Consider the following 72,089-nt stretch of genomic DNA (forward strand, 5'->3'; position numbering starts at 1 on the left):
TTAGAAAGTGGTCTGTGCTCACTCAGTGGAATGAATGTGCCCTGGCAGCAATCTTCAGAAAGGGTCTCTCTGAAGCCCTTAAGGATGTCGTGGTGGGGTTTCCCATGCCTGCTGGTCTGAATGAGTCTATGTCCTTGGCCATTCAGATCGATCGACGCTTGCGTGAGCGTAAAGCTGTGCACCATTTGGCGGTACTATCTGAGCATGGGCCTGAGCCTATGCAATGTGATAGGACTTTGACCAGAGCTGAACGGCAAGAACACAGACGTCGGAATAGGCTATGTTTTTACTGTGGTGATTCCACTCAAGCTATCTCCGATTGTCCTAAGCGCACTAAGCGGTTCGCTAGGTCTGCCACCATTGGTACGGTAGTCTAAATTTCTATTGTCTGTTACTCTGATTTGCTCTTTGTCATCCTATTATGTTATGGCATTTGTGGATTCAGGCGCTGCCCTGAATTTGATGGACTTGGAATATGCTAGGCGCTGTGGTTTTTTCTTGGAGCCCTTGCAGTATCCTATTCCATTGAGAGGAATTGATGGTACGCCTTTGGCCAAGAATAAGCCTCAGTACTGGACCCAATTGACCATGTGCATGGCTCCTGCACATCAGGAGGATATCCGCTTTCTGGTGTTGCATAATCTGCATGATGTGGTCGTTTTGGGGTTGCCATGGCTACAGAGTATTGGACTGGAAATCTATGTCTGTGTCCAGCTGGGGTTGCCAGGGGGTACATGGTGATGTTCCATTTTTGTCTATTTCGTCTTCCACTCCTTCTGAAGTTCCAGAGTTTTTGTCGGATTATCGGGATGTATTTGATGAGCCCAAAGCCAGTGCCCTACCTCCTCATAGGGATTGCGATTGTGCAATTAATTTGATTCCTGGTAGTAAGTTTCCTAAAGGTCGACTGTTTAATTTATCTGTGCCAGAACACGCCGCTATGCGGAGTTATATAAAGGAGTCCTTGGAGAAAGGCCATATTTGCCCGTCGTCATCACCGTTAGGAGCAGGGTTCTTTTTTGTGGCCAAGAAGGATGGTTCTTTGAGACCTTGTATTGATTACCGCCTTCTTAATAAAATTACAGTCAAATTTCAGTATCCTTTGCCGTTGCTGTCTGATTTGTTTGCTCGTATTAAAGGGGCTAGTTGGTTCACCAAGATAGATCTTCGAGGGGCGTATAATCTTGTGCGTGTTAAACAAGGTGATGAGTGGAAAACAGCATTTAATACGCCCGAGGGCCATTTTGAGTACCTGGTTATGCCATTCGGGCTTTCCAATGCTCCATCAGTATTTCAGTCCTTTATGCATGACATCTTCCGAGAGTACCTGGATAAATTCCTGATTGTGTATTTGGATGATATTTTGGTCTTTTCGGATGATTGGGAGTCTCATGTGAAGCAGGTCAGAATGGTGTTCCAGGTCCTTCGTGCAAATTCCTTGTTTGTGAAAGGGTCAAAATGTCTCTTTGGAGTTCAGAAGGTTTCATTTTTGGGGTTCATTTTTTCCCCTTCTACTATCGAGATGGACCCTGTTAAAGTCCAGGCCATTTACGATTGGACTCAGCCGACATCTGTGAAGAGCCTGGAAAAGTTCCTGGGCTTTGCTAATTTTTATCGGCGCTTCAACGCTAATTTTTCTGCTGTTGCTAAACCGTTGACTGATTTGACCAAGAAGGGTGCTGATGTGGTCAATTGGTCTTCTGCAGCTGTAGAGGCTTTTCAGGAGTTGAAGCGTCGTTTTTCTTCTGCCCCTGTGTTGTGCCAGCCAGATGTTTCGCTCCCGTTTCAGGTTGAGGTTGATGCTTCTGAGATTGGAGCAGGGGCTGTTTTGTCGCAAAGAAGTTCTGATGGCTCGGTGATGAAGCCATGTGCTTTCTTTTCTAGAAAGTTTTCGCCTGCTGAGCGTAACTATGATGTTGGTAATCGTGAGTTGTTGGCCATGAAGTGGGCATTCGAGGAGTGGCGTCATTGGCTGGAAGGAGCCAAGCATCGCGTGGTGGTCTTGACAGATCACAAGAATTTGACTTATCTTGAGTCTGCCAAACGGTTGAATCCGAGACAGGCTCGATGGTCGTTATTTTTCTCCCATTTTGATTTTGTGGTTTCGTACCTTCCGGGCTCTAAGGGTGTGAAGGCTGATGCCCTGTCAAGGAGTTTTGTGCCTGACTCTCCGGGTGTTCCTGAGCCGGCGGGTATTCTCAAAGAGGGGGTAATTTTGTCTGCCATCTCCCCTGATTTGCGGCGGGTGCTGCAAAAATTTCAGGCTGATAGACCTGACCGTTGCCCAGCGGAGAAACTGTTTGTCCCTGATAGATGGACTAGTAGAGTTATCTCTGAGATTCATTGTTCAGTGTTGGCTGGGCATCCTGGAATCTTTGGTACCAGAGATTTGGTGGCTAGATCCTTCTGGTGGCCGTCTTTGTCACGGGATGTGCGTTCTTTTGTGCAGTCCTGTGGGACTTGTGCTCGGGCTAAGCCCTGCTGTTCTCGTGCCAGTGGGTTGCTTTTGCCCTTGCCGGTCCCGAAGAGGCCCTGGACGCATATTTCTATGGATTTTATTTCGGATCTCCCCGTCTCTCAAAAGATGTCGGTCATTTGGGTGGTTTGTGATCGCTTTTCTAAGATGGTCCATTTGGTACCTTTGTCTAAATTGCCTTCGTCCTCTGATTTGGTGCCATTATTTTTCCAGCATGTGGTTCGTTTACATGGTAATTACAAAAAAAAAAAGACTCGCACATCCAAACTAGTGTGAATAGGTGCATACCAGGAGCAGCTACCTCCATACATAAATATACAAAAAAGGTTGCACTCTATTGTGCAAAAGCATGTCTAATCTGAAATATAGCTACCATAGAAATTACTTGGTCCCGGCTAACTCATATGTAGGCTTTGCTGAACAGAGGTGTCCACATTCACCCAGGCATACAGACATTGGCCTTCGGTAAGTGTTGACATTTGGACAGGGGGGTCAGGGACCCATCAGTTTATGAGACCACCTTGACGACGGTTGATGGGCTCACACTATTTGATTTATATCAAATTCTGTGCAAAGCGTCTCTTAAATATTTTCCTAATGTTCAAAAGCCAGTTTGCTATTCATATTTCATATATTTCAGATTAGACATGCTTTTGCACAATAGAGTGCAACCTTTTTTGTATATTTATGTATGGAGGTAGCTGCTCCTGGTATGCACCTATTTACACTAGTTTGGATGTGCGAGTCTTTTTTTTGTAATTTCTATGGTAGCTGACTGACTCAGCACTCCTCCCATCACCATGTGGTTTTTAATTGCATCTCATCACACTTGGTCCCGGCTAACTCATATGTAGGCTTTGCTGAACAGAGGTGTCCACATTCACCCAGGCATACAGACATTGGCCTTCGGTAAGTGTTCACATTTGGACAGGGGGGTCAGGGACCCATCAGTTTATGAGACCACCTTGACGACGGTTGATGGGCTCACACTATTTGATTATATCAAATTCTGTGCAAAGCGTCTCTTAAATATTTTCCTAATGTTCAAAAGCCAGTTTGCTATTCATATATCATATATTTCAGATTAGACATGCTTTTGCACAATAGAGTGCAACCTTTTTTGTATATGTTCGTTTACATGGTATCCCGGAGAACATCGTTTCTGACAGAGGTTCCCAGTTTGTTTCGAGGTTTTGGCGATCCTTTTGTGCTAGGATGGGCATTGATTTGTCTTTTTCCTCGGCTTTCCATCCTCAGACAAATGGCCAAACCGAACGAACTAATGAAACTTTGGATACATATCTGAGATGCTTTGTTTCTGCTGATCAGGATGATTGGGTGTCCTTTTTGCCGTTGGCTGAGTTCGCCCTTAATAATCGGGCCAGCTCGGCTACTTTGGTTTCGCCGTTTTTCTGCAATTCTGGTTTCCATCCTCGTTTCTCTTCAGGGCAGGTTGAGTCTTCGGACTGTCCTGGTGTAGATACTGTGGTGGACAGGTTGCAGCAGATTTGGACTCATGTGGTGGACAATTTGACATTGTCCCAGGAGAAGGCTAAACGTTTCGCTAACCGCCGGCGCTGTGTGGGTCCCCGACTTCGTGTTGGGGATTTGGTTTGGTTGTCGTCTCGTTATGTTCCTATGAAGGTTTCCTCTCCTAAGTTTAAGCCTCGTTTCATTGGTCCGTATAAGATTTCTGAGGTTATCAATCCTGTGTCATTTCGTTTGGCCCTTCCTGCTTCTTTTGCCATCCATAATGTGTTCCATAGGTTGTTATTGCGGAGATACGTGGTGCCTGTGATTCCATCCGTTGATCCTCCTGCCCCGGTGTTGGTTGAGGGGGAGTTGGAGTATGTGGTGGAGAAGATTTTGGATTCTCGTGTTTCGAGACGGAAACTCCAGTACCTGGTCAAGTGGAAGGGTTATGGTCAGGAAGATAATTCCTGGGTTTTTGCCTCTGATGTTCATGCTGCCGATCTGGTTCGTGCCTTTCATTTGGCTCATCCTGGTCGGCCTGGGGGCTCTGGTGAGGGTTCGGTGACCCCTCCTCAAGAGGGGGGTACTGTTGTGAATTCTGTTGTCGGGCTCCCTCCTGTGGTCATGAATGGTACTTCAGCTGGTTCTGACCATTGAATTCCTCTGGTGGGTGTTTCTGAGTTTCCTTCCACAGGTGACTAGGTTAATTCGTTAGCTGCTGCTCTATTTAACTCCACTTAGATCTTTGCTCCATGCCACCTGTCAATGTTCCAGTATTGGTCTAGTTCACTCCTGGATCGTTCTTGTGACCTGTCTTCCCAGCAGAAGCTAAGTTCCAGCTTGTATTTCTTTGGTTTGCTATTTTTCTGTCCAGCTTGCTATTTTTATTGTTGTCTTACTTGCTGGAAGCTCTGAGACGCAGAGGGAGCGCCTCCGCACCGTGAGTCGGTGCGGAGGGTCTTTTTTGCTCCCTCTGCGTGGTCTTCTTGTAGGTTTTTGTGCTGACCGCAAAGTAACCTTTCCTATCCTTGGTCTGTTCAGTAAGTCGGGCCTCACTTTGCTAACTCTATTTCATCTCTGTGTTTGTATTTTCATCTTTACTCACAGTCATTATATGTGGGGGGCTGCCTTTTCCTTTGGGGAATTTCTCTGAGGCAAGGTAGGCTTTATTTTTCTATCTTCAGGGCTAGCTAGTTCCTTAGGCTGTGCCGAGTTGCATAGGGAGCGTTAGGCGCAATCCACGGCTATTTCTAGTGTGTTTGATAGGATTAGGGATTGCGGTCAGCAGAGTTCCCACGTCCCAGAGCTCGTCCTTTATTATCAGTAACTATCAGGTCATTCCGTGTGCTCTTAACCACCAGGTCCATTATTGTCCTGACCACCAGGTCATAACAGTCAGGACTCCTCCTCCTGTATCTATAGAGTGTATGCTCCTGTGGTCAGGACTCCTCCTCCTCCTGTACCTATAGAGTGTAAGCTCCTGTGGTCAGGACTCCTCCTCCTGTATCTATAGAGTGTAAGCTCCTATGGTCAGGACTCCTCCTCCTCCTGTATCTATAGAGTGTAAGCTCCTGTGGTCAGGAGTCAGGACTCCTTCTCCTCCTGTATCTATAGAGTGTAAGCTCTTGTGGTCAGGACTCCTCCTCCTCCTGTATCTATAGAGTGTAAGCTCCTGTGGTCAGGACTCCTCCTCCTCCTGTATCTATAGAGTGTAAGCTCCTGTGGTCAGGACTGATACAAAGTTTCGAGAACTAATTGAAAACTTCGGTCCATATGTTTCTTTGCTCACTGCACATCCCAGAGTTTTCCATCCTGCATTCAGCGAGCAGAATCCGATGGTCTGACTGTAGATTGGGGGAAAGTTCGGAAAATCAGCAGATGTGTTATGTGCCCAAGGGACAGTGCAGAAAAGCTGCAACCTCAGAGAAGAAGCCAGGTTGGGCAGGTCGGACGTCAGCCATGATGGATCACCATACTCCGCTGGCGTGCTTACACCTGGAAAACAGGGCTCCGGCCCCTGAAGGAATCATATCCCCGACATCTTCTCTTCTTCTTCTCTGTTGTTCTTTTGCTTTGTCTAAAAAACACAAATAGAAAAAGGACAAAGACGTAAAATATTTATAAGTAATCAGCAGCTAAAAATACAGAACCGTCTGTTCACTGCCGGGCGGATCACTGCGCACTTCTGTGTGCAATACAAGATAGATCACTGTGCGCTTCTCTGTGCAATATAGGATAGATCACTGCACGCGTCTGTGTGCAATATAGGATAGATCACTGTGCGCTTCTCTGTGCAATATAGGATAGATCACTGCACACTTCTCTGTGCAATACAGGATAGATCACTGCACGCTTCTCTGTGCAATATAGGATAGATCACTGCACGCTTCTCTGTGCAAAATAGGATAGATAACTGCACGCTTCTCTGTGCAATATAGGATCGATCACTGCACGCTTCTCTGTGCAATATAGGATAGATCACTGCACGCTTCTCTGTGCAATATAGGATCGATCACTGCACGCTTCTCTGCGCAATATAGGATCGATCACTGCGTGCTTCTCTGCAATATAGGATAGATCACTGCACGCTTCTGTGTGCAATACAAGATAGATCACTGACCGCTTCTCTGTGCAATATAGGATAGATCACTGCGCGCTTCGCTGTGCAATATAGGATAGATCACTGCACGCTTCTCTGTGCAATATAGGATAGATCACTGCACGCTTCTCTGTGCAATATAGGATAGATCACTGCACGCTTCTCTGTGCAATATAGGATCAATCACTGCGCGCTTCTCTGTGCAATACAGGATAGATCACTGTGCGCTTCTCTGTGCAAAATAGGATAGATCACTGCACGCTTCTATGTGCAATACAGGATAGATCACTGCACGCTTCTCTGTGCAATATAGGATCGATCACTGCGTACTTCTCTGTGCAATACAGGATAGATCACTGTGCGCTTCTCTGTGCAAAATAGCATAGATCACTGCACGCTTCTCTGTGTAATATAGGATCGATCACTGCGTGCTTCTATGTGCAATACAGGATAGATCACTGCACGCTTCTCTGTGCAATATAGGATCGATCACTGCGTGCTTCTCTGTGCAATATAGATCACTGCACGCTTCCCTGTGCAATATAGGATACATCACTGCGCGCTTCCCTGTGCAATATAGATCACTGCACGCTTCTATGTGCAATATAGGATAGATCACTGCACGCTTCTCTGTGCAATATAGGATAGATCACTGCACGCTTCTCTGTGCAATATAGGATAGATCACTGCGCGCTTCTCTGTGCAATATAGGATAGATCACTGCACGCTTCTCTGTACAATATAGGATACATCACTGCACGCTTCTATGTGCAATATAGGATCGATCACTGCACACTTCTCTGCAATATAGGATAGATCACTGCGCGCTTCTCTGTGCAATATAGGATAGATCACTGCACGCTTCTATGTGCAATATAGGATCGATCACTGCGCGCTTCTCTGTGCAATATAGGATAGATCATTGCGTGCTTCTCTGTGCAATATAGGATAGATCACTGCACGCGTCTGTGTGCAATATAGGATAGATCACTGTGCGCTTCTCTGTGCAATATAGGATAGATCACTGCACGCGTCTGTGTGCAATATAGGATAGATCACTGCGCGCTTCTCTGTGCAATATAGGATAGATCACTGCACACTTCTCTGTGCAATACAGGATAGATCACTGCACGCTTCTCTGTGCAATATAGGATAGATCACTGCACGCTTCTCTGTGCAATATAGGATCGATCACTGCACGCTTCTCTGTGCAATATAGGATCGATCACTGCACGCTTCTCTGTGCAATATAGGATAGATCACTGCACGCTTCTCTGTGCAATATAGGATCGATCACTGCACGCTTCTCTGTGCAATATAGGATTGATCACTGCACGCTTCTCTGTGCAATATAGGATCGATCACTGCACGCTTCTATGTGCAATACAGGATAGATCACTGCACGCTTCTCTGTGCAATATAGGATCGATCACTGCGTGCTTCTCTGTGCAATACAGGATAGATCACTGTGCGCTTCTCTGTGCAAAATAGCATAGATCACTGCACGCTTCTCTGTGCAATATAGGATCGATCACTGCGTGCTTCTATGTGCAATACAGGATAGATCACTGCACGCTTCTCTGTGCAATATAGGATCGATCACTGCGTGCTTCTTTGTGCAATATAGATCACTGCACGCTTCTCTGTGCAATATAGGATACATCACTGCGCGCTTCCCTGTGCAATATAGATCACTGCACGCTTCTATGTACAATATAGGATAGATCACTGCACGCTTCTCTGTGCAATATAGGACAGATCACTGCACGCTTCTCTGTGCAATATAGGATAGATCACTGCGCGCTTCTCTGTGCAATATAGGATAGATCACTGCACGCTTCTCTGTACAATATAGGATACATCACTGCACGCTTCTATGTGCAATATAGGATCGATCACTGCGCGCTTCTCTGTGCAATATAGGATAGATCATTGCGCGCTTCTCTGTGCAATATAGGATAGATCACTGCACGCTTCTATGTGCAATATAGGATCGATCACTGCGCGCTTCTCTGTGCAATATAGGATAGATCATTGCGTGCTTCTCTGTGCAATATAGGATAGATCACTGCACGCTTCTCTGTGCAATATAAGATAGATCACTGCACGCTTCTCTGTGCAATACAGGATAGATCACTGCACGCTTCTGTGTGCAATATAGGATAGATCAATGCACGCTTCTATGTGCAATATAGGATAGATCACTGCACGCTTCCCTGTGCAATACAGGATAGATCACTGCACGCTTCTCTGTGCAATATAGGATCGATCACTGCGTGCTTCTCTGTGCAATACAGGATAGATCAATGCACGCTTCTCTGTGCAATATAGGATCGATCACTGCGTGCTTCTCTGTGCAAAATAGGATAGATCACTGCACGCTTCTCTGCAATATAGGATAGATCACTGCGCGCTTCTCTGTGCAATATAGGATAGATCACTGCACGCTTCTCTGTACAATATAGGATACATCACTGCACGCTTCTATGTGCAATATAGGATCGATCACTGCGCGCTTCTCTGTGCAATATAGGATAGATCATTGCGCGCTTCTCTGTGCAATATAGGATAGATCACTGCACGCTTCTATGTGAAATATAGGATCGATCACTGCGCGCTTCTCTGTGCAATATAGGATAGATCATTGCGTGCTTCTCTGTGCAATATAGGATAGATCACTGCACGCTTCTCTGTGCAATATAGGATAGATCACTGCACGCTTCTCTGTGCAATACAGGATAGATCACTACACGCTTCTGTGTGCAATATAGGATAGATCAATGCACGCTTCTATGTGCAATATAGGATAGATCACTGCACGCTTCCCTGTGCAATACAGGATAGATCACTGCACGCTTCTCTGTGCAATATAGGATCGATCACTGCGTGCTTCTCTGTGCAATACAGGATAGATCAATGCACGCTTCTCTGTGCAATATAGGATCGATCACTGCGTGCTTCTCTGTGCAAAATAGGATAGATCACTGCACGCTTCTCTGTGCAATATAGGATCGATCACTGCGTGCTTCTCTGTGCAATACAGGATAGATCACTGTGCGCTTCTCTGTGCAAAATAGTATAGATCACTGCACGCTTCTATGTGCAATACAGGATAGATCACTGCACGCTTCTATGTACAATATAGGATCGATCACTGCGCGGTTCTCTGTGCAATATAGGATACATCACTGCGCGCTTCTCCGTGCAATATAGGATAGATTACTGCACGCTTCTATGTGCAATATAGGATAGATCACTGCACGCTTCTCTGTGCAATACAGGATAGATCACAGCACGCTTCTCTGCAATATAGGATAGATCACTGCACGCTTCTGTGTGCAATATAGGATAGATCACTGCACGCTTCTCTGTGCAATACAGGATAGATCACTGCACGCTTCTGTGTGCAATATAGGATAGATCACTGCGCGCTTCTCTGTGCAATATAGGATAGATCACTGCACACTTCTCTGCAATATAGGATAGATCACTGCACGCTTCTCTGCAATATAGGATAGATCACTGCACGCTTCTCTGTGCAATATAGGATAGATCACTGCACGCTTTGTGCAATATAGGATCGATCACTGCGCGCTTCTCTATGCAATACAGGATAGATCACTGCATGCTTCTCTGTGCAATATAGGATAGATCAATGCACGCTTCTATGTGCAATATAGGATAGATCACTGCACGCTTCTCTGTGCAATATAGGATCGATCACTGCGTGCTTCTCTGTGCAATACAGGATAGATCAATGCACGCTTCTCTGTGCAATATAGAATCGATCACTGCGTGCTTCTCTGTGCAAAATAGGATAGATCACTGCACGCTTCTATGTGCAATACAGGATAGATCACTGCACGCTTCTCTGTGCAATATAGGATCGATCACTGCGTGCTTCTCTGTGCAATACAGGATAGATCACTGTGCGCTTCTCTGTGCAAAATAGGATAGATCACTGCACGCTTCTATGTGCAATACAGGATAGATCACTGCACGCTTCTCTGTGCAATATAGGATTGATCACTGCGTGCTTCTCTGTGCAATATAGGATAGATCACTGCACGCTTCTATGTACAATATAGGATCGATCACTGCGCGCTTCTCTGTGCAATATAGGATACATCACTGCGCGCTTCTCCGTGCAATATAGGATAGATTACTGCACGCTTCTATGTGCAATATAGGATAGATCACTGCACGCTTCTCTGTGCAATACAGGATAGATCACTGCACGCTTCTCTGCAATACAGGATAGATCACTGCACGCTTCTCTGTGCAATATAGGATAGATCACAGCACGCTTCTCTGCAATATAGGATAGATCACTGCACGCTTCTGTGTGCAATATAGGATAGTTCACTGCGCGCTTCTCTGTGCAATATAGGATAGATCACTGCACGCTTCTCTGTGCAATATAGGATAGATCACTGCACGCTTCTCTGTGCAATATAAGATAGATCACTGCACGCTTCTCTGTGCAATATAGGATAGATCACTGCACGCTTCTCTGTGCAATATAGGAATGATCACTGCGCGCTTCTCTGTGCAATACAGGACAGATCACTGCACGCTTCTCTGTGCAATATAGGATATATCACTGCACGCTTCTACGTGCAATATAGGATAGATCACTGCACGCTTCTATGTGCAATATAGGATAGATCACTGCACGCTTCTTTGTGCAATATAGGATCGATCACTGCACGCTTCTCTGCAATATAAAATAGATCACTGCACGCTTCTCTGTGCAATATAGGATCGATCACTGCGCGCTTCTCTGTGCAATACAGGATAGATCACTGCGTGCTTCTCTGTGCAATATAGGATAGATAACTGCATGCTTCTCTGTGCAATATAGGATAGATCACTGTACGCTTCTATGTGCAATATAGGATAGATCACTGCTCGCTTCTCTGTGCAATACAGGATAGATCACCTCGCGCTTCTCTGTGCAATACAGGATAGATCACTGTGCGCTTCTCTGTGCAATATAGGATAGATCACTGCTCGCTTCTCTGTGCAATACAGGATAGATCACCTCGCGCTTCTCTGTGCAATACAGGATAGATCACTGCGCGCTTCTCTGCAATATAGGATAGATCACTGCGCGCTTCTCTGTGCAATATAGGATAGATCACTGCACGCTTCTCTGTGCAATATAGGATCGATCACTGCGTGCTTCTCTGTGCAATACAAGATAGATCACTGCGTGCTTCTTTGTGCAATATAGGATCGATCACTGCGTGCTTCTCTGTGCAATACAGGATTGATCACTGCGTGCTTCTCTGTGCAATACAGGATAGATTGCTGCACGCTTCTCTGTGCAATACAGGATAGATCACTGCACGCTTCTCTGTGCAATATAGGATCGATCACTGCGTGCTTCTCTGTGCAATACAGGATAGATCAATGCACGCTTCTCTGTGCAATATAGGATAGATCACTGCACGCTTCTGTGTGCAATATAGGATAGATCACTGCGTGCTTCTGTGTGCAATATAGGATAGATCACTGCATGCTTCTCTGTGCAATATAGGATAGATCACTGCATGCTTCTCTGTGCAATATAGGATAGATCACTGCACACTTCTCTGTGCAATATAGGATAGATCACTGCACGCTTCTCTGTGCAATATAGGATCGATCACTGCACGCTTCTCTGCAATATAAAATAGATCACTGCACGCTTCTCTGTGCAATATAGGATCGATCACTGCGCGCTTCTCTGTGCAATACAGGATAGATCACTGCGTGCTTCTCTGTGCAATATAGGATAGATAACTGCATGCTTCTCTGTGCAATATAGGATAGATCACTGTACGCTTCTATGTGCAATATAGGATAGATCACTGCACGCTTCTCTGTGCAATACAGGATAGATCACTGCACGCTTCTCTGTGCAATATAGGATCGATCACTGCGTGCTTCTCTGTGCAATACAGGATAGATCAATGCACGCTTCTCTGTGCAATATAGGATCGATCACTGCGTGCTTCTCTGTGCAAAATAGGATAGATCACTGCACGCTTGTATGTGCAATACAGGATAGATTACTGCACGCTTCTCTGTGCAATATAGGATCGATCACTGCGTGCTTCTCTGTGCAATACAGGATAGATCACTGTGCGCTTCTCTGTGCAATATAGGATCGATCACTGCGTGCTTCTCTGTGCAATACAGGATAGATCAATGCACGCTTCTCTGTGCAATATAGGATCGATCACTGCGTGCTTCTCTGTGCAAAATAGGATAGATCACTGCACGCTTGTATGTGCAATACAGGATAGATTACTGCACGCTTCTCTGTGCAATATAGGATCGATCACTGCGTGCTTCTCTGTGCAATACAGGATAGATCAATGCACGCTTCTCTGTGCAATATAGGATCGATCACTGTACGCTTCTCTGTGCAATACAGGATAGATCACTGCGTGCTTCTCTGTGCAATATAGGATAGATAACTGCATGCTTCTCTGTGCAATATAGGATAGATCACTGTACGCTTCTATGTGCAATATAGGATAGATCACTGCACGCTTCTCTGTGCAATACAGGATAGATCACTGCACGCTTCTCTGTGCAATATAGGATCGATCACTGCGTGCTTCTCTGTGCAATACAGGATAGATCAATGCACGCTTCTCTGTGCAATATAGGATCGATCACTGCGTGCTTCTCTGTGCAAAATAAGATAGATCACTGCACGCTTGTATGTGCAATACAGGATAGATTACTGCACGCTTCTCTGTGCAATATAGGATCGATCACTGCGTGCTTCTCTGTGCAATACAGGATAGATCACTGTGCGCTTCTCTGTGCAAAATAGGATAGATCACTGCACGCTTCTATGTGCAATACAGGATAGATCACTGCACGCTTCTCTGTGCAATATAGGATCAATCACTGCGTGCTTCTCTGCAATATAGGATAGATCACTGCACGCTTCTGTGTGCAATACAAGATTGATCACTGCGTGCTTCTCTGTGCAATACAGGATAGATTGCTGCACGCTTCTCTGTGCAATACAGGATAAATCACTGCACGCTTCTCTGTGCAATACGGGATAGATCACTGCGTGCTTCTCTGTGCAATACAGGATAGATCAATGCACGCTTCTCTGTGCAATATAGGATAGATCACTGCGTGCTTCTCTGCAATATAGGATAGATCACTGCACGCTTCTGTGTGCAATACAAGATAGATCACTGCGCGCTTCTCTGTGCAATATAGGATCGATCACTGCGTGCTTCTCTGTGCAATACAGGATAGATCAATGCATGCTTCTCTGTGCAATATAGGATCGATCACTGCGTGCTTCTCTGTGCAAAATAGGATAGATCACTGCACGCTTGTATGTGCAATACAGGATAGATCACTGCACGCTTCTCTGTGCAATATAGGATCGATCACTGCGTGCTTCTCTGCAATACAGGATAGATCACTGTGCGCTTCTCTGTGCAAAATAGGATAGATCACTGCACGCTTCTATGTGCAATACAGGATAGATCACTGCACGCTTCTCTGTGCAATATAGGATCAATCACTGCGTGCTTCTCTGCAATATAGGATAGATCACTGCACGCTTCTGTGTGCAATACAAGATTGATCACTGCGTGCTTCTCTGTGCAATACAGGATAGATTGCTGCACGCTTCTCTGTGCAATACAGGATAAATCACTGCACGCTTCTCTGTGCAATACGGATTAGATCACTGCGTGCTTCTCTGTGCAATATAGGATAGATCACTGCACGCTTCTGTGTGCAATATAGGATAGATCACTGCGTGCTTCTGTGTGCAATATAGGATAGATCACTGTGTGCTTCTCTGTGCAATATAGGATAGATCACTGCACACTTCTCTGTGCAATATAGGATAGATCACTGCACACTTCTCTGTGCAATATAGGATAGATCACTGCACGCTTCTCTGTGCAATATAGGATCGATCACTGCACGCTTCTCTGCAATATAAAATAGATCACTGCACGCTTCTCTGTGCAATATAGGATCGATCACTGCGCGCTTCTCTGTGCAATACAGGATAGATCACTGCGTGCTTCTCTGTGCAATATAGGATAGATCACTGCATGCTTCTCTGTGCAATACAGGATAGATCACTGTACGCTTCTATGTGCAATACAGGATAGATCACTGCGTGCTTCTCTGTGCAATACAGGATAGATCACTGCGTGCTTCTCTGTGCAATATAGGATAGATCACTGCATGCTTCTCTGTGCAATATAGGATAGATCACTGTACGCTTCTTTGTGCAATATAGGATAGATCACTGCACGCTTCTCTGTGCAATATAAGATCGATCACTGCGTGCTTCTCTGTGCAATACAGGATAGATCAATGCACGCTTCTCTGTGCAATATAGGATCAATCACTGCGTGCTTCTCTGTGCAAAATAGGATAGATCACTGCACACTTGTATGTGCAATACAGGATCGATCACTGCACGCTTCTCTGTGCAATATAGGATCGATCACTGCGTGCTTCTCTGTGCAATACAGGATAGATCACTGTGCGTTTCTCTGTGCAAAATAGGATAGATCACTGCACGCTTCTATGTGCAATACAGGATAGATCACTGCACGCTTCTCTGTGCAATATAGGATCAATCACTGCGTGCTTCTCTGCAATATAGGATAGATCACTGCACGCTTCTGTGTGCAATACAAGATAGATCACTGCGCGCTTCTCTGTGCAATATAGGATAGATCACTGCACGCTTCTGTGTGCAATATAGGATAGATCACTGCGTGCTTCTCTATGCAATATAAGATAGATCACTGCACGCTTACCTGTGCAATACAGGATAGATCACTGCACGCTTCTCTGTGCAATATAGGATCGATCACTGCGTGCTTCTCTGTGCAATACAGGATAGATCAATGCACGCTTCTCTGTGCAATATAGGATAGATCACTGCACGCTTCTCTGTGCAATATAGGATCGATCACTGCACGCTTCTCTGTGCAATATAGGATCGATCACTGCACGCTTCTCTGTGCAATATAGGATAGATCACTGCACGCTTCTCTGTGCAATATAGGATCGATCACTGCACGCTTCTCTGTGCAATATAGGATCGATCACTGCACGCTTCTCTGTGCAATATAGGATCGATCACTGCGTGCTTCTCTGCAATATAGGATAGATCACTGCACGCTTCTGTGTGCAATACAAGATAGATCACTGACCGCTTCTCTGTGCAATATAGGATAGATCACTGCACGCTTCTCTGTGCAATATAGGATAGATCACTGCACGCTTCTCTGTGCAATATAGGATAGATCACTGCACGCTTCTCTGTGCAATATAGGATCGATCACTGCACGCGTCTCTGTGCAATATAGGATCGATCACTGCGTGCTTCTCTGCAATATAGGATAGATCACTGCACGCTTCTGTGTGCAATACAAGATAGATCACTGACCGCTTCTCTGTGCAATATAGGATAGATCACTGCACGCTTCTGTGTGCAATATAGGATAGATCACTGCGTGCTTCTCTGTGCAATATAGGATAGATCACTGCACACTTCTCTGTGCAATATAGGATAGATCACTGCGCGCTTCTCTGTGCAATATAGGATAGATCTCTGCACACTTCTCTGTGCAATATATGATAGATCACTGCACGCTTCTCTGTGCAATATAGGATAGATCACTGCACGCTTCTCTGTGCAATATAGGATAGATCATTGCACGCTTCTCTGTGCAATATAGGATCGATCACTGCGTGCTTCTCTGCAATACAGGATAGATCACTGTGCGCTTCTCTGTGCAAAATAGGATAGATCACTGCACGCTTCTATGTGCAATACAGGATAGATCACTGCACGCTTCTCTGTGCAATATAGGATCGATCACTGCGTGCTTCTCTGTGCAATACAGGATAGATCACTGTGCGCTTCTCTGTGCAAAATAGCATAGATCACTGCACGCTTCTCTGTGCAATATAGGATCGATCACTGCGTGCTTCTATGTGCAATACAGGATAGATCACTGCACGCTTCTCTGTGCAATATAGGATCGATCACTGCATGCTTCTTTGTGCAATATAGATCACTGCACGATTCTCTGTGCAATATAGGATACATCACTGCGCGCTTCCCTGCGCAATATAGATCACTGCACGCTTCTATGTGCAATATAGGATAGATCACTGCACGCTTCTCTGTGCAATATAGGATAGATCACTGCACGCTTCTCTGTGCAATATAGGATAGATCACTGCGCGCTTCTCTGTGCAATATAGGATAGATCACTGCACGCTTCTCTGTACAATATAGGATACATCACTGCACGCTTCTATGTGCAATATAGGATCGATCACTGCGCGCTTCTCTGTGCAATATAGGATAGATCATTGCGCGCTTCTCTGTGCAATATAGGATAGATCACTGCACGCTTCTATGTGCAATATAGGATCGATCACTGCGCGCTTCTCTGTGCAATATAGGATAGATCATTGCGTGCTTCTCTGTGCAATATAGGATAGATCACTGCACGCTTCTCTGTGCAATATAGGATAGATCACTGCACGCTTCTCTGTGCAATACAGGATAGATCACTGCACGCTTCTGTGTGCAATATAGGATAGATCACTGCGCGCTTCTCTGTGCAATATAGGATAGATCACTGCACACTTCTCTGTGCAATATAGGATAGATCACTGCACGCTTCTCTGTGCAATATAGGATAGATCACTGCACGCTTCTCTGTGCAATATAGGATAGATCAATGCACGCTTCTATGTGCAATATAGGATAGATCACTGCACGCTTCCCTGTGCAATACAGGATAGATCACTGCACGCTTCTCTGTGCAATATAGGATCGATCACTGCGTGCTTCTCTGTGCAATACAGGATAGATCAATGCACGCTTCTCTGTGCAATATAGGATCGATCACTGCGTGCTTCTCTGTGCAAAATAGGATAGATCACTGCACGCTTCTATGTGCAATACAGGATAGATCACTGCACGCTTCTCTGTGCAATATAGGATCGATCACTGCGTGCTTCTCTGTGCAATACAGGATAGATCACTGTGCGCTTCTCTGTGCAAAATAGGATAGATCACTGCACGCTTCTATGTGCAATACAGGATAGATCACTGCACGCTTCTATGTACAATATAGGATCGATCACTGCGCGCTTCTCTGTGCAATATAGGATACATCACTGCGCGCTTCTCCGTGCAATATAGGATAGATTACTGCACGCTTCTATGTGCAATATAGGATAGATCACTGCACGCTTCTCTGTGCAATACAGGATAGATCACTGCACGCTTCTCTGCAATACAGGATAGATCACTGCACGCTTCTCTGTGCAATATAGGATAGATCACAGCACGCTTCTCTGCAATATAGGATAGATCACTGCACGCTTCTCTGTGCAATACAGGATAGATCACTGCACGCTTCTGTGTGCAATATAGGATAGATCACTGCGCGCTTCTCTGTGCAATATAGGATAGATCACTGCACACTTCTCTGTGCAATATAGGATAGATCACTGCACGCTTCTCTGTGCAATATAGGATAGATCACTGCACGCTTCTCTGCAATATAGGATAGATCACTGCACGCTTTGTGCAATATAGGATCGATCACTGCGCGCTTCTCTATGCAATACAGGATAGATCACTGCATGCTTCTCTGTGCAATATAGGATAGATCAATGCACGCTTCTATGTGCAATATAGGATAGATCACTGCACGCTTCTCTGTGCAATATAGGATCGATCACTGCGTGCTTCTCTGTGCAATACAGGATAGATCAATGCACGCTTCTCTGTGCAATATAGGATCGATTACTGCGTGCTTCTCTGTGCAATACAGGATAGATCACTGTGCGCTTCTCTGTGCAAAATAGGATAGATCACTGCACGCTTCTATGTGCAATACAGGATAGATCACTGCACGCTTCTCTGTGCAATATAGGATTGATCACTGCGTGCTTCTCTTTGCAATATAGGATAGATCACTGCACGCTTCTATGTACAATATAGGATCGATCACTGCGCGCTTCTCTGTGCAATATAGTATACATCACTGCGCGCTTCTCCGTGCAATATAGGATAGATTACTGCACGCTTCTATGTGCAATATAGGATAGATCACGGCACGCTTCTCTGTGCAATACAGGATAGATCACTGCACGCTTCTCTGCAATACAGGATAGATCACTGCACGCTTCTCTGTGCAATATAGGATAGATCACAGCACGCTTCTCTGCAATATAGGATAGATCACTGCACGCTTCTGTGTGCAATATAGGATAGATCACTGCGCGCTTCTCTGTGCAATATAGGATAGATCACTGCACGCTTCTCTGTGCAATATAGGATAGATCACTGCACGCTTCTCTGTGCAATATAAGATAGATCACTGCACGCTTCTCTGTGCAATATAGGATAGATCACTGCACGCTTCTCTGTGCAATATAGGATTGATCACTGCGCGCTTCTCTGTGCAATACAGGACAGATCACTGCACGCTTCTCTGTGCAATATAGGATATATCACTGCACGCTTCTACGTGCAATATAGGATAGATCACTGCACGCTTCTATGTGCAATATAGGATAGATCACTGCACGCTTCTTTGTGCAATATAGGATCGATCACTGCGCGCTTCTCTATGCAATACAGGATAGATCACTGTGCGCTTCTCTGTGCAATATAGGATAGATCACTGCTCGCTTCTCTGTGCAATACAGGATAGATCACCTCGCGCTTCTCTGTGCAATACAGGATAGATCACTGCGTGCTTCTCTGCAATATAGGATAGATCACTGCGCGCTTCTCTGTGCAATATAGGATAGATCACTGCACGCTTCTCTGTGCAATATAGGATCGATCACTGCGTGCTTCTCTGTGCAATACAAGATAGATCACTGCGTGCTTCTTTGTGCAATATAGGATCGATCACTGCGTGCTTCTCTGTGCAATACAGGATTGATCACTGCGTGCTTCTCTGTGCAATACAGGATAGATTGCTGCACGCTTCCCTGTGCAATACAGGATAAATCACTGCACGCTTCTCTGTGCAATACAGGATAGATCACTGCACGCTTCTCTGTGCAATATAGGATCGATCACTGCGTGCTTCTCTGTGCAATACAGGATAGATCAATGCACGCTTCTCTGTGCAATATAGGATAGATCACTGCACGCTTCTGTGTGCAATATAGGATAGATCACTGCGTGCTTCTGTGTGCAATATAGGATAGATCACTGCGTGCTTCTCTGTGCAATATAGGATAGATCACTGCACACTTCTCTGTGCAATATAGGATAGATCACTGCACACTTCTCTGTGCAATATAGGATAGATCACTGCACGCTTCTCTGTGCAATATTGGATCGATCACTGCACGCTTCTCTGCAATATAAAATAGATCACTGCACGCTTCTCTGTGCAATATAGGATCGATCACTGCGCGCTTCTCTGTGCAATACAGGATAGATCACTGCGTGCTTCTCTGTGCAATATAGGATAGATCACTGCATGCTTCTCTGTGCAATATAGGATAGATCACTGTACGCTTCTATGTGCAATATAGGATAGATCACTGCACGCTTCTCTGTGCAATACAGGATAGATCACTGCACGCTTCTCTGTGCAATATAGGATCGATCACTGCGTGCTTCTCTGTGCAATACAGGATAGATCAATGCACGCTTCTCTGTGCAATATAGGATCGATCACTGCGTGCTTCTCTGTGCAAAATAGGATAGATCACTGCACGCTTGTATGTGCAATACAGGATAGATCACTGCACGCTTCTCTGTGCAATATAGGATCAATCACTGCGTGCTTCTCTGCAATATAGGATAGATCACTGCACGCTTCTGTGTGCAATACAAGATAGATCACTGCGCGCTTCTCTGTGCAATATAGGATCGATCACTGCGTGCTTCTCTGTGCAATACAGGATAGATCAATGCACGCTTCTCTGTGCAATATAGGATCGATCACTGTGTGCTTCTCTGTGCAAAATAGGATAGATCACTGCACGCTTGTATGTGCAATACAGGATAGATCACTGCACGCTTCTCTGTGCAATATAGGATCGATCACTGCGTGCTTCTCTGCAATACAGGATAGATCACTGTGCGCTTCTCTGTGCAAAATAGGATAGATCACTGCACGCTTCTATGTGCAATACAGGATAGATCACTGCACGCTTCTCTGCAATATAGGATCAATCACTGCGTGCTTCTCTGCAATATAGGATAGATCACTGCACGCTTCTGTGTGCAATACAAGATTGATCACTGCGTGCTTCTCTGTGCAATACAGGATAGATTGCTGCACGCTTCTCTGTGCAATACAGGATAAATCACTGTACGCTTCTCTGTGCAATACGGGATAGATCACTGTACGCTTCTCTGTGCAATATAGGATCGATCACTGCGTGCTTCTCTGTGCAATACAGGATAGATCAATGCACGCTTCTCTGTGCAATATAGGATAGATCACTGCACGCTTCTGTGTGCAATATAGGATAGATCACTGCGTGCTTCTGTGTGCAATATAGGATAGATCACTGCGTGCTTCTCTGTGCAATATAGGATAGATCACTGCACACTTCTCTGTGCAATATAGGATAGATCACTGCACACTTCTCTGTGCAATATAGGATAGATCACTGCACGCTTCTCTGTGCAATATAGGATCGATCACTGCACGCTTCTCTGCAATATAAAATAGATCACTGCACGCTTCTCTGTGCAATATAGGATCGATCACTGCGCGCTTCTCTGTGCAATACAGGATAGATCACTGCTTGCTTCTCTGTGCAATATAGGATAGATCACTGCATGCTTCTCTGTGCAATATAGGATAGATCACTGTACGCTTCTATGTGCAATACAGGATAGATCACTGCGTGCTTCTCTGTGCAATACAGGATAGATCACTGCGTGCTTCTCTGTGCAATATAGGATAGATCACTGCATGCTTCTCTGTGCAATATAGGATAGATCACTGTACGCTTCTATGTGCAATATAGGATAGATCACTGCACGCTTCTCTGTGCAATATAAGATCGATCACTGCGTGCTTCTCTGTGCAATACAGGATAGATCAATGCACGCTTCTCTGTGCAATATAGGATCAATCACTGCGTGCTTCTCTGTGCAAAATAGGATAGATCACTGCACACTTGTATGTGCAATACAGGATCGATCACTGCACGCTTCTCTGTGCAATATAGGATCGATCACTGCGTGCTTCTCTGTGCAATACAGGATAGATCACTGTGCGCTTCTCTGTGCAAAATAGGATAGATCACTGCACGCTTCTATGTGCAGTACAGGATAGATCACTGCACGCTTCTCTGTGCAATATAGGATCAATCACTGCGTGCTTCTCTGCAATATAGGATAGATCACTGCACGCTTCTGTGTGCAATACAAGATAGATCACTGCGCGCTTCTCTGTGCAATATAGGATAGATCACTGCACGCTTCTGTGTGCAATATAGAATAGATCACTGCGTGCTTCTCTATGCAATATAAGATAGATCACTGCACGCTTACCTGTGCAATACAGGATAGATCACTGCACGCTTCTCTGTGCAATATAGGATCGATCACTGCGTGCTTCTCTGTGCAATACAGGATAGATCAATGCACGCTTCTCTGTGCAATATAGGATCGATCACTGCGTGCTTCTCTGTGCAAAATAGGATAGATCACTGCACGCTTCTATGTGCAATACAGGATAGATCACTGCACGCTTCTCTGTGCAATATAGGATCGATCACTGCGTGCTTCTCTGTGCAATACAGGATAGATCACTGTGCGCTTCTCTGTGCAAAATAGGATATATCACTGCACGCTTCTATGTGCAATACAGGATAGATCACTGCACGCTTCTCTGTGCAATATAGGATCGATCACTGCGTGCTTCTCTGTGCAATATAGGATAGATCACTGCACGCTTCTATGTACAATATAGGATCGATCACTGCGCGCTTCTCTGTGCAATATAGGATACATCACTGCGCGCTTCTCCGTGCAATATAGGATAGATTACTGCATGCCTCTATGTGCAATATAGGATAGATCACTGCACGCTTCTCTGTGCAATACAGGATAGATCACTGCACGCTTCTCTGCAATACAGGATAGATCACTGCACGCTTCTCTGTGCAATATAGGATAGATTACAGCACGCTTCTCTGCAATATAGAATAGATCACTGCACGCTTCTGTGTGCAATATAGGATAGATCACTGCGCGCTTTTCTGTGCAATATAGGATAGATCACTGCACGCTTCTCTGTGCAATATAGGATAGATCACTGCACGCTTCTCTGTGCAATATAAGATAGATCACTGCACGCTTCTCTGTGCAATATAGGATAGATCACTGCACGCTTCTCTGTGCAATATAGGATTGATCACTGCGCGCTTCTCTGTGCAATACAGGACAGATCACTGCGTGCTTCTCTGTGCAATATAGGATATATCACTGCACGCTTCTACGTGCAATATAGGATAGATCACTGCACGCTTCCATGTGCAATATAGGATAGATCACTGCACGCTTCTTTGTGCAATATAGGATCGATCACTGCACGCTTCCATGTGCAATACAGGATAGATCACTGTGCGCTGCTCTGTGCAATATAGGATAGATCACTGCTCGCTTCTCTGTGCAATACAGGATAGATCACCTCGCGCTTCTCTGTGCAATACAGGATAGATCACTGCGCGCTTCTCTGCAATATAGGATAGATCACTGCGCGCTTCTCTGTGCAATATAGGATCGATCACTGCGTGCTTCTCTGCAATATAGGATAGATCACTGCACGCTTCTCTGTGCAATATAGGATCGATCACTGCGTGCTTCTCTGTGCAATACAAGATAGATCACTGCGTGCTTCTTTGTGCAATATAGGATCGATCACTGCGTGCTTCTCTGTGCAATACAGGATTGATCACTGTGTGCTTCTCTGTGCAATACAGGATAAATCACTGCACGCTTCTCTGTGCAATACAGGATAAATCACTGCACACTTCTCTGTGCAATACAGGATAGATCACTGCATGCTTCTATGTGCAATACAGGATAGATCACTGCACGCTTCTCTGTGCAATACAGGATAGATCACTGCACGCTTCTCTGTGCAATACAGGATCGATCACTGCACGCTTCTCTGTACAGTACAGAATAGATCACTGCACGCTTCTCTGTGCAATACAGGATCGATCACTGCACGCTTCTATGTGCAATACAGGATAGATCACTGCACGCTTCTCTGTGCAATACAGGATCGATCACTGCACGCTTCTATGTGCAATACAGGATAGATTGCTGCACGCTTCTCTGTGCAATACAGGATAAATCACTGCACGCTTCTCTGTGCAATACAGGATAGATCACTGCACGCTTCTCTGTGCAATACAGGATCGATCACTGCACGCTTCTATGTGCAATACAGGATAGATTGCTGCACGCTTCTCTGTGCAATACAGGATAGATCACTGCACGCTTCTCTGCAATACAGGATAGATCACTGCTCGCTTCTGTGTGCAATACAAGATAGATCACTGCAGGCTTCTCTGTGCAATATAGGATAGAATGCTGCACGCTTCTCTGCAATATAGGATAGATCACTGCACGCTTCTTTGTGCAATACAGGATAAATCACTGCACACTTCTCTGTGCAATACAGGATAGATCACTGCACGCTTCTCTGTGCAATACAGGATAGATCACTGCACGCTTCTCTGTGCAATATAGGATAGATCACTGCACGCTTCTCTGTGCAATATAGGATTGATCACTGCGCGCTTCTCTGTGCAATACAGGACAGATCACTGCGTGCTTCTCTGTGCAATATAGGATATATCACTGCACGCTTCTACGTGCAATATAGGATAGATCACTGCACGCTTCTCTGTGCAATATAGGATAGATCACTGCTCGCTTCTCTGTGCAATACAGGATAGATCACCTCGCGCTTCTCTGTGCAATACAGGATAGATCACTGCGCGCTTCTCTGCAATATAGGATAGATCACTGCGCGCTTCTCTGTGCAATATAGGATCGATCACTGCGTGCTTCTCTGCAATATAGGATAGATCACTGCACGCTTCTCTGTGCAATATAGGATCGATCACTGCGTGCTTCTCTGTGCAATACAAGATAGATCACTGCGTGCTTCTTTGTGCAATATAGGATCGATCACTGCACGCTTCTATGTGCAATACAGGATAGATCACTGCACGCTTCTCTGTGCAATACAGGATCGATCACTGCACGCTTCTCTGTACAGTACAGAATAGATCACTGCACGCTTCTCTGTGCAATACAGGATCGATCACTGCACGCTTCTATGTGCAATACAGGATAGATCACTGCACGCTTCTCTGTGCAATACAGGATCGATCACTGCACGCTTCTATGTGCAATACAGGATAGATTGCTGCACGCTTCTCTGTGCAATACAGGATAAATCACTGCACGCTTCTCTGTGCAATACAGGATAGATCACTGCACGCTTCTCTGTGCAATACAGGATCGATCACTGCACGCTTCTATGTGCAATACAGGATAGATTGATGCACGCTTCTCTGTGCAATACAGGATAGATCACTGCACGCTTCTCTGTGCAATACAGGATAGATCACTGCACGCTTCTGTGTGCAATACAAGATAGATCACTGCAGGCTTCTCTGTGCAATATAGGATAGATTGCTGCACGCTTCTGTGTGCAATATAGGATAGATTGCTGCACGCTTCTCTGTGCAATATAGGATAGATCACTGCGTGCTTCTCTGTGCAATATAGGATAGATCGCTGCACGCTTCTCTGTGCAATACAGGATAGATCACTGCACTGCATCTCTAGGCAGTTTAGGGTGAGTCTCTGCTAGCTTCTCTGCTCATTGTTGGATGGATCACTGTGCGCTTCTCTGTGCACTACAGGACCAGTTACTGTGAGCTTCTCTGTGCATTATAGAACAGGTCCCCGTGAGCTTCTCTGTGCACTACAGGACAAACCACTGCCTATTTCGATGCACTACATTCTTTGTTCAGCCTCCCAGTCCCTGGTGTCTACTGGTTCTATTTCTTAAGATGTAGATTTAAGTTTTTAGGAAGTTTTGTTACATTAATCTCATGCAGTCTAAACAGGCTTCCAATCACCCAATGAACAAGCAAAATGCTCCTTTATTTTTTGTCAATGCCCCTGGTGGACTAAGTTATTGATGGCTTAATGTCAATGTCCCTGGTGACCTAGGGTAGTCAGTCTAGGACCTGTGATAGAAAATTACTGGACACAAGAGAATTCCACTGGACACTGGGGCCTGGAAGAGATTATCTTGTGTAGGCAGCACATGTGCTGATGAGAACAAGGACAGTCTATATGCACATGACAATCTATTACCAATTGTTCTGTGCACATGGGAAGAGTAGTCGGTTTCTGTAAGCAGACTATTAAACCATCGTAGTACATGTATCCAGTCAATGGTCGAAGGCCATTGGCCAGTGTGAACCATTGGTGTACATGTAGTCAGTCTATGTTTGGTGGCCATCGGCCAGTGTGAACTATTGGTGTACATATAGCCAGTCAGTGGTTGGCGGTCATCTGACAGTGTGTTCCATGGGTGTATAAGTAGCCAGTCAATAGTCAGTGGCCATTGGCCAGTCTCAACCATCAGTATAAATTTTGCCAGTCAATGGTTGGTGGTCATCGGCCAGTGTGAACCATCGGTGTACATGTAGTTAGTCTATGGTTAGTGGCCTTCGACCAGTGTGAACCATCGGTATACATGTAGTTAGTCTATGGTGAGCGGTCATAGGCCAGTATGAACCATTGGTGTACATATAGCCAGTCAATCAGCAGAGGCCATTGGCCAGTGTGAAAAATTGGTGTACCTGTAGCCAGTCTATGGTTGGTGGACATTGGCCAGTGTGAACCATCTGTGTACATGTAGCCATTCTATGGTTGGAGGCCATTGGCCAGTGTGAACCATCAGTGTACCTGTAGCCAGTCTATGGTTGGAGGCCATCGGCCAGTGTGAACAATCGGTGTACCTGTAGCCAGTCTATGGTTGGTGGACATTGGCCAGTGTGAACCATCTGTGTACATGTAGCCAGTCTATGGTTGGAGGCCATCGGCCAGTGTGAACCATTGGTGTACATGTTGCCAGTCTATGTTCGGAGGCCATCGGCCAGTGTGAACCATTGGTGTACATGTAGCCAGTCTATGGTTGGAGGCCATCGGCCAGTGTGAACCATCGGTGTACATGTAGCTAGTCTATGGTCGGAAGCCATCGGCCAGTGTGAACCACTGGTGTACCTGTAGCCAGTCTATGGTTGGTGAACATTGGCCAGTCTGAACCATCTGTGTACATGTAGCCAGTCTATGGTCGGAGGCCATCGGCCAGTGTGAACCATTGGTGTACATGTAGCCAGTCTATGGTTGGAGGCCATCGGCCAGTGTGAACCATCGGTGTACATGTAGCCAGTCTATGGTCGGAGGCCATCGGCCAGTGTGAACCACTGGTGTACCTGTAGCCAGTCTATGGTTGGTGGACATTGGCCAGTGTGAACCATCTGTGTACATGTAGCCAGTCTATGGTCGGAGGCCATTGGCCAGTGTGAACCATTGATGTACATGTAGCCAGTCTATGGTTGGAGGCCATCGGCCAGTGTGAACAATCGGTGTACATGTAGCCAGTCTATGGTCAGAGGCCATCGGCCAGTGTGAACCATTGGTGTACCTGTAGCCAGTCTATGGTTGGTGGACATTGGCCAGTGTGAACCATCTGTGTACATGTAGCCAGTCTATGGTTGGAGGCCATCGGCCAGTGTGAACCATCGGTGTACATGTAGCCAGTCAATTGTTTGAGGCCATCGGCCAGTGTGAACCATCGGTGTACCTGTAGCCAGTGTATGGGTGGACATTGGCCAGTGTGAACCATCGGTGTACATGTAGCCAGTCTATGGTTGGAGGCCATCGGCCAGTGTGAACCATCGGTGTGCATGTTGCCAGTCTATGGTCGGAGGCCACCGGCCAGTGGGAACCATCGGTGTACCTGTAGCCAGTCTATGGTCGGAGGCCATCGGCCAGTATCAACCATTGGTGCTTTTGTTCTTCAATCATCAGAATCCAGTTCTCGTCTCTTCCAGACCCTGGCGTCCTGGGAATTCTCTTACACCCTTGTGTCCAGTGATTTACTTTCACAGTCATTTGTCTGACTACCGTAGACCACCATGGACATTGATATTAACACAGCCCTACCCAAGAATACCAAGATTACCATCCGCCTTAAGTAATCATGTAGTCCTAGCATTTACAGTACTCTTATGGAGAAATTACACTGTATGAACTCGTGTGCACTATATGTGTGGGATGACACATGCAGTACTGTGCTATTACAGTGGACAAACAGCAAAACAAGGCAGAGATGCTTACCTGCCTAGGCCTTTAAACAAATGCACTATCAGGATGCAGTGGACCCATGTGGTTAAGATGGAGACAACACAGGTGCAGCATAACCGATGAGGCAGCCACTCACAACCTACCAAACTAATGGAGGGGGTGGCTGCTTGGCACATTGCTGCACATAAAAGCAAGGTCAGGGCACGGGCTAGGCCATTCCAGAACATCTTCTGGTTGTTGCGCTGAAAGGTAAAATTTCTTTTCAGCTGTTGAATGATATTTGCTCTGTCCATAATTCCCTCCTTCTTGACTAAAGACCTATCACCAACTGCCGTAAAACAGCCCCAAAGCACATGGCAACCCCCTCCATGCCTCACTGTAGGAATGGTGATCTTCTGGTGAGGACTAGAGTTGACTTTGTACCGAATTATGACCACAAAGTTCCACCTTGGTCTCATCAGACTTAAAGTGAACCTGTCAGCAGTTTTGGCCAAATCCAAAACAACACATTTGACGCAGCTGCAGACATTTTCTTCACACACAGAATACAGAGCGGAGCCCCCCAATGATCAGCAGCACAGAGAGGCCACACTTCTCTGCCGCGTTTCTGTGCCTGACTTTGTGTCTAGATGATTTGTGAAGGAATAATTTGGCGCGATCGTTTTTTGAAGACTTCCCATCGCCGCTCGTTTCTGGTCCAAAGCACAAATTAGACTAAAAATTATAAAAATCCAGCATTTCCAGAGCATAAAATGAGATAATAACGAGCCAATTTGTCTGAAATTATCATAATTGTATTGAAGTGATGGGAGCGGAGAGCGGATCTGTGCAGGGGCTGAGGCCGCGGCACATTTCTTCCTTGTTTCTACTCTTTCCTTTCTTGTCTCGCTTCTTCTTATCAGTAAACTGAAGGGTTACTATTGCAATCTACATTGTTCAAGTGGGCGGAGCCTAAAACAAGTCTGTGCAGGGTGAGGAGTCAGTCTGCTGTATAGCAGACACCTGCGGAACCACCTCGTTACATGTAGCAGCCTGAAGTGGCAGGCTCGACAAGAAACATATCTGCGGTTTCAGTGTTATCGCTCTTTCAGTCAGACGGTTCTATGGTTACTGACGTAGAATCAGGCTTGCACTAAAAGTATCCAGGACTAGGGTTGAGCGACTTTTACTTTTTTAGGATCGAGTCGGGCTTGCGAAACCCGACTTTCTCAAAAGTCGAGTCGAGTGGAATCGGCCTATTATCGCAAAAAGTCGGGGATTGACCGAAACACGAAACCCAATGCAAGTCAATGGGGAAGCATAGCCGGCAGTGAGTGGAGGCCAGGAAAACACCTACACTGCCCATTTTAATGGCAAAAACATCCATTCTTGTTACTGAAGCTTGTCAATCTTAATTTACCTTATAATAATAGTTAGGCATTAGAAAATGGTGGTCATTTGGCTAAAGTTGTGGGGAGTATGGCTGGTTCAAGTTTTTAGTGGGCCCAGGAAATATGGACCACGTCACGGCAGTGGAGCAGGGAGAGGTAAGTAATTCAACTTTGCAAGTGCTGTGATCCTGAGCAAGCAGGGGGGGCCCACTGGCACAGGGCCCCTCCCACCGGCAGCAACACTATTGCGTACTATGAGGGGCCCTGTGCCAGTGACGTCGCCAACGAGTATTCCTCCCCCCACCTGATGAAGGAACCTGCACTTTCATCTGCACCTTCCTCTTTGTCCCCATGTAAGGTGGTATAGTATGCGGGAAGGGGAACCTGACTTTCAGCAGGGTCACAATCTGGCTGTGTAGCATGCAAGGGGAATGTAGCGGTCTGGGTCAATGTACCAGCAGACTCATCTAGCACTGGCTGGGCAATGGGCAGGATGAGGAGGAAACACAGATATAGGCCCAAATAATAAAGTGGGGTAAATGCAGTTCAAAATTGGTAACAGGACTAACCAGGCGGCATTGCTTTGTTCAGTGGAGGACAACTGTAATGAGAGGCTGACACAGTGAGTAGGCCCAAATCAGTACGTAGGCTAAATGCTGTTCAAAATTGGTAACAGTAGTAAACAGGCGGCACAGCTTTGTTCAGTGGAGGAGAACATCAAGGAGCGGAAGACACCGTTAGTAGGCCCCAACCAAAGTAGTAGGCCAAATGCAGTTCAATATTAAAACTACTTAACGAAAGCCTGAAGATTGAAGCACAGGAAAGTAAACCAGGAAAACACCTAGGAGCAACAGACACCGTTAGTAGGCCCCAACCAAACTACTAGTCTCAATGCAGTTTTCAAATTCCGATAGGCTGAAAACCTGACAATTGAAGCTCAGCTTTTTTAAGAGGAGGACAGCTGTATTGAGTGGAGCAGACAGACACAGGTAGTAGGCCTTAAACCAAAAAGTTGGCTCAAAGCAGTTTAAAAAAGGTTACAGGGGTACACGGGCAGCATTGGTGTGGTCAGTGGAGGACAATTGGAAGGAGGGACTGCAGACAGACTTACTAGGCCTAAAATAAAAAAGTTGGTTCTAAGCACTTTTAAATAGGTTCCAGGGGTACACAGGCAGCATTGGTGTGGTCAGTGGCGGACAATTGGAAGGAGGGACCGCAGACAGACTTACTAGGCCTAAAATAAAAAAAGTTGGCTCTATGCAGTTTTAAATAGGTTCAGGGGTACACAGGCAGCATTGGTGTGGTCAGCGGAGGACAATTGGAAGGAGTGTCTGACACAGTTAGTAGGCCAAAATAATAAATTGAGGTTAATGTCTGGCAAAAAAAAAATTAACAAATAAACAGGTGGCATACCTAGTGACAGGGGTGGGCTCATCTGCTGACTTGCAGACTGGTATTTGGCGCAAAGTATTTACTGGTGTAAATATAGGACACTGCCCCTGAATATTTTAACTAGCATCATACATGTCAACAAATTGGTATTGGCAGTGCCATTGAAGGATTTAACCGCATAGACTAAACAGGGGTGGAGCAGTGAGAGATAATTTTGCAAGTGGTAGAGCACTGTTCGAGCTGGGGGGGGGGGGGAACACTCTCTCGTGGGCGGCGGTACTGGCCCAGGGCCCCTCATGTTACAATGGTGTGTCTGACGTTGGGTGCGCACCACCACCGCCAGAGACACTTCATTGTACTATGAGGGACTCTGTGCCAAACGGCACCCACCTCTTCAGCCAAACGGCACTCGCACGGGTGCTTGCGCCAAGTGGTGACCACGGCCCCGTGGGGGGAGTCAGCCCATTTAGGGAGGTGTAAAAATCTCGTATACTGGACATACAGCAGCTGCAAATGGAGAGATTGGAACAGTCAGTAAGACCAGTCCAAAAGCAAGACCTTTTTATAGGAAAGCTAGGTGTCAGCCGGGAAAGGTGGAGCAAAATAATAGAAATCCATGAGTGGTTTATTTTAATGAAGGTTAGATCATCAACAGTTTGGGTAACCAGACGAGTCTTTTTTTTCGGTCAGTATTGAACCAGCAGCACTGAATACTCTTTCCATAGCACACTAGCTGCTGGGCAAGCGAGCTCCTGCAATGCATATTCTGCCAATTTAGGCCAGGTGTCTATTTTGATGCCCAGTAATCAAATGGGAATAACGTGTGAGGGAGAACATCGATAAGGGAGAAAAAATAGTTAGTAACCATACTGGGCAAATGTTGTCTCCTGTCACTTTGAATTGATGCTGCAGTACCTGTCGTGTCTGCGGTCATTGCGAAATCACTCCACAACCTGGTCATAAAACCCCTCTGTCCAACGCCACTTCTGATTTGTGCACCTCTAACACCTCTGCCATGTTGCCCCCTGCAGCTCGTGTGAGAACCATCACCGCCTCTGTGTGCTGGGAATGCCTGAATCAAACGGTCTACAAGAGTTGCTTGTTTGGTTGCCAATATTTGCTCAAAGTTCTCATGTGGCATGATATTTTGCAATTTCCCTTTATAGCGTGGATCCAGGAGGCAGGCCAACCAGTAATCATCATCGGTCATCATTTTGATAATGCGGGGATCCCTTTTTAGGATACGCAAGGCATAATCCATCATGTGGGCCACTGTTCCAGGTGTAAATTCACAGCTTGTGCTGGGTTGAGGAGCACTTTCTGGAAAATCAACATCACTTGTCTCCCTCAAAAACCTTGTACCTGACCTTGCAATGCCACCAGTTTCTATTGCCCCCTGGGAAGCTTCCTCCTCCCAAAAATATTCATCCCCATCATTCTCCTCGTCCTCCTCCTTTTCATCCGCCACCTCGTCCAGGAGACTTCCCAGACCAGACAATGGCTGACTGTCATCAAAGCTTCCCTCATCCTCGGCTGCAGACGCCTGCTCCTTTATGTGTGTCAAACTTTGCATCAGCAGACGCATTAGGGGGATGCTCATGCTTATGATGGCGTCGTCTGCACTAACCAGGCGTGTGCATTCCTCAAAACACTGAAGGACTTGACACATGTCCTGAATCTTCGACCACTGCACACCTGACAACTCCATGTCTGCCATCCTACTGCCTGCCCGTGTATGTGTATCCTCCCACAAATACATAACAGCACGCCTCTGTTCGCACAGTCTCTGAAGCATGTGCAGTGTGGAGTTCCACCTTGTTGCAACGTCGATTATTAGGCGATGCTGGGGAAGCTTCAAAGATCGCTAATGTTTCTGCATACGGCTGGAGTGTACGGGCGAACGGCGGATATGCGAGCAAAGTGTTCGCACCTTGAGGAGCAGGTCGGGTAACCTTGAATAACTTTTCAGGAAGCACTGCACCACCAGGTTCAAGGTGTGAGCCAGGCAAGGAATGTGTTTCAGTTGTGAAAGGGCTATGGCAGCCATAAAATTCCTTCCGTTATCACTGACTACCTTGCCTGCCTCAAGATGTACACTGCTCAGCCATGACTGAGTTTCTTGCTGCAAGAACTTGAACAGAACTTCCGCGGTGTATCTGTTGTCACCTAAACACTTCATTGCCAATACAGCCTGCTGACGCTTGCCACTAGCTGTTCCATAATGGGACACCTCGTGTGCAAGACTGGCAGCTGCGGATGGAGTGGTCGTGCGACTGTGGTGTGTGGACGAGCTCTCGCTTCTGCTGGATGATGAGGAGGAGGAGGAGGGGTGGCGAACGCCTACAGCCAACTGTTTCCTAGACCATGGGCTAGGCAGAACTGTCCCAATCTGGCTGTCCCCTGTGGACCCTGCATCTACCACATTAACCCAGTGTGCCGTGATGGACACGTAACGCCCCTGGCCATGCCTACTGGTCCATGCATCTGTTGTGAGGTGCACCTTTCTACTGACAGATTGCCGGAGTGCATGGACAATGCAGTCTTTTACATGCTGGTGGAGGGCTGGGATGGCTTTTCTCGCAAAGAAGTGTCGACTGGGTAGGTCGTAGCGTGGTACAGCGTAGTCCATCAGGGCTTTGAAAGCTTCACTTTCAACTAACCGGTAGGGCATCATCTCTAATGAGATTAGTCTAGCAATGTGGGCGTTCAAACCCTGTGTACGCGGATGAGAGGATGAGTACTTCCTGGACTGGAGAACTGCATATGGTGGAACTAGCGGGGGTGGTGGTGGACATGGCAGACTGAGAGAGGGTTGGTAATGGTATTCCTGCTGTTGGCCTACATACAGTGTTTCCTACCAAGAACCTGGTGAATCCCTGACTGCTTTGGCCTTGCGACGATACCTCCACATTTGCTGCAGGTGGTGTGGTAAACGGTGGGCTTACAGTGAGGGAAGGAATGTAGCGTTGCTGACTAGCTTCATTGTGAGCGGGTCCAACAACATTACGGGACGTTTTGTAGTTAGTTCAGGCTTGCAAGTGCATGGTTGTTAAATGTCTAGGCATGCAAGTTGTATTTAGATTTTTCACATTCTGACCTCTGCTAAAGGTCCTTGAGCATTTCTTACAGATGACTTTGCACTGATCATTCGGATCTTGGTTAAAAAATTGCCAGACTGCACTCTTCCTACTATCGAATACCTTTTCAGGCATTGCAGACTGAGCTTCTTTAACTAGATGGCCACGCTGTCCTACAACTGGTTTTGGTTTTGACACACGTTTTTGGCCAGATACGGGCCTGCCAGATGAAAGCTGTTGTGATGTTGATGCCTGCTGCGGCTCCTTCTCCTCCGCTTAAGAGCTACTGCCGGCTGCACTCTGTTCCCCCAATGGCTGCCTATCGGGGTCAACAACTGGGTCATCTATAACCTCCTCTTCTAGCTCGTGTGCAACTTCGTCTGTGTCACCGTGTAAGCCGGTGCTATAGCGTTCGGGACGGGGCACCATAGTCTCATCAGGGTCAGATTCTGGATCAGTACACTGCAAGGGCAATGTTCTGATCTGAGTCAATGGAACAGCATAATAATCTAGCTGTGGCTGTGCATCTGTGCACTCCATGTCCGATTCAACTTGTAATGGGCATGGCCTGTTAACAATTTCCCTTTCTAACCCAGGCACGGTATGTGTAAAGAGCTCCATGGAGTAACCCGTTGTGTCGCCTGACGCATCCTTCTCTGTTGTTCTGGGTGAAGGACACAAGGAAGCGACTTGTTCCTGACCAGGAACATCCACTGACGACGCGCTGCTTTTAAATTTTGCAGTTTCCGAAGAGGAGTCGAAAGAGCTAGAGGCTGAGTCAGCAAGGAAAGCCAAAACTTGTTCCTGCTGCTCTGGCTTTAAAAGCGGTTTTCCTACTCCCAGAAAAGGGAGCGTTCGAGGCCTTGTGTAGCCAGACGATAACGCTGGCTCAACAACTCGATGCTTAGGTGCTATATTGCTTTTCCCACGACCACCTGATGCTCCACCACCACTACCATCATTACCAGCTGGCAATGACCTCCCACGGCCACGACCTCTTCCACCAGACATCCTCATTCTTGGAAAAATGTAACCAAACTAACAAACGTTATATGGTACTGTAAAACCAGTTAGAAGGTGTACGTTAACTTGTTGTGAATTTAAATTTCCCTTTATAGGTGTGTGAGACTGCTGGGAAAATTAGGCCCACTGTATAACAGTACACAGCTTCAGTGGCAGACAGTGGCTGACAGATATGCCACCAACAGGACTGATGCAGATGCACTCAGTGGCAATGGAAATATCCCTTAATAGGTGTGGGAGACAGCAGCAAAAAATCAGGCCCACTGTATTACACTACACAGCTTCAGTGGCAGACAGTGGCTAGCAGATATATATATATATATATATATATATATATATATATATATATATATATATATATATATATATACAGTACAGACCAAAAGTTTGGACACACCATCTCATTTAAAGATTTTACTGTATTTTCACGACTATGAAAATTATACATTCACACTGAAGGCATCAAACTATGAATTAACACATGTGGAATTATATACTTAACAAAAAAGTGTGAAACAACTGAAATTATGTCTTATATTCTTGGTTCTTCAAAGTAGCCACCTTTTGCTTTGATGACTGCTTTGCACACTCTTGGCATTCTCTTTATGAGCTTCAAGAAGTAGTCACCGGGAATGGTTTTCAATTCACAGGTGTGCCCTGTCAGGTTTAATAAGTGGGATTTCTTGCCTTATAAATGGGATTGGGACCATCAGTTGTGTTGTGCAGAAGTCTGGTGGATACACAGCTGATAGTCCTACTGAATAGACTGTTAGAATTTGAATTATGGCAAGAAAAAAGGAACTATGTAAAGAAAATGAGTGGCCATCATTACTTTAAGAAATGAAGGTCAGTCAGTCCGAAAAATTGGGAAAACTTTGAAAGTGTCCCCAAGTGCAGTGGCAAAAACCATCAAGCACTACAAATAAACTGGCTCACATAAGGACCACCCCAGGATAGGAAGAACAAGAGTCACCTCTGCTTCTGAGGATAAGTTTATCCGAGTCACCAGCCTCAGAAATCGAAGGTTAACAGCAGCTCAGATTAGAGACCAGGTCAATGCCACACAGAGTTCTAGCAGCAGACACATCTCTACAACAACTGTTAAGAGGAGACTTTGTGCAGCAGGCCTTCATGGTAAAATAGCTGCTAGGAAACCACTGCTAAAGACAGGCAACAAGCAGAAGAGACTTGTTTGGGCTAAAGAACACAAGGAATGGACATTAGACCAGTGGAAATCTGTGCTTTGGTCTGATGAGTTCAAATTTGAAATCTTTGGTTCCAACCACCGTGTCTTTGTGCGACGCAGAAAAGGTGAACGGATGGACTCTACATGCCTGGTTCCCACCGTGAAGCATGGAGGAGGAGGTGTGATGGTGTGGGGGGGCTTTGCTGGTGACACTGTTGGGGATTTATTCAAAACTGAAGGCATACTGAACCAGCATGGCTACCACAGCATCTTGCAGCGGCATGCTATTCCATCCGGTTTGCGTTTAGTTGGACCATCATTTATTTTTCAACAGGACAATGACCCCAAGCACACCTCAAGGCTGTGTAAGGGCTATTTGACCAAGATGGAGAGTGATGGGATGCTACGCCAGATGACCTGGCCTCCACAGTCACCAGACCTGAACCTAATCGAGATGGTTTGGGGTGAGCTGGACTGCAGAGTGAAGGCAAAAGGGCCAACAAGTGCTAAGTATCTCTGGGAACTCCTTCAAGATTGTTGGAAGACCATTCCCGGTGACTACCTCTTGAAGCTAATCAAGAGAATGCCAAGAGTGTGCAAAGCAGTCATCAAAGCAAAAGGTGGCTACTTTGAAGAACCTAGAACATAAGACATATTTTCAGTTGTTTCACACTTTTTTGTTAAGTATATAATTCCACATGTGTTAATTCATAGTTTTGATGCTTTCAGTGTGAATGTACAATTTTCATAGTCATGAAAATACAGAAAAATCTTTAAATGAGAAGGTGTGTCCAAACTTTCGGTCTGTACTGTATGTGTATGTATGTATATATATATATATATATATATATATATATATATATATATATATATATATATATATATATATATAGGGACTGTGCTACAATAACAATCTCCCTACAATGATGTCAGGACCAGTATGGCTGCCAGCAGTAAAAAGGACTGCTGCACACAAAAGTGTGGACAAATAAACAATAGAACTGTGCAGAAAAGAAGGAGCAACATGAGATCAGCAGCAGTAAGATGGCGGTCGGCGGGAACGCCCCTTTATAGCCCCCTGTGACGCTGCTGAAAGCAAGCCAATCACTGCCATGCCCTTCTCTAAGATGGTGGGGACTGAGAGCTATGTCATCACGCTGCCCACACTCTGCATCCTCTTTCATTGGCTGAGAAATGGCGCTGAACGCGTCATATGAAACGCGACTTTGGCGCGAAGATCGCCGACCGCGTGGCTGATCCCACACTGGTATCGGCTCGGGTTTCACGAAACCTGACTTTGCCGAAAGTCAGCGACTTATGAAATTGACTGATCCGTTTCGCTCAACCCTATCCAGGACCCGGGTTAGTTTAGAAGTTGTGGGCCCCCCCAGCACCTGATATATCACGTAATGTCACATCACCTCCTATATACCACATGAGCCCATGCATTGCCCCCTATAAACATTATCAGCTCCGTAGATACAAAATGAGCCCCCACAAAGCCCCCTATAAACAATGTGGGCTAAATAGCCCCTATAAACAGTATGAACCCTTTATAGCCTCTTATATAAAGTACTAGATGGTGGCCAGATTCTAACGCATCGAGTATTCTAGAATATGCATGCCCACGTACTATATTGCCCAGCCACGCAGTATATTGCCCAGCCACGTAGTATATTGCTCAGTCACGTAGTATATTGCACAGCCCACGTAGTATATTGCCCAACCACGTAGTATATTGCCCAGTGGCATAGTATATTGCCCATCGACGTAGTATATTGCCCAGTGACGTAGTATATTGCCCAGCCACATAATATATTGCCCAGTCACGTAGTATATTGCCCAGTCACGTAGTATATTGCCCAGTGACGTAGTATATTGCCCAGTCACGTAGTATATTGCCCAGTCACGTAGTATATTGCCCAGTGACGTAGTATATTGCCCAACCACATAGTATATTGCCCAGTGACGTAGTATATTGCCCAGCCACGTAGTATATTGCCCAGTCACGTAGTACATTGCCCAGGCACGTAGTATATTGCCCAGCCACGTAGTATATTGCACAGCCCATGTAGTATATTGCCCAGCCACGTAGTATATTGCCCAGTGACGTAGTATATTGCCCAACCACATAGTATATTGCCGAGTCACGTAGTATATTGCCCAGCCACGTAGTATATCGCCCAGTGACGTAGTATATTGCCCAGTCACGTAGTATATTGCCCAGTCACGTAGTACATTGCCCAGGCACGTAGTATATTGCCCAGCCACGTAGTATATTGCACAGCCCATGTAGTATATTGCCCAGCCACGTAGTATATTGCCCAGTCACGTAGTATTCTGCCCAGTGACGTAGTATATTGCCCAACCACATAGTATATTGCCGAGTCACGTAGTATATTGCCCAGCCACGTAGTATATCGCCCAGTGACGTAGTATATTGCCCAGTCACGTAGTATATTGCCTAGTGACGTAGTATATTGCCCAACCACATAGTATATTGCCGAGTCACGTAGTATATTCCCCAGCCACGTAGTATATCGCCCAGTGACGTAGTATATTGCACAGCCCACGTAGTATATTGCCCAGCCACATAGTATATTGCCCAGTCACGTATATTGCCCAACCACGTAGCATATTGCCCAGTCACGTAGTATATTGCCCAGCCACGTAGTACATTGCCCAGCCACATAGTATATTGCCCAGCCACGTAGTATATTGCCCAGCCACGTAGTATATTGCACAGCCCACGTTGTATATTGCCCAGCCACGTAGTATATTGCCCAGTCACGTAGTATATTGTCCAGTCACATAGTATATTGCCCAGTGACGTACTATATTGCCCAGTGACGTACTATATTGCCCAGTGACGTAGTATATTGCCCAGCCACGTAGTATATTACCCAGCCACGTAGTATATTGCCCAGCCACGTAGTATATTGCCCATCCACGTAGTATATTGCCCAGTCACGTAGTATATTGCCCAGCCACGTACTATATTGCACAGCCCATGTAGTATATTGCCCAACCACGTAGTATATTGCCCAGTCACCTAGTATATTGCCCAGCCATGTAGTATATTGCCCAGTCACGTAGTATATTGCCCAGCCATGTAGTATATTGCCCAGCCACGTAGTATATTGCACAGCCCACGTAGTATATTGCCCAGCCACGTAGTATATTGCCCAGTCACGTAGTATATTGCCCAGCCACGTAGTATATTGCCCAGTCACGTAGTATATTGCACAGCCCACATAGTATATTGCCCAGCCACGTAGTATATTGCCCAGACACGTAGTATATTGCCCAGTGACGTAGTATATTGCCCAGTCATGTAGTATATTGCCCAGTGACGTAGTATATTGCCCAACCACATAGTATATTGCCCAGTGACGTAGTATATTGCCCAGCCACGAAGTATATTGCCCAGTCACGTAGTATATTGCCCAGCCACGTAGTATATTGCCCAGTCACGTAGTATATTGCTCAGCCACGTAGTATATTGCCCAGCCACGTAGTATATTGCCCAGCCCACGTAGTATATTGCCCAGTCACGTAGTATATTGCCCAGCCACGTAGTATATTGCCCAGTGACGTAGTATATTGCCCAGTCACGTAGTATATTGCACAGCCCACATAGTATATTGCCCAGCCACGTAGTATATTGCCCAGTCATGTAGTATATTGCCCAGCCACGTAGTATATTGCCCAGCCACGTAGTATATTGCCCAGCCATGTAATATATTGCCCAGTCACGTAATATATTGCCCAGTCACGTAGTATATTGCCCAGTCACGTAGTATATTGCCCAGCCACGTAGTATATTGCCCAGTGATGTAGTATATTGCCTAACCACATAGTATATTGCCCAGTGACGTAGTATATTGCCCAGCCACGAAGTATATTGCCCAGTCACGTAGTATATTGCCCAGCCACGTAGTATATTGCCCAGCCACGTAGTATATTGCACAGCCCACGTAGTATATTGCCCAGTCACGTAGTACGAGGGGCGATCCAAAAGTAATGATAATCGGTTATTTCTATTGCACACAGAAATTAAAATAAAATGTTTTCTTCTCTCTTAGGTACCCACTAGTCCAGGAAAAAAAAATTACTTAAATAGACCACGATTTCCGGGAGCTACATTCATTTGAATATGAACTGCCGAGGAGTGAACATCAAAATGGAAAACAACGAGCTCAGAGCTGTCATCAAATACCTCTGCTTGAAAAAAAATGACTACCAAAGACATACACAGCGACTTGGTGGAAACATTGGGGGACTCTTCTCCTCCATATTCCACAGTTGCACGCTGGGCCAAGGAATTTAAGCTGGGAAGAACATCGACGGAAAATGACCATCGTGAAGGACGCCCATCCACGTCCCTCAATGAAGAAAACGTGAAAAAAGTTGAAGAAGTTGTATTGGCAGATCGAAGAGAGGGTCAAGATCAAGAATTTTTTTCGAAGGGAATTCTAAGTTTAGAAAAGAGATGGACTAAATGTATAGACTTGTTAGGAGACTATGTAGAAAAATAAATTTATTTCATTGTGTTTAGTATTGATTATCATTACTTTTGGATCGCCCCTCGTATATTGCCCAGTGACGTAGTATATTGCCCAGTCACGTAGTATATTGCACAGCCCACATAGTATATGGCCCAGCCACGTAGTATATTGCCCAGCCACGTAGTATATTGCCCAGTCACGTAGTATATTGCCCAGCATCGTACTATATTGCCCAGTCACGTAGTATATTGCCCAGCCACGTAGTATATTGCACAGCCCACGTAGTATATTGCCCAGTCACGTAGTATATTGCCCAGCCACGTAGTATATTGCCCAGTGACGTAGTATATTGCCCAGTCACGTAGTATATTGCACAGCTCACATAGTATATTGCCCAGCCACGTAGTATATTGCCCAGTCATGTAGTATATTGCCCAGCCACGTAGTATATTGCCCAGCCACGTAGTATATTGCCCAACCATGTAATATATTGCCCAGTTACATAGTATATTGCCCAGCCACGTACTATATTGCCCAGCCACGTAGTATATTGCCCAGCCACGTAGTATATTGCCCAGCCACGTAGTATATTGCTCAGTCACGTACTATATTGCACAGCCCACGTAGTATATTGCCCAGTCAGGTAGTATATTGCCCAGCCACGTAGTATATTGCCCAGTGACGTAGTATATTGCCCAGTCACGTAGTATATTGCACAGCCCACATAGTATATTGCCCAGCCACGTAGTATATTGCCCAGTCATGTAGTATATTGCCCAGCCACGTAGTATATTGCCCAGCCACGTAGTATATTGCCCAACCATGTAATATATTGCCCAGTCACGTAGTATATTGCCCAGCCACGTAGTATATTGCCCAGTCACGTAGTATATTGCCCAGTCACGTAGTATATAGTAGAGCTATGTAGTATATTGCCCAGTCATGTAGTATATTGCCCAGTCACGTAGTATATTGCCCAGCCACGTAGTATAATGCCCAGCACGTAGTATATTACCCAGCCACATAGTATATTGCCCAGCCACGTAGTATATTGCCCAGTCACGTAGTATATTGCCCAGCGACGTACTATATTGCACAGCCCACGTAGTATATTGCCCAGTCACGTAGTATATTGCCCAGCCACGTAGTATATTGCCCAGCCACGTAGTATATTGCCCAGCCACATAGTATATTGTCCAGCCACGTAGTATATTGCCCAGTCACGTAGTATATTGCCCAGCCACGTAGTAGATTGCCCAGCCACGTAGTATATTGCCCAGCCACGTAGTATATTGCCCAGTCACGTAGTATATAGCAGAGCTATGTAGTATATTGCCCATCAATACTAGTAGTAAAGCCGCACCCTATAATGGCAACGTCTCTCTGGACAACAGGGCGCACGTCCTCACCAGGGGATCCATCCCAGTAAATAAATTCCAATGCATATGAAGAGAAGGACAGCACCACAGCAATTGTAAAAAAACAGCTCCCGCATTTATTCTGCCTAGGCAGAATAAATACGGGAGCTGTTTTTTCACAATTCCTGTGGTGCTGTCCTTCTCTTCATATGCATTGTAGTATATTGCCCAGCACGTAGTATATTGCCCAGCCACGTACTATATCGCACAGTGACATAGTATATTGCCCAACCATGTAGTATATTGCCCAGCCACGTAGTATATTGCCCAGTCACGTAGTATATTACCCAGTCATGTAGTATATTGCCCAGCCACATAATATATAGCATAGCTATTTAGTATATTGCCCAGTCACGTAGTATAATGCCTAGTGACGTAGTATATTGCCCAGTCATGTAGTATATTGCCCAGCCACGTAGTATATTGCCCAGCACATAGTATATTGCCCAGTGACGTAGTATATTGCCCAGTCACGTAGTATATTGCCCAGCCACGTAGTATATTGCCCAGTCACGTAGTATATTATATATATTATATATATATAATATACTATATATATAGTACATATGATATAGTATATATATATATATATAGTATATATGAATGTAAGCCCGCAAGGGCAGGGTCCTCGCCCCTCTGTATCAGTCCGTCATTGTTAGTTTGTTTACTGTATGTGATATTTGTAACTTGTATGTAACCGCTTCTCATGTACAGCACCATGGAATCAATGGTGCTATATAAATAAATAATAATAATAATATTGCCCAGCCACGTAGTATATTGGCCAGCGATGTAGAATATTGCCCAGTTACGCAGTATACAGCACAGAGCCACGTAGTATATTGCCCAGTCACGTAGTATATTGCCCAGCTACGTAGTATATTGGCCAGCCACGTAGTATATTGCCCAGCCACATAGTATATTGCCCAGTTACGTAGTATATTGCCCAGCTACGTAGTATATTGCCCAGCTACGTAGTATATTGCCCAGCCACGTAGTATATTGCCCAGCTACGTAGTATATTGCCCAGCCACGTATGTCACAGGTTAAAAAATAAAATACCGCGTCTGTTCCTGGCACATACCGCTTCTCCCCACTTACCAGTGGATCTGATCCCCTGTCCAGCATAAATCTCAGACGCTGCTCATTGTTTGCCCAGAGACACGTGTGTTTCTTTTTCTCCGCATTTTCACTTTCAGTACGTAACTGATGAAGGTCCTGTTTGTTGGACCAAAACGTTTTGGGTACTACATTAAAAATCTCACAAGAGCATTAAGTTGAGTGCAAGGTTTTTCTTTATGTACTACATGGTGTGGGAACCTACTTTTGCACCCCCATTAGTTGTGCACACGCTCTTACCATTTAAAAAATAAACATATACTCACCTTCCGAGAGAGCCCTTGTAGTCATGTCGCCTGTGTGCGGTGCACTCGGCAGCTTCTGGTCCCAGGGTTGGTGGCGCAGGACCCGTGATGACGTCGCGGTCACATGACCGTGACGTCATGGCAGGTCCTTCTCGCACAGGTGCGCAGGACCTGTGATGAGGTCGCGGTCACATGACCGTGACATCATGGCAGGTCCTTGTCGCATACCATCCTTGCCACCGGAATCTGCCGCTTGCATGGAGGGGTTACCGGAGCGTCGGGAGGAGCGGGAAAGGCGGCGGAAGGTGAGTATATAATGATTTTTTATTTTTTTTACTATTTTTAACATTAGATCCTTTTACTATTGATGCTGCGTAGGCAGCATCAATAGTAAAAAGTTGGTCACACAGGGTAATAGCGGCGGTAACGGAGTGAGTTACCCGCGGCACAACGCGGTCCGTTACCGCTGGCATTAACCCTGTGTGCGCGGTGACTGCAGGGAGTATGGAGCGGGCGCCAGGTGCTGACTGCAGGGGAGTAGGGAGGGACTAATCGGACTGTGGCCGTCACTGATTGGTCGCGGCAGCCATGACAGGCAGCTGGCGAGACCAATCAGCGACTTGGAGTCCATGACAGACAGAGGCCGCGACCAATGAATATCTGTGACAGAAAGAAGGACAGACAGAAGGACAGACAGAAAGACGGAAGTGACACTTAGACAATTATATAGTAGATGAACCCCCACATAGCACCTTATATGCAATGTGAGTAAAATAACCCCTATATACAGTATGAGCCTCCACCCAGCCCCTATATAAAGTGAGCCAACACATAGCATCCTATGTACAGTATGATCCCCAACAAAGGCCCCTATATTTAGTGTGAGCCACTAAATAACCCCTATATACATTATGAGCCCCCACATAGCCTCCAGTATACAGTATGAGCCCCACACAACTCTCTTATATACAGTGTGGACTACGTAATAGCCCATATATGACGTATTAGCCCCACATAGCCTCCTATATACAATATGAGCCCTACATAGCCCCCTATTAACAGAATGAGCCCCCACATACCCCCCTAAATGTAGTATGAGCCCTCACATTGTCTCCTACATACAGTATAAGCCCCCATACAGCATCCTATATAGATTATGAGCCCCCATATAGCTTCCTATATACAATATAAACCTCATATAGTCACCATATACAATATGAGCCTCCAGATAACTTCCTATATCCAGTATGAGCCCCACACAGCCCCTATATACAATATGAGCCCCATACACATTGAAAGTGAGTCCTCTCCATGGATGAGAAGCCCCTACAAATTATGAGTGATCCCTGTTGTGAGTTCTGTTTTTGGGCTCCCTCTGGTGGTTACTGATGGTACTGGGTGATTTGTGTTCTGCTGTCTCTGGTGTCCACCTGTTCTATTAGGATTTGGGAGTTTCCTATTTAACCGGGCTTTCTTGTCATTTCCCCGCCGGCTATCAAGGTTATCAGAGTGTTTTGTTACCTCAGCTTCTGGCTTCAGTAATCTTCAGGACAAGCTAAGTTTTGATTTTCTTGTTCCACGTTTTGCTTTATTTTTGTCTTGTCCAGCTTGCATATAATTGTCTCTTTGCTGCTGGTTGCTTTAGTGGGCTGTAATTGCTCCTCATGTTCCATGAGTTGGAACATGAGTTCAAGTAATTACAGGATGTTTTTTTGAAGGGTTTTTTGCTGACCGCGCAGTTTACTTTTGTATCCTCTGCTATCTAGTTTTAGCGGGCCTCATTTTGCTGAATCTGTTTTCATACTGTGTATGTGCCTTCCTCTCATTTCACCGTCATTATATGTGGGGGGCTGCTATTTCTGTGGGGTATTTCTCTGGAGGCAAGAGAGATCTGTGTTTCTTCTAATAGGGGAAGTTAGATCTTCGGCTGGTGCGAGACGTCTAGGATCAACGTAGGCACGTTCCCCGGCTATTGTTATTTGTGTGTTCAGGTTTAGGGTCGCGGTCAGCTCAGGTTCCATCACCCTAGAGCTCGTTGGTGCTTGTCCTTTTGTGATTCCCTGCCATTGGAATCATGACAGTATAGCCGGCCAAAATGTTTGGGCTGAAGTAGGAGGAAAAGTAGTCTGAGGAAGTTTTTTTTTTTTTTTTCTCTCCTCTGAGGTTGCTGCCTAGCCTTAATTGCAGCCAGGCTGATTTTTTTTTTTTCCTCCTCTTAATCCTTGAATGGCTCTGACCTTAGCTGTTTATCATGGATGTCCAGAGTTTAGCTTCCACCTTGAATAATCTTGCTGCTAAGGTTCAAAATATACAAGATTTTGTTGTACATGCTCCTATGTCTGAACCTAGAATTCCTATTCCAGAGTTCTTTGCTGGAGATAGATCTAGTTTTCTGAATTTTAGGAACAATTGCAAGCTGTTCCTTTCTTTGAAATCTCGCTCTTCTGGAGACCCTGCTCAGCAGGTTAAGATTATTATATCTTTCCTGCGGGGTGACCCTCAAAATTGGGCATTTGCATTGGCACCAGGGGATCCTGCGTTGCTTAATGTGGATGCGTTTTTTCTGGCATTGGGTTTGCTCTATGAGGAACCTAACCAGGAGATTCAGGCTGAAAAAGCTTTATTAGCTCTCTCTCAGGGGCAAGATGAAGCAGAAATATATTGTCAAAAATTTCGGAAATGGTCAGTGCTTACTCAGTGGAATGAGTGCGCCCTGGCTGCAAAGTTCAGAGATGGCCTTTCTGAGGCCATTAAAGATGTTATGGTGGGGTTCCCTGCGCCTACGGGTCTGAATGAGTCTATGACTATGGCTATTCAGATTGATCGGCGTTTACGGGAGCGCAAATCTGTGCACCATTTGGCGGTGTCTTCTGAACAGGCACTTGAGACAATGCAATGTGATAGAGTTCAGTCTAGAAGTGAACGGCAAAACTATAGGCGGAAAAATGGCTTGTGTTTTTATTGTGGTGATTCAGCTCATGTTATATCAGCATGCTCTAAACGCACAAAAAAGGTTGATAAGTCTGTTGCCATTAGTACGTTACAGTCTAAGTTCATTCTGTCTGTGACTCTGATTTGCTCATTATCATCCATTTCCGTCGATGCCTATGTAGATTCAGGCGCTGCCCTGAGTCTTATGGATTGGTCATTTGCCAAGCGATGTGGGTTTAGTCTTGAGCCTCTGGAAGTCCCTATTCCTTTGAAGGGAATTGACTCTACACCTTTAGCTATGAATAAACCTCAGTACTGGACACAAGTGACCATGCGTATGACTCCTGTTCATCAGGAGGTGATTCGCTTCCTGGTATTGTATAATTTTCATGATGTTCTAGTACTTGGTCTGCCATGGTTACAAACTCATAATCCAGTCCTTGACTGGAAAACAATGTCTGTGTTAAGCTGGGGATGTCAGGGGGTTCATGATGATGCACCTCCGATTTCTATCGCTTCATCTACTCCTTCTGAGGTTCCTGTATTTGTGTCTGATTATTGGGATGTTTTTGAGGAGCCTAAGCTCAGTTCGCTTCCTCCTCACAGGGATTGCGATTGTGCTATAGATTTAATTCCTGGTAGTAAATTTCCTAAAGGTCGTTTGTTCAATCTGTCAGTGCCAGAGCATACTGCTATGCGGGATTATGTTAAGGAGTCCTTGGAAAAGGGACATATCCGTCCATCTTCGTCCCCTTTGGGAGCAGGTTTTTTTTTTTTCGTGGCCAAAAAAGATGGGTCCTTGAGGCCTTGTATAGATTATCGTCTTTTGAATAAGATTACCGTAAAATATCAGTATCCTTTGCCTTTGTTGACTGATTTGTTTGCTCGCATTAAGGGAGCTAAATGGTTCACTAAGATTGATCTTCGGGGTGCGTATAATCTTATACGAATAAAGCAAGGTGATGAGTGGAAAACCGCATTTAATACGCCTGAGGGCCATTTTGAGTATTTGGTGATGCCTTTCGGACTTTCTAATGCTCCTTCAGTCTTCCAGTCCTTTATGCACGATATTTTCCGTGAATATCTGGATAAATTTATGATTGTGTATTTGGATGATATTTTGTTTTTTTCTGATGACTGGGAGTCTCATGTTCAGCAGGTCAGGAAGGTGTTTCAGGTCCTGCGGGCTAATTCCTTGTTTGTAAAGGGCTCAAAGTGTCTCTTTGGAGTCCAGAACATTTCTTTCTTGGGGTATATTTTTTCCCCTTCTACTATTGAGATGGATCCCGTCAAGGTTCGGGCTATTTGTGACTGGACGCAGCCTGCATCTCTTAAGAGTCTGCAGAAGTTCTTAGGCTTTGCTAATTTCTATCGTCGTTTTATAACTAATTTTTCTAGTGTTGTTAAGCCTTTGACGGATTTGACTAAGAAGGGTGCTGATGTTGCTGATTGGTCTACTGCGGCTGTGGAGGCCTTTCGGGAACTTAAACGCTGGTTTTCTTCTGCTCCTGTGTTGCGTCAGCCTGATGTTTCGCTTCCTTTCCAAGTTGAGGTTGATGCTTCCGAGATTGGAGCGGGGGCGGTTTTGTCACAGAGAAGCTCCGATTGCTCGGTGATGAAGCCATGTGCGTTCTTTTCTAGAAAATTTTCGCCCGCTGAGCGGAATTATGATGTGGGTAATCGGGAACTTTTGGCCATGAAGTGGGCATTTGAGGAGTGGCGTCATTGGCTGGAGGGTGCTAGACATCGTGTGGTGGTCTTGACTGATCACAAAAATCTGATTTACCTTGAGTCTGCCAGGCGTCTGAATCCTAGACAGGCTCGTTGGTCACTGTTTTTCTCTCGTTTCAATTTTGTGGTTTCATACCTGCCAGGTTCAAAGAATGTGAAGGCTGATGCTCTTTCTAGGAGTTTTGTGCCTGACTCCCCTGGAAATTCTGAGCCCACTGGTATCCTTAGGGATGGGGTGATTTTGTCGGCCGTCTTCCCAGACTTGCGACGTGCTTTGCAGGAGTTTCAGGCGGGTAAACCTGATCGTCCGCCTGAGAGACTGTTTGTTCCGGATAATTGGACGAGTAGAGTCATCTCCGAGGTCCATTCTTCTGCGTTGGCAGGTCATCCTGGAATATTGGGTACTAGAGACTTGGTGGCCAGGTCTTTTTGGTGGCCTTCCTTGTCGAGGGATGTGCGTTCTTTTGTGCAGTCTTGTGAGGTTTGTGCTCGGGCTAAGCCTTGCTGTTCTCGAGCCAGTGGATTGTTGTCACCGTTGCCTATCCCGAAGAGGCCTTGGACGCACATTTCCATGGACTTTATTTCGGATCTCCCTGTCTCTCAAAAAATGTCTGTCATCTGGGTTGTGTGTGACCGCTTTTCTAAAATGGTTCATCTTGTACCCTTGCCTAAGTTGCCTTCCTCCTCTGAGTTGGTCCCTCTGTTTTTCCAGAACGTGGTTCGTTTGCATGGGATTCCGGAGAACATCGTTTCTGACAGGGGATCCCAGTTTGTGTCTAGATTTTGGCGGACGTTCTGTGCTAAGATGGGCATTGATTTGTCCTTTTCGTCTGCATTCCATCCTCAGACGAATGGCCAGACGGAGCGAACTAATCAGACCTTGGAAACTTATTTGAGGTGTTTTGTTTCTGCTGATCAGGATGACTGGGTTACCTTTTTGCCGCTGGCTGAGTTTGCCCTTAATAATCGGGCTAGTTCTGCTACCTTGGTTTCTCCTTTCTTTTGTAATTCGGGGTTTCATCCTCGTTTTTCCTCTGGTCAGGTGGAGCCTTCTGATTATCCTGGAGTGGACATGGTGGTGGATGGGTTGCATCGGATTTGGAGTCATGTGGTGGACAATTTGAAGTTGTCCCAGGAGAAGGCTCAGCAGTTTGCTAATCGCCGTCGCCGCGTGGGTCCTCGACTTCGTGTTGGGGACTTGGTGTGGTTGTCCTCTCGTTTTGTTCCTATGAAGGTCTCTTCTCCTAAGTTCAAGCCTCGGTTCATCGGTCCTTATAGGATCTTGGAAATTCTTAACCCTGTGTCGTTTCGTTTGGATCTCCCGGCATCGTTTGCTATTCATAATGTGTTCCATCGGTCGTTGTTGCGGAGGTATGAGGTACCTGTTGTTCCTTCGCTTGAGCCTCCTGCTCCGGTGCTGGTGGAGGGAGAATTGGAGTATGTTGTGGAGAAGATCTTGGATTCTCGTGTTTCCAGACGGAAACTCCAATATTTGGTCAAGTGGAAGGGTTATGGTCAGGAGGATAATTCTTGGGTGGTTGCCTCTGATGTTCATGCTGATGATTTGGTCCGCGCTTTTCATAGGGCTCATCCTGGTCGCACTGGTGGTTCTCGTGAGGGTTCGGTGACCCCTCCTCAAGGGGGGGGTACTGTTGTGAGTTCAGTTTTTGGGCTCCCTCTGGTGGTTACTGATGGTACTGGGTGATTTATGTTCTGCTGTCTCTGGTGTCCACCTGTTCTATTAGGATTTGGGAGTTTCCTATTTAACCGGGCTTTCTTGTCATTTCCCCGCCGGCTATCAAGGTTATCAGAGTGTTTTGTTACCTCAGCTTCTGGCTTCAGTAATCTTCAGGACAAGCTAAGTTTTGATTTTCTTGTTCCACGTTTTGCTTTATTTTTGTCTTGTCCAGCTTGCATATAATTGTCTCTTTGCTGCTGGTTGCTTTAGTGGGCTGTAATTGCTCCTCATGTTCCATGAGTTGGAACATGAGTTCAAGTAATTACAGGATGGTTTTTTGAAGGGTTTTTTGCTGACCGCGCAGTTTACTTTTGTATCCTCTGCTATCTAGTTTTAGCTGGCCTCATTTTGCTGAATCTGTTTTCATACTGTGTATGTGCCTTCCTCTCATTTCACCGTCATTATATGTGGGGGGCTGCTATTTCTGTGGGGTATTTCTCTGGAGGCAAGAGAGGTCTGTGTTTCTTCTAATAGGGGAAGTTAGATCTTCGGCTGGTGCGAGACGTCTAGGATCAACGTAGGCACGTTCCCCGGCTATTGTTATTTGTGTGTTCAGGTTTAGGGTCGCGGTCAGCTTAGGTTCCATCACCCTAGAGCTCGTTGGTGCTTGTCCTTTTGTGATTCCCTGCCATTGGAATCATGACAGATCCCATCCATGGATGAGAGGTCACCACACATTGTGAGTGAGCCCCCTTTATGAATGAGAAGCTTTCACACATTGTGAGTGACCCCCTCCATGAATGAGATCTGTTGCATCCTTCCATATTGTCCGTTCTCCTGCTCATTCCCCCGGTGCTTCTGATCTGTTGCCTCCTTCCATATCATCTGCTTTCACTCCGGCTCTATTCTTTGGTGCTTCCTATCCATTTCCTCCTTCCATGTTGTCTGCTCTCCCACCGGCTCATTATCCTGGGGCTTCTGATCCGTTGCCTCCTTCCATATCGTCAGTTCTCCATTGTCCATTCTCCCACAGGCTCATTTTCCTGGTGCTTCTGATCTGTTGCCTCCTTTCATATCGTCTGCTTTCCGTTCTCCTGCTCATTCCCCAGGTGCTTCTGATCTGTTGCCCCCTTTCATATTGTCTGCTTTCCCTCTGTCCGTTCTCCTGCTCATTCCCCTGGTGCTTCTAATCTGTTGCCTCCAGGGCCGGCTCCAGGTTTTTGAGGGCCCCGGGTGAAAGAGTCTCAGTAGACCCCCCCCTTTAACACATACCACAATTCATGATCACATATAACACAGCCATGTAGTATATAACAAAGCCCACATAGTATATAGCACAGCCACGTAGCCTATAACACAGCCATGTAGTATATAACATCCCACGTAGCATATAACACAGCCACGTAGTATATAGCACAGCCCACATAGCATATAACAGCCCATATAGTATATAGCACAGCCACATATTATGTAACACAGCCCCCCACGTAGTATATAACACGGCCCACGTAGTATATAGAACAGCCATGTAGTATATAGCACAGACCACGTAGCATATAACAGCCCATATAGTATATAGCACATCCACATAATATATAACACAGCCCACATAGTATATAGAACAGCCATGTAGTATATAGCACAGCCCACGCAGCATATAACAGCCCATATAGTATATAGCACAGCCACATAGTATATAACACGGCCCACGTAATATATATAGAACAGCCATGTAGTATATAGCACAGCCCACGCAGCATATAACAGCCCATATAGTATATAGCACAGCCACATAGTATATAACACGGCCCACATAGTATATAGAACAGCCATGTAATATATAGCACAGCCCACGCAGCATATAACAGCCCATATAGTATATAGCACAGCCACATATTATATAACATGGCCCACGTAATATATAGAACAGCCATGTAGTATATAGCACAACCCACGTGGCATATAACAGCCCATATAGTATATAGCACAGCCCACGTAGTATACAACACAGCCATGTAGTATATAGCACAGACATGTAGTATACAGCACAGCCCTCCTCCCCCCAAGAATGGCCCCATAGTACAGTACTCACTGTTATAGTTACAAAAAAAAACCACTCCTCACCTCTCAACGTGCCCGCGCTGCTCCCTGCTCCTGTCTCGGCGTCTGCCGCTGCACTGCCTGACACACAGCGAGTGCGCGATAACGAGGGAGCGTCAGCTGACGTTCTCTCCTCCATCATTTGCTTTGAACTTTACCGGCAGACACCGGTATAGTTCAATGCGGTGGCGGGGGAGTTGGCTCACAGAGGCCCCATAGTGGCTGCGTGATGTGCCGCTAGCTGAGTGCCCCTGGGGGTGCGGGGGCCCTAGGCAGCTGCCTGCCCCTAACGCCGGCCCTGAATGGGCCCCCCTGTCTCGCCAGGTATTTGCCCGGGTACGCCGGGTGCTGACGCCGGCCCTGGTTGCCTCCTTCCATATCATCTGCTTTCACGCCGGCTCTATTCTTTGGTGCTTCCTATCCGTTACCTCCTTTCATATTGTCTCGTTTTATAGTCTCAACCCCTGATGACTCTGCAAGGCGAAACATGTTGGGGAGGCTAATGGCTGCCTGATTTTAACCAGCATACCAAAGTGTGATGAGTGAAGCCTAAACACAATCAATATTGCGGTACTAAACCTAATGGATCTGACTGTATGATCTCCATGAGGATAGATGACTACCAGCTGTGGATCTAGCTGAATGATTGCACTAATAGATCTAATAAGAATATATGTGGATCTGCATATGTGATCTAGAGCCATAACGGATAGTAGAACAGTTGCGGATCTGATATGTGATCTGGCAACAAGTTGGTCCTCTGTGGATCTGTATGTAAATCGTAGTCTCCTGGCTGTGAATTTGGCTATGTGACCATAACAAAGCAATTTTGGTCGTATGATCCTACAGGTCTGCGATTATTGCAGATCTGACTATATCTTCTGTGCGTTAAATACTTATGGAGGATCTGAGAGTGTGATCCTCTAATAATTGTGACCCGACTGTAAGTCGAGATTGAACTGTGGAACCGATTATGATCTCCCAGTGATAAAATCATCTATACATCACTATAGCCAGTGAGTCACAATGTGATTTCCTGCAGACTTGATTTTTTTATCACAAATAGTAAAATAGGAATCCGCTATATTTCTGTGCCCATATATAAAAAGGGGGGAGCCAAATTGTGGACCTTAATATCCATCAAAAATAATTATAGATGGAGTGATCTATTGATGTATATTTGCACTAGTACTCAATAGTGGCATCATAGCTTCAAGTGAAGGGATTCTTTTGGATGAATTTCACCTTGAAGGGAAACACTGAGAAATTCCCTTGTTACCTCAATATATTAATGATTGGGTATATACTCCCTCTATATAGCTGGAGGCAATAAGGGTAGTGCAATAAATAACAGGTCATATACACACTTGCACTTTTGTCACTAAGCCACTTTAGTGGTATACTCACACACATCAGTCTTGTAACTTTAAATGTGTGTTTCCTTCAAAAATGATTAAAAGTTACATTTTATTTTAGGATCTTGATAAGGGATCTTTAGTTGCCTTAGGCAAATTGTGTGTTCTTTAATATCGTCTGCTCTCCCTCCGTCCGTTCTCTCTCCGACTCATTTCCTCGATGCTTCCGATCCGTTGCCTCCTTCCATGTTGTCTGCTCTCCCTCCGTCCATTCTCCCTCTGACTCATTTCCTCGATGCTTCTGATCCGTTGCCTCCTTCCATGTTGTCTGCTCTCCATCCATCCGTTCTCCCTCCGACTCATTTCCTCGATGCTTCCGATCCATTGCCTCCTTCCATGTTGTCTGCTCTCCCTTCGTCCGTTCTCCCTCTGACTCATTTCCTCGATGCTTCTGATCCATTGCCTCCTTCCATGTTGTCTGCTCTCCATCCATCCGTTCTCCCTCTGACTCATTTCCTCGATGCTTCTGATCCATTGCCTCCTTCCATGTTGTCTGCTCTCCCTCCGTCCGTTCTCCCTCCGACTCATTTCCTCAATGCTTCTGATCCATTGCCTCCTTCCATGTTGTCTGCTCTCCCTCCGTCCGTTCTCCCTCCGACTCATTTCCTCGATGCTTCCTATCCGCTGCCTCCTTCCATGTTGTCTGCTCTCTCTCCGTCCGTTCTCCCTCCGACTCATTTCCTCGATGTTTCCAATCCGCTGCCTCCTTCCATGTTGTCTGCTCTCTCTCCGACCGTTCTCCCTCCGACTCATTTCCTCGATGTTTCCGATCCGCTGCCTCCTTCCATGTTGTCTGCTCTCCCTCCGTCCGTTCTCCCTCTGACTCATTTCCTTGATGCTTCTGATCCATTGCCTCCTTCCATGTTGTCTGCTCTCCCTCCGTCCGTTCTCCCTCCGACTCATTTCCTCGATGCTTCCGATCTGTTGCCTCCTTCCATGTTGTCTGCTCTCCCTCCGTCCGTTCTCCCTCCGACTCATTTCCTCGATGCTTCCGATCTGTTGCCTCCTTCCATGTTGTCTGCTCTCCCTCCATCCGTTCTCCCTCCGACTCATTTCCTTGATGCTTCTGATCCATTGCCTCCTTCCATGTTGTCTGCTCTCTCTCCGTCCGTTCTCCTACTGGCCCATTCCCCTGATGATTCTGATCTGTTGCCTCCTTCCATATTGTCTGCTCTCCCTCCGGCTCTATTCTTTGGTGCTTCCTATCTGTTGCCTCCTTCCATATCATCTGCTCTCCCTCTGTCTGTTCTCCCACCTGCTTATTTTCCCGATTCTTCACATTGATACGTTGCTTCCTTCCATATCGTCTTCTCTCCCTCTATCCATTCTCCAACCAGCTCATTCCTCCAGTGGTTCTGATCTGTTGCCTCCTTCCATATCATCTGCTCTCCCTTCGACTCTATTCTTTGGGGCTTGCTATCCACTTCCTCCTTCCATTTTATCTGCTTTCCCTCCGTCTATTCTCCCACCAGCTCATTTCTCCAATTCTTCCCATCCGTTGCCTCCTTCCGTATCGTCTGCTCTCCCTCCGTCCGTTCTCCCTCCGACTCATTTCCTCAATGCTTCTGATCCATTGCCTCCTTCCATGTTGTCTGCTCTCCCTCCGTCCGTTCTCCCTCCGACTCATTTCCTCGATGCTTCCTATCCGCTGCCTCCTTCCATGTTGTCTGCTCTCTCTCCGTCCGTTCTCCCTCCAACTCATTTCCTCGATGTTTCCGATCCGCTGCCTCCTTCCATGTTGTCTGCTCTCCCTCCGTCCGTTCTCCCTCTGACTCATTTCCTTGATGCTTCTGATCCATTGCCTCCTTCCATGTTGTCTGCTCTCCCTCCGTCCGTTCTCCCTCCGACTCATTTCCTCGATGCTTCCGATCTGTTGCCTCCTTCCATGTTGTCTGCTCTCCCTCTGTCCGTTCTCCCTCCGACTCATTTCCTCGATGCTTCCGATCTGTTGCCTCCTTACATGTTGTCTGCTCTCCCTCCTTCCGTTCTCCCTCCGACTCATTTCCTTGATGCTTCTGATCCATTGCCTCCTTCCATGTTGTCTGCTCTCTCTCCGTCCGTTCTCCTACTGGCTCATTCCCCTGATGATTCTGATCTGTTGCCTCCTTCCATATTGTCTGCTCTCCCTCCGGCTCTATTCTTTGGTGCTTCCTATCTGTTGCCTCCTTCCATATCATCTGCTCTCCCTCTGTCTGTTCTCCCACCTGCTTATTTTCCCGATTCTTCACATTGATACGTTGCTTCCTTCCATATCGTCTTCTCTCCCTCTATCCATTCTCCAACCAGCTCATTCCTCCAGTGGTTCTGATCTGTTGCCTCCTTCCATATCATCTGCTCTCCCTTCGACTCTATTCTTTGGTGCTTGCTATCCACTTCCTCCTTCCATTTTATCTGCTTTCCCTCCGTCTATTCTCCCACCAGCTCATTTCTCCAATTCTTCCCATCCGTTGCCTCCTTCCGTATCGTCTGCTCTCCCTCCGTCCGTTCTCCCACCGGATCATTTCTCCAATTCTTCTGATTCGTTGCCTCCTTCCATATCGTCTTTTCTCCCTCCGTCCATTCTCCCACTGGCTCATTTCCCGGGTTCTTCCAATCCGTTGCCTCCTTCCATATTGTCTGATCTCCCTCCGTCCATTGTCCTACAGGCTCATTTTCCCGGTTCTTCTGATCCATTGCCTCCTTTCATATCCTCTGCTCTCACACCGACTCATTCCCCCAGTGCTTCCCATCCATTGCCTCCTTCAAAGTCATGCACGTCTTTAGCCGTCTCAGGTAATTTAGCTCCTTCCATTGAATATCTGTCCGGTCTTTCCATTCTTTCCCTCTGCCGTTATTATGAAGCACTTTCTAGAAATCCTTGAAATCTTTATCATTATTTTTCTACGATCTATTCAACATTAAATCAGTTGAAAGCATTATTGAGTGTATACAATAATAGGTGTAATGAGCGAAGCCGCAAAATCTACAAAACCGTAAAATAAAAGCCGTAAGTCAAGACAAAAGGTCACATGTCCACGGCTAATTCACTAATAACTGACAACCGAAAATCAATGTCCATGTGTACAGACATTTCTGACTGAATGAAAGGTCTGACGTGGTGATGAATGCGGGAATCTACGCCTCGACCAACTCAAGGAGCAGAGGAGGCCCCTCCATGAGAAAGCCAGGTATTGTACACATCTTATAAGTGTCCTCATCCCTCCAAGTCCTGCCAGATCAATACTCAACTCCTTGTCTGTATGGAAGGACATAGCGTGGAGACCCCGGACATGTCACCATGGTGGACACTCAATGGACACATCAAGGTCTCTCTATGAATGCAGCACTTGAGATCCCCATGAAGCTGACAAGGCTTTTTTGTTCTTTCCGGTGGTTCCTTGACAACTCTCCTGCCACAATGTATCAAAGCGCCACACTTATTGATGAGTGTGCATCCGCTTAGCCTTAACTCTTCCCTTCCAGCGATGTATAAAGTAGGTCATGAAAACTAATCCCTCGCACTCACCCCAACTTCTGCATGCTAGACTCAACCTTCGAGTGGAGAGGACGGTGGAGTTTGACTTCCTGCTTTGGTTAAGAGATGGCACGGCTAACATGGAGGGGAATAATCGTGGTCCGAGATAGAAATCATTACCCTATGTAAAGACATTGGCAATTTTAGGATACCCCTCCATGGTCCTGCTGTAGACTACCCCCATATCACACTCAGGACCACCCATTTGTGTGTGAGATTTGCAGGAATTATCCTTCTCAGAATTTTTGGACAATGTTCTATGTTATTTGTGTTAATCACAGAGTCATGAGTCTCTGTCTAAAAGGATGTTAGAGGATTAACCTTAATGATCGGTATTTATTTGCTGGGGGATCCGGAGCCCCCACAATCTTCTGAACTGCAACTTCTTTCCGAATTCGCTTGTGACTGTGCTTGGTTCTGCAAATCAGTCCCATTTTCCACAACCATATATATGGCGCTATACCTGGGGAAGCAATAAAAGGGATGCTAGGAGTGTCATGGCAGCTTCTTTCTGCTGATCAGTGGGGAGCAGGGAGTTATACTCCCACCATTACTGAGACCAATCTAAGCAAAGTCCTCTTGTACAGGTCCCATCTGTCTTTCGTGTGCTTGTTTTCAGTAGTAAGGAGGAGTGGTGACTGATGACCTGAAGGAAAACAAGTCGGCTGTAGAAACATGCAGGGTTTGGCGTGTAGTGGACCCCAGGGTGCATGAAGATGTCATCATTTTATGTTTTTAGATTGATACAGGTTTGAGTAGTTGACAACTTTGCTGACACCATTTTTTGTCCTACAAGTTGTCAGATTACATTCTTCATCACTGATTGCAGTAGTTTTCTCTGACAGTGGAAGGGCTGAAGACACAGGGACGAAATGAGGCTTCTCTCATCAATAAGTTGCTCTCATTATTCATTTCGATGTGCAAATTAACTTTCCTGTGGTTCGGGGATCCAGAAAAGCAGAATTATTATCATGGCTGAGACAGAGGAGCGTAGGGGGCTTTAGAGTGATGTGGTCCTGCGGTGGGCGCAAGGATGAGTCCTGTCACCAGGGGTAATGAGGTTACATATGGTGACATTTCGTAGCACGTGCTCCTTGCACTACACTGCCTCATGTCATTAGGAGATACGAGGTGCCAGATATAATGAGATGTAGATTGTTAACTAACGTGGTGAGGACCAAGCAAGATCCAGCGCTGGGGACAGTCTGGAGAAAATGCTGATGTCATATCAAGAAGAGGTGGGGATAAAGTAAGGAAGCCGGTCACCCCTCAACCTTCAGTATTTGATATCTATTATTACACAATATCAATATTATTTAAACATGAAAACTAAATTATATTTCATAAAGTCTAATATAATCTGTAGACCCCAACAACCTCCCTTGGATGAAGTATTTCCAGTGAGAATCGCGAGTCGGGTGTGTGAGACCTCTGGACATATTTTTAAAGTAACTTGTCCGGCTTATAGCTACCTATCACCAATGTTTGTCTCCACTTACCTGAGCATGTCCCTTATATCTTGGATGGTCTTATATGCATGAAGTTGGTATCAAACATGTGTTAATGTCTATGTCTGATGGCTGTTTAGGTATTCGACGAGTGGCAGACTTGATATTGCAGATCTGCCATACATGATACATCTCATTTTTTTCACTTTACCTATTCTAGATTTTCATATATCACATTATGCCGTCTTTTGAGAGATGTATATTTTTATATACAGTTGCAGCCATGGGTTATTGTATATACTATTGAATTGCTGGACGTAACAATATATCCAGATTTCTGCCTACCAGTAGTTTCACCTGTGTTTTCTCGTTTTTTACCTAAACTTTTTATCTATATATGTGGTGATAACATTTTTATATTTATTTTCGCCTTTGTAAAAAGTTGCTTTATTGGGGTTATTTTTGGATATCTAGGGTTTGATTTCTTTGCCTGTGTGGATTGGATGAGTTGTTACCGACATCTGGGGAACATTTCATGTCAATATCACATTTAGAAATAGATTTACTTATGAAACTGATGATGTGTTCAAAATTTATTTCACACGCTGTATATGCAGAATCTTAACTAATAATAACTTCTTACACCTCCAACTCCTGGTTCAGTTGCCAAAGGAAATACCGGTAGCTAAAAAAATAAACAATAGCTGGCAAAGATGTATACGAATATACACAACTTTTTTTTTTTTATTAAAAACCAATATCTTACTGTATAAAGATATATATATATATATATATATATATATATATATATATACACAGAATAAATTAAAATATAAACTAACCACTACACACTCCCCAACCCCCGCACTGACCTGAGAGCTGGTCCTCCATCCCATGCCTCAGTCCCGCAGGCCATACCTGAAGGACAGACCAGAGGTAGTCATGATTAACCTGACCAAATGCTTTTACCTGACAGCTGACAGCATGTGCCCGTCCAGTGGCCAGCCTCCCTTGCTCCACTGCCTCTCAGACACAGAGCAAAGCACCAAATCTACTGCGGCCTTGAACAGAGCAATGCTGGGCCACCGAAAGGAGTTAACGTGCAAACTTCCCCAGTCGATCAAACAGCATCTTTGCCAAAACCTCTTGTCTGCATTAAGAAGCTATTGGATGCCAATTCTCAATGCATGATGGGTCCTTACGCTTTGACATGATCAGAGCAGATCTGCTCACAGACTTTGACAGAGTGCCAGAGGAAAGATGCTCATTGAACACTTCAGTCAAGAGGGGAACTAAGGTGTCCTTAACAAATCTTGAAGAATTCAGATGTTAAGCCATCTGAACTGGGCGATTTTCTTTAGGGTAAGCCCTTCAATCGCCAACCTAACTTCTTCTTCCCTGATCCTTTCTTGTCAAAACATTAAAAGAGAAGTGTCTATTTAATTATTTAATTAAATTTAATTATGAAGATCTCCTCGCGGCTACCTCCAGTTGAGACTAGATGCTCAAGTTTCCTCTTCAGACCCTGATACAGGCGGTACCTGTACAGACTCCTGAGGCTCGAAACCTGGTGGAAGAATCTTGCCGCCCTTTTCTGGAACATCTCCCACCACTCTTACTTATTACTAGAAAGATCCAGTAAGGGTACCTGGCTCTGAACAAAATCCTCAAAGGACTGTCTTATCTCTGCTTCTTCCAAGAGAGACGAATTGAGCCTCCAAAAGCCTCTTCCCATCCGGGGGGTCTCTGTAACATTCAGAGAAAACAAAACCAGTCAATTCAGGACCTACAGTTACCTCTATGATATGTGAACCCCTTGTGCCCTGGGGTGTGCCAGATGTGGACATCCACCAGGCGAGCCTCACTAGCTGTACTATTAAGGGCGACGCCATCATAAGTCAGGTTGTCTCTGGAACCTCCTCTTTCTCGAGGAGGATCTGGCTGTATTCGACTTAATACCGGTGACATTAATGGACTCCAGCGTCAATGTAGTGTATTCTGCCATCAATGGTGATTGAGTTAGATGGCTTTCTTCTTCCCACTCCCCTTATTATCCTCTGCCTAAGAGGAGGAATCCTTTCCCCTATTTAGTGACACAGAGGTGTTCATTTCCACATTTTTTCTTCTTTTATCATACTCCTCTCCGGACTTTGGGCCAGTCCTTTCCCCCAAGGACCTTCCATCCCCAGAAGATGGAGACTTGGCACTCCATGTAAGCAACGCCAAAGCCAGAACCTGACCCTCAGCTTCCTCCTCAGAGGAAGAGATGTTCTCAAGGACTTGTAACTGGTTAGAAAGACCAACCAGAGAGGAGTCGGTTTTTCCTTCCTTAGGTACCTTGGTCAGCGTGGGAGATGTTTTACCTCCCTTCTTTCTCTTCTTTTTGGTGCCGAGCTTACGCTTGTCCTCTAGCCACTGCCTATTATCCTCATCCATACTTTCATAATAGGAGGATTCTGATGAAGTGTCGCTTTCCTCCCTGCGGATCCTCCTGATCTCCTCATCTAACTCATCATTCCTAAAGAAACACCGGAGCCGAGACCCCCCCACTGACATGATAATGGTTTGGAGGGGAGGGGTATGGGACAGTTAATTAAGGGGCTGTCCTAATGGGGGGTATAATTAAGGAAGGGATGGGGTGGGGCTGGTCAACTCCCGCTCTTACAGGGTCAGTTCTGGTAACTTCTCTCTTTTTATTGTTTGGTTTGGCTCTGGGTTATTTTGGTATTTTGTATTTTCTTGCGTTATGTGGCAGAGGCGGTTGGGGGGAGTCTTTGAAGTTGGTTTAAATTGGGATGGGGGATCCATGGGCATATGGTTTCCTCTTTTCTGGAATTTTAACATGGTTGGGATCTGGTGAAATTTGGATGGGAGTTTCGGCAACGGTGGTCGAACCTCCAGGAAATTATAGTGAACAGAGGAACCCTTTTGGGTATGGTGCTCCCGAGCGAGTGGGGTAACGGCTGTGACTAATTGGTAGTATTTTATGTTCACTGTTTGTTTATTTTGGTAATCACCAGATTTTTGTTAGCTTCAAGGACTCCTCTCAGCGAGTATACTGTTATTTATAGTTCAATGTTTATTTGGTGTTTTGTTAGATAAAGCATTCTGTGGCCATAATGTTCCAAAGAGAATTGGTGTCTATGTTTCTTTGGGGTATCGCTCACACTTGGGTGGGGAACAGTGGGATGGAGCTACGGTTGAGGTTCACCCAACATACCTCGACGATACCAGGGTCATGGCCTTAGCAGCAAGACTGGCATCCAGAACAGTGGCCTCCCCAGTAGCCCGAGGCTCACCCAGCTCCCTTTCCTGTCTGCGCTTGTCTAGACACCTCAGCCGGCCCCTCAGCTCCCTTACCCTGCTAGTCCCTCTCAAAGCAGAATCAGCCTCACTGCTTTCTCCCCGCCACAGTCACAACCTCGCTAGTGAAGGAGCGAGGACAATGGCTGAATGAGTGACCTAACTCGCCACACAGGTGTCATCTAATCTCCACACAAGATGCAGCAAGATGACCAACATCACCACACAATGCCCATTTCTGCACAGTGAACTTGCACTAAGAGCTTTGGTCTTTGGTTGCCCCTGGTAGAATACCTGGATATGATTCTTGCCCAGGAAGGCTGATACTGGAATGTGTGCCCCACCTGAAAGCTTAAGTTTCACCATAAACCTTCAGGCCCCTGACCAGATACCACATTAGTTGCAGTTTTTCTTTGGCATCTCTACCTCTCCATACCGGCCAAGACACATCATGATCCTGAGTTACATCCTGTATTATACCCCAGAGCTGCACTCACTATTCTGCTAGTGCAGTCACTGTGTACATACATTACATTACTGATCCTGAGTTACCTCCTGTATTATACTCCAGAGCTGCACTCACTATTCTGCTGGTGCAGTCACTGTGTACATACATTACATTACTGATCCTGAGTTACATCCTGTATTATACCCCAGAGCTGCACTCACTATTCTGCTGTGCAGTCACTGTGTGCATACGTTACATTACTGATCCTGAGTTATATCCTGTATTATACCCCAGAGCAGCACTCACTATTCTGCTGGTGCAGTCACTGTGTACATACATTACATTACTGATCCTGAGTTACATCCTGTATTATACCCCAGAGCAGCACTCACTATTCTGCTGGTGCAGTCACTGTGTACATACATTACATTACTGATCCTGAGTTACATCCTGTATTATACCCCAGAGCTGCACTCACTACTCTGCTGGTGCAGTCACTGTGTACATACATTACATTACTGATCCTGAGTTACATCCTGTATTATACCCCAGAGCTGCACTCACTATTCTGCTGGTGCAGTCACTGTGTACATACATTACATTACTGATCCTGAGTTACATCCTGTATTATACTCCAGAGCTGCACTCACTATTCTGCTAGTGCAGTCACTGTGTACATACATTACTGATCCTGAGTTACATCCTGTATTATACCCCAGAGCAGCACTCACTATTCTGCTGGTGCAGTCACTGTGTACATACATTACATTACTGATCCTGAGTTACATCCTGTATTATACCCCAGAGCTGCACTCACTATTCTGCTGGTGCAGTCACTGTGTACATACATTACATTACTGATCCTGAGTTACATTCTGTATTATACCCCAGAGCTGCACTCACTATTCTGCTGGTGCAGTCACTGTGTACATACATTACATTACTGATCCTGAGTTACATTCTGTATTATACTCCAGAGCTGCACTCACTATTCTGCTGGTGCAGTCACTGTGTACATACATTACATTACTGATCCTGAGTTACATCCTGTATTATACTCCAGAGCTGCACTCACTATTCTGCTGGTTCAGTCACTGTGTACATACATTACTGATCCTGAGTTACATCCTGTATTATACCCCAGAGCTGCACTCACTATTCTGCTGGTGCAGTCACTGTGTACATACATTACATTACTGATCCTGAGTTACATCCTGTATTATACCCCAGAGCTGCACTCATTATTCTGCTGGTGCAATCACTGTGTACATACATTACATTACTGATCCTGAGTTACATCCTGTATTATACTCCAGAGCTGCACTCACTATTCTACTGGTGCAGTCACTGTGTACATACATTACTGATCCTGAGTTACATCCTGTATTATACCCCAGAGCTGCACTCACTATTCTGATGGTGCAGTCACTGTGTACATACATTACATTACTGATCCTGAGTTACATTCTGTATTATACTCCAGAGCTGCACTCACTATTCTGCTGGTGCAGTCACTGTGTACATACATTACATTACTGATCCTGAGTTATATCCTGTATTAAACTCCAGAGCTGCACTCACTATTCTGCTGGTGCAGTCACTGTGTACATACATTACATTACTGATCCTGAGTTACATCCTGTATTATACTCCAGAGCTGCACTCACTATTCTGCTGGTTCAGTCACTGTGTACATACATTACTGATCCTGAGTTACATCCTGTATTATACCCAAGAGCTGCACTCACTATTCTGCTGGTGCAGTCACTGTGTACATACATTACATTACTGATCCTGAGTTATATCCTGTATTATACTCCAGAGCTGCACTCACTATTCTGCTGGTGCAGTCACTGTGTACATACATTACATTACTGATCCTGAGTTACATCCTGTATTACACTCCAGAGCTGCACTCACTATTCTACTGGTGCAGTCACTGTGTACATACATTACATTACTGATCCTGAGTTATATCCTGTATTATACTCCAGAGCTGCACTCACTATTCTGCTGGTGTAGTCACTATGTACATACATTACATTACTGTTCCTGAGTTACATCCTGTATTACTCTCCAGATCTGCACTCACTATTCTACTGGTGCAGTCACTGTGTACATACATTACATTACTGATCCTGAGTTATATCCTGTATTATACTGCAGAGCTGCACTCACTATTCTGCTGGTGCAGTCACTGTGTACATACATTACATTACTGATCCTGAGTTACATCCAGTATTATACCCCAGAGCTGCACTCACTATTCTGCTGGTGTAGTCACTGTGCACATACATTACATTACTGATCCTGAGTTATATCCTGTATTATACTCCAGAGCTGCACTCACTATTCTGCTGGTGTAGTCACTATGTACATACATTACATTACTGTTCCTGAGTTACATCCTGTATTATACTCCAGAGCTGCACTCACTATTCTGCTGGTGCAGTCACTGTGTACATACATTACATTACTGATCCTGAGTTATATCCTGTATTATACCCCAGAGCTGCACTCACTATTCTGCTGGTACAGTCACTGTGTACATACATTACTGATCCTGAGTTACATCCTGTATTATACTCCAGAGCTGCACTCACTATTCTGCTGGTGTAGTCACTATGTACATACATTACATTACTGTTCCTGAGTTACATCCTGTATTATACTCCAGAGCTGCACTCACTATTCTGCTGGTGCAGGCACTGTGTACATACATTACATTACTGATCCTGAGTTACATCCTGTATTATACTCCAGAGCTGCACTCACTATTCTGCTGGTGCAGGCACTGTGTACATACATTACATTACTGATCCTGAGTTACATCCTGTATTATATTCCAGAGCTGCACTCACTATTCTGCTGGTGCAGTCACTGTGTACATACATTACATTACTGATCCTGAGTTACATCCTGCATTATACTCCAGAGCTGCACTCACTATTCTGCTGGTGCAGTCACTGTGTACATACATTACATTACTGATCCTGAGTTACATCCTGTATTATACCCCAGAGCTGTACTCACTATTCTGCTTGTGCAGTCACTGTGTACATACATTACATTACTGATCCTGAGTTACATCCTGTATTATACCCCAGAGCTGTACTCACTATTCTGCTGGTGGAGTCTTTGTGTACATACATTACATTACTGATCCTGAGTTACATCCTGTATTATACTCCAGAGCTGCACTCACTATTCTGCTTGTGCAGTCACTGTGTACATACATTACATTACTGATCCTGAGTTACATCCTGTATTATACCCCAGAGCTGCACTCACTATTCTGCTGGTGCAGTCACTGTGTACATACATTACATTACTGATCCTGAGTTATATCCTGTATTATACCCCAGAGCTGCACTCACTATTCTGCTGGTGCAGGCACTGTGTACATACATTACATTACTGATCCTGAGTTACATCCTGTATTACACTCCAGAGCTGCACTCACTATTCTGCTGGTGTAGTCACTATGTACATACATTACATTACTGTTCCTGAGTTACATCCTGTATTATACTCCAGAGCTGCACTCACTATTCTGCTGGTGCAGTCACTGTGTACATACATTACATTACTGATCCTGAGTTATATCCTGTATTATACCCCAGAGCTGCACTCACTATTCTGCTGGTACAGTCACTGTGTACATACATTACTGATCCTGAGTTACATCCTGTATTATACCCCAGAGCTGCAGTCACTATTCTGCTGGTGCAGTCACTGTGTACATACATTACATTACTGATCCTGAGTTACATCCTGTATTATACTCCAGAGCTGCACTCACTATTCTGCTGGTGCAGTCACTGTGTACATACATTACATTACTGATCCTGAGTTATATCCTGTATTATACCCCAGAGCTGCACTCACTATTCTGCTGGTACAGTCACTGTGTACATACATTACTGTTCCTGAGTTACATTCTGTATTATACTCCAGAGCTGCACTCACTATTCTGCTGGTGCAGTCACTGTGTACATACATTACATTACTGATCCTGAGTTATATCCTGTATTATACCCCAGAGCTGCACTCACTATTCTGCTGGTACAGTCACTGTGTACATACATTACTGATCCTGAGTTACATCCTGTATTATACCCCAGAGCTGCACTCACTATTCTGCTGGTGCAGTCACTGTGTACATACATTACATTACTGATCCTGAGTTACATCCTGTATTATACTCCAGAGCTGCGCTCACTATTCTGCTGGTGCAGTCACTGTGTATATACATTACATTACTGATCCTGAGTTACATCCTGTATTATACTCCAGAGCTGCACTCACTATTCTGCTGGTGCAGGCACTGTGTACATACATTACATTACTGATCCTGAGTTACATCCTGTATTATATTCCAGAGCTGCACTCACTATTCTGCTGGTGCAGTCACTGTGTACATACATTACATTACTGATCCTGAGTTACATCCTGTATTATACTCCAGAGCTGCACTCACTATTCTGCTTGTGCAGTCACTGTGTACATACATTACATTACTGATCCTGAGTTATATCCTGTATTATACCCCAGAGCTGCACTCACTATTCTGCTGGTGCAGGCACTGTGTACATACATTACATTACTGATCCTGAGTTACATCCTGTATTATACCCCAGAGCTGCACTCACTATTCTGCTGGTGCAGTCACTGTGTACATACATTACATTACTGACCCTGAGTTACATCCTGTATTATACCCCAGAGCTGCACTCACTATTCTGCTGGTGCAGTCACTATGTACATACATTACATTACTGATCCTGAGTTGCATGAATAGATATGTAATAGATAGATAATAGATAACACAGAAAATAGAAAGATAATAATAGTAGTAATTATTACATTATTTCTGCATTTTCAATGTATGTGGTTTTTCCTATGTTATAATGCAGCGCCCCAGAGTCCTGGTCGTTGCAGTAATGTCGTTCTTCCGCCAGGGGGAGTGATGTTACGTCTGATGGCACCAAAGGAGTTCACCTTGCCAGGTATCACAGCCACACACACACTTCACACGCCAGTCCACCAGGGGGATCTAAGGGTTCTATGTACTGGGCCACTCCTCACAAAGGGTAAAACTGGAGGGTTGGTTAGGAAGTTAGTCAGTATCAGAAGAAGGAGAGGAGAGTTCCTGGCTGGGGACCGACGAGGAAAGGTCTCCCGGTCGAGCTGGCTGGGGTGATCCCTGGTCAGATCCAGACTGAAGTCTGAGGAGGAAGGAAAGAAGGACACGGAGCTGCGCCTGCAACCCATGCGGCAGCCTCCTAGGAAAGGACAAGAAAGGAAGCAGGTATGGACTGGGGATGAAATTCAGTCCTGGCATTTGAAATCACACAGGCCCATGTTGTCCCCATCCCCATGAACCAGATGGGATATATTACTAATATTACCCAGGATGGAGGAAAGGAAGAATTACTACAAGACGAATATTTCTAATGATACCTGTGGCTTGCTGGGGTAAGTGACAGAGTCAGCGACTTTGTGTTCCATCGCAACTCTTAACAGTATGGGTGTCTTGAGAATATCGATTCTGTTAACAACACAGCAAACAAGGCAAGTCATGACCAGACAGGCCCTTCTGGCATTTGCCAAAATTGCCAGATGGCCAGTCCGGCCCTGAAAGGAAGTGTGCTGTAGTGAGTGAGCACAGAAGTCATAGCAACAGGAGTGAAACAACAGTGGGAGACCAGCTAGAAGCAGGCTGCCTCCATCTGAAGCGCAGATCCGGTGGCCGGAACACTGAGGGAGTAATAGACTCTACGCTTTACTTCAGAGACCGGCAGGGCAGTCGATTCCAAGTTGGCTGTCCGACCTAAACACCTAAGCAGACACGGTGGCAATTCTGGAGGAGGGGCGTCTCTAGGGTCCCTATAAAATAGCCTCAGGCCACCACGGTCATACCGGTTTGTCCTATCTATCTGGGGGACAGAGAGAGAGAAGTAACAAGAGTGAGCACCTTATGGTAGCTAATGCAAGCAGGGACCTACTACGTTACTGTGCGCAAGGGGAAGGCTACTAATTTCCACCTGGATAAGGGGACTCTGGAATTGCCATCAGACCGGCCGGATTCTGCCTGCCCTGTCATCCGGCACTCTGGACTGTGGATGCTGAAGCCTTCAGTAAAGGTAAAGAGACTGCACCCATTGTGTCCTCGTTATTCACCATGCCTTGCACCATCCACCATCTACACTCTGGGAAGCCCTGGGGACACACTTCACCTGTGTTAAGGTATACCATCTAGCTGCCATAACATCACCCCAGCGGACCCCTAAGCAACGTCGGTCACCCTGACCGAATACCACAGGTGGCGTCACGAACACTACCGTTATCTACGAACTCTGCCTTTTATTGGGCGCCCCTCATAGGGCCACGGTCCGGGTCGGGTCACCGTGACATCCCCGCCGAGGGAACTGAAGGACCCGGTACCGAGTACTCCATTGCCCTTACGTGGGGGCAATCCAATAACATAATACTTGGTACTGAGAGGTTTTTTTGCAGAAGAAAGCTGAACATTTCGTTTATTAGTGCATCCAGTTCAAAGATTTTAAACGTTTTCGGTCTAATCACAAGACCTTCATCAGAATAATCTTTAACACAACTGGAATGAATGAGCATGATCTAAGAGCCAGCAGACTCCCCGGGATCACCGGCTCCTCTGCAGTTCAGCGCCACGGACCTGGTACCATCAGCGCCAGTTCATATTGCGATTCCTCGCCTTTCCTCTGCGCCTCAGCTCTCTAACACTCTCCAGGATCCTTGAGGTGTAATTCTCCCGGGTTATGTCTATATGCAGGCCTGCTGGGCCTTAGACTGTGCCAAGTACGTTCAGCCACTCATGATTAGTGTTGAGCGATACCTTCCGATATCAAGAAGTATCGGTATCGGATTGGATCGGCCGATATCCAAAAAATATCGGATATCGACGATACCGATACCCGATACCAATGCAAGTCATTGGGACACAAATATCGGAATGTAAATAATCCCTTTCTGTCCTTCTACATCCTGTTCCGGAGGGGGGAAGAGTGTGGGCGGACACTGTGCGTGTCTGTGTGTGTGGGTGGGTTCTGTGCGGGCCTGCCGAGGATCTGTACGTGCGTCTCGGGCCTCTGTGAGGCCTGCCTGGGCTCTGTGCGGGCTTGCTGGGGCTCTGTGCGGGCTTGCCGGGGCTCTGTGTGGCTTGCGGGGGCTCTGTGCAGGCTTGCTGGGGCTCTGTGCGGCTTGCCGGGGCTCTGTGCGGCTTGCGGGGGCTCTGTGCAGGCTTGCTGGGGCTCTGTGCGGCTTTGCGGGGGCTCTGTGCGGCTTTGCGGGGGCTCTGTGCGGCTTGCGGTGGCTCTGTGCGGCTTGCCGGAGCTCTGTGCTGCTTGCTGGGGCTCTGTGCTGGCTTGCCGGAGCTCTCTGCGGGCTGCCGGGGGTCTGTGCAGGCATCGTCCGATGGGACTACAAGTCCCATCGGACGATGCCTGCAGCAGTGATAGTGATTGACACATAAGCCAATGATGGGAGAGTAGTAGTCCCATCATCTGGCTAATGTGTTGAATGTAAAAAAAAAATACTACATACATACTGCTTACAATACATTCATACATTACATACAATACATTCATACATTACATACAATACATACATATAGACATACAGTACATATAACATAGAGTTCTTACTCACCGTTACTTGTCACTTTGATCCCCGAAGCCAGTGTCACCTGTAAAAAAAGATTAAAATAACAAACAACCAATATACTCCCTGTCCGCAGAAATCCACGAGTGTCCCACGACGATCTCCCATAGAAAACGGCAGCATCAGCTAATGCGACCGCTCTCTAGGGGCTCCAGGAACACAATGACGGGAGGAAGGTATCCTTCCACACTGGAGTCCTCCGCCGCTGTAAAAAAAAATAGTTCCTAGTCTCACTTTTGGCATTGCTGCATGAGAAATTTTCCCATGCAGCAATTGCCATAAAGTGAGACTTTCTCCTAAGGTAACCTCTCAGTGATGCACTGCAGGAGGAGTATACGGTTTATTATTTTACGTTTTTTGCAGGCGCTGAAGTATGGTAGGTATGGTTAAATGAAGAATATTATAATACTTTTTTCCTAATGTGTGTGTGTTTTATTAACCCTTTCTTACTATTGGATTAATAATGGATAGGCGTCTTATTGATGCCTCTCCGTTATTAACCCAGCTTAATGTCACCTTACAATAGCAAGGTGACATTAACCCCTTATTACCCCATATCCCACCGCTACACGGGAGTGGGAAGAAAGAAGCTAAGTGCCGGAAATGGCGCATCTTACAGATGCACCATTTCTGTCGCGGCTGCGGACTGGTATTTGTAGCCGGGGGGGGGGGGGGGGGGCAATATCCATGGACCCTCTCTAGGCTATGAATATCAGCCCGCAGCTGTCTGCGTAGCCTTTCTGGCTATAAAATATAGGGGGACCCCGCGTCATTTTTTTTGGGGGTTCCCCTATTTTAATAGCCAGTAAAGGCTACGCAGACAGCTGCGGGCTGATATTCATAGCGGGCTACAAATATTGGCCCCCGGCCGTCGGCTTTCCCCCTCTGGCGCAGAAAATTGCACGGGAGCCCACGCCGTTTTTTCCATTTTTTTTTTCTTAAATTCAACGCTCATTAAGGCTACTTTCACACTTGCGTTGGTACGAGTCCGTCGCAATGCGTCGGGCCGATGTACCGACGCACGTTGTGAAATTTGTGCACGAAGTGAGCATTCTGAAGTCCGGGGAGGAGGGGGTGGAGTTTCGGCTGCGCATGCGCGGTAGAAAATGGTGGACGCGACGGACAAAAAAACGCTCACTTGAACGTTTTTTCGTGCCTATCCGCAAAAACACGACGGATCCGTTGCATGATGGACGCGACGTGTGGCCATCCGTCGCGATCCGTCGCTAATACAAGTCTATGGGTAAAAAAACTCATCCTGCGAGCACATTTGCAGGATCCGTTTTTTTCCCAAAACGACGGATTGCTAAAAACGCAAGTGTGAAAGTAGCCTTAGAAACATCGGCCTTTCTATTATATATCTATGGATATATCTATCTATAAATATATTTATAGATAGATATATCTATAGATACATAGATGTATCTATCCATATATCTGGCTGCTTTCATTCATCTTGCCATCAGGCACAATCCGGCGAGTTTTGAAAAAAACGGATCCGTTTTTCTCTGCCGGATCCATTTTTTCCAGCGGATCCGCTTTTTTCTGCAGGATCTGTTTTTTGCACCGGATCCGTTTTTTTCCGCAGAATCCTTTTTTTCCACCGGATCCGTTTTTTTCCACAGGAACCGCTTTTTTCCCCGGATCCGTTTTTTTCCACCGCATCGGTTTTTTTCCACAGGATCTGCTTTTTTCTGCAGGATCTGGTTTTTCCACCAGATCCGTTTTTTTTCCACCGCATCTGTTTTTTTTCACAGGATCCGCTTTTTTCCACAGGATGTTTTTTCCACCGGATCCGTTTTTTTACACCGCATCGGTTTTTTTCCACAGCATCCGCTTTTTTTCCGCAGGATCTGTTTTTTTCCCCGGATCAAAAACAGCATTAAAAAAGCATAAAAAACCACAACAAAAACCTGCATCAAAAACTGCACCAAAAACTGCATCAAAAACCACACCAAAAACCTGCATCAAAACCTGCACCAAAAACAGCATCAAAAAAGCATCAAAAACCACACCAAAAACCTGCATCAAAAACTGCACCAAAAAACTGCATCAAAAACAGCATCAAAAACCACACCAAAAACCTGCATCAAAAACTGCACCAAAACCTGCATCAAAAACTGCACCAAAAACAACATAAAAAACTCATCAAAAACCACACCAAAAACCTACATCAAAAACTGCACCAAAAACAGCATCAAAAAAATGCATCAAAAACCACATCAAAAACTGCACCAAAACCTGCATCAAAAACTGCACCAAAAACTACACCAAAAACAGCATATAAAAAGCATCAAAAACCACACCAAAAACCTGCATCAAAAACTGCACCAAAAACTGCATCAAAACTGCACCAAAAACTGCATAAAAAATCACATCAAAAACCGCATAAAAACCGCACCAAAAACTGCATCAAAACTGCACCATTTTTTAATGCAGGCTTTGATGCAGTTTTTGGAGCAGGTTTTTGATGCTGTTTTTGATGCAGTTTTTGGTGCAGTTTTTGA

This window comes from Ranitomeya imitator, chromosome 6 (genome assembly GCF_032444005.1).
Source record: "Ranitomeya imitator isolate aRanImi1 chromosome 6, aRanImi1.pri, whole genome shotgun sequence".
Lineage (NCBI taxonomy): Eukaryota > Metazoa > Chordata > Amphibia > Anura > Dendrobatidae > Ranitomeya > Ranitomeya imitator.